The 71,579-nt window shown below is 44.3% G+C and overlaps 5 protein-coding genes across 9 annotated transcripts; 4 read left to right on the top strand and 1 right to left on the bottom strand.

Moving 5' to 3' along the window:
* Positions 1 to 13,579: 13,579 nt before the first annotated feature.
* Positions 13,580 to 18,595, top strand: fgf3 (fibroblast growth factor 3). Its single transcript, XM_077024161.1, has 3 exons — positions 13,580 to 15,349; positions 16,802 to 16,905; positions 17,377 to 18,595. Exons 1-3 carry the CDS (start codon positions 15,073 to 15,075, stop codon positions 17,863 to 17,865), a joined length of 870 nt encoding a protein of 289 aa, XP_076880276.1. The 5' UTR covers positions 13,580 to 15,072; the 3' UTR covers positions 17,866 to 18,595.
* Positions 18,596 to 24,403: 5,808 nt separating this feature from the next.
* Positions 24,404 to 27,888, top strand: fgf4 (fibroblast growth factor 4). Of its 2 annotated transcripts, XM_077024159.1 has the most exons (4): positions 24,404 to 24,691; positions 24,781 to 25,098; positions 26,322 to 26,425; positions 27,182 to 27,888. In XM_077024159.1, the coding sequence occupies exons 1-4, from the start codon at positions 24,688 to 24,690 to the stop codon at positions 27,356 to 27,358; spliced, it is 603 nt and encodes a 200-aa protein (XP_076880274.1). In that variant the 5' UTR covers positions 24,404 to 24,687; the 3' UTR covers positions 27,359 to 27,888. The 2 variants fall into 2 exon arrangements, with proteins under 2 accessions (XP_076880274.1, XP_076880275.1); XM_077024160.1 differs by lacking the exon at positions 24,781 to 25,098.
* An 11,806-nt stretch (positions 27,889 to 39,694) lies between these two features.
* Positions 39,695 to 41,789, top strand: fgf19 (fibroblast growth factor 19). Its single transcript, XM_077023708.1, is given in 4 exon segments — positions 39,695 to 40,014; positions 40,016 to 40,037; positions 40,458 to 40,561; positions 41,342 to 41,789. Coding segments are annotated over 4 exon segments (636 nt in total). The 5' UTR covers positions 39,695 to 39,819; the 3' UTR covers positions 41,657 to 41,789.
* Positions 41,790 to 44,514: 2,725 nt separating this feature from the next.
* On the top strand, positions 44,515 to 46,489 carry lto1 (LTO1 maturation factor of ABCE1). Of its 4 annotated transcripts, none has more exons than XM_077023706.1 (5): positions 44,515 to 44,707; positions 44,807 to 44,912; positions 45,026 to 45,096; positions 45,198 to 45,315; positions 45,520 to 46,489. In XM_077023706.1, exons 1-5 carry the CDS (start codon positions 44,649 to 44,651, stop codon positions 45,589 to 45,591), a joined length of 426 nt encoding a protein of 141 aa, XP_076879821.1. In that variant the 5' UTR covers positions 44,515 to 44,648; the 3' UTR covers positions 45,592 to 46,489. The 4 variants fall into 4 exon arrangements, with proteins under 4 accessions (XP_076879821.1, XP_076879820.1, XP_076879819.1 ...); XM_077023705.1 differs by having other exon boundaries at positions 44,807 to 44,915; XM_077023704.1 differs by having other exon boundaries at positions 45,410 to 45,544.
* A 3,360-nt stretch (positions 46,490 to 49,849) lies between these two features.
* Positions 49,850 to 58,081, bottom strand: ccnd1 (cyclin D1). Its single transcript, XM_077023702.1, has 5 exons — positions 57,448 to 58,081; positions 55,845 to 56,060; positions 55,303 to 55,462; positions 53,556 to 53,704; positions 49,850 to 53,473 (listed from the first exon to the last, which is right to left on the bottom strand). Exons 1-5 carry the CDS (start codon positions 57,643 to 57,645, stop codon positions 53,318 to 53,320), a joined length of 879 nt encoding a protein of 292 aa, XP_076879817.1. The 5' UTR covers positions 57,646 to 58,081; the 3' UTR covers positions 49,850 to 53,317.
* Between the last annotated feature and the right edge of the window lie 13,498 nt (positions 58,082 to 71,579).

Genomic DNA, 71,579 nt, shown 5'->3' with positions numbered 1-71,579 from the left:
AAACAAGCAGGGAGCATAACTACAGCTCTGAAACAAGCAGGGAGCGTAACTACAGCGCTGAAACAAGCAGGGAGCGTAACTACAGCTCTGAAACAAGCAGGGAGTGTAACTACAGCTCTGAAACAAGCAGGGAGCGTAACTACTGCTCTGAAACAAGCAGGGAGCGTAACTACAGCTCTGAAACAAGCAGGGAGCGTAACTACAGCTCTAAAACAAGCAGGGAGCGTAACTACAGCTCAAACAAGCAGGGAGCGTAACTACAGCTCTGAAACAAGCAGGGAGCGTAACTACAGCTCTGTAACAAGCAGGGAGCGTAACTACAGCTCTGAAACAAGCAGGGAGCGGTAACTACAGCTCTGAAACAAGCAGGGAGCGTAACTACAGCGCTGAAACAAGCAGGGAGCGTAACTACAGCTGTGAAACAAGCAGGGAGCGTAACTACAGCGCTGAAACAAGCAGGGAGCGTAACTACAGCTCTGTAACAAGCAGGGAGCGTAACTACAGCTCTGAAACAAGCAGGGAGCGTAACTACAGCTCTGAAACAAGCAGGGAGTGTAACTACAGCTCTGTAACAAGCAGGGAGCGTAACTACTAGCTCTGAAACAAGCAGGGAGCGTAACTACAGCTCGGCACAGGATGTAAACAAACACGGAGAGCTGGAACTTTTAGGTCTATTTCTGTGGCCATGGAATTGTTAAGTGAGGCATTTAGCATCATGTGTAGCAGATATTAAGACAGTTCCAAGATTAGAAACTGGGTCAGACATTGGCAGAGATCAAGGGTACGAGCTGATCAGATACTTGCGATAAGACGACCAATTCGGGCTTTTCACGTAAACTTCATAGAGTCCCAGGAATGTGATACTATCGGAACAGGCATGGCCCTTTGTGACTAAATGTCGTGTGACTAGAGAGGCACAAAACATGTCATCATGTCACTGCTGGAAAGAGCACAGCGTCACAGAGCACACCTTTAAACGGTGACGTGTGAGGAATGTACAGGGTAATGGTACGATGGTCACACAGACACACACCTCCCCTTCTTGCCTGATGTAATTGTGTGTGTGTGTACCCCAGCAGTAGAGGGGAGTGTTTTGGAGGGGAGATGAGGGCATGAGGGTGGAGGGGGTGGGGGAGGTGAAGGGAGGGTGTAGGAGGTGGAGGGGGTGGAGGAGGTGGAGAGGGTGGAGAGGGTGGAGGGGGTGGAGGGGGTGGAGAGGGTGGAGGGGGTGGAGAGGGTGGAGGGAGGTGGAGAGGGTGGAGGAGGTGGAGGAGGTGGAGAGGGTGGAGGAGTGGAGGAGGTGGAGGGGGGTGGAGGGGGGTGGAGAGGGTGGAGGGGGGTGGAGAGGGTGGAGTAGGTGGAGGGGGTGGAGGAGGCGAAGGAGGTGGAGGAGGTGGAGGGGGTGGAGAAGGTGGAGGTGTGGAGGGGGTGGAGAGGGTGGAGGAGGTGGAGGGGGTGGAGGAGGCGAAGGAGGTGGAGGAGGTGAAGGAGGTGGAGGAGGTGGAGGGGGTGGAGGAAGTGGAGGGGGTGGAGGGGGGTGGAGGAGGTGGGGTGGGTGGAGGAGGTGGAGGAGGTGGAGGGGGTGGAGGAGGTGGGAGGGGGTGGAGAGGGTGGAGGAGGTGTGAGGGGGTGGAGGAGGCGAAGGAGGTGGAGGAGGTGAAGGAGGGTGGAGGAGGTGGAGGGGGGTGGAGGAAGTGGAGGGGGTGGAGGGGGTGGAGGAGGTGGGGTGGGTGGAGGAGGTGGAGGGGGGTGGAGGAGGTGGAGGAGGTGGAGGAGGTGGGAGGAGGTGGTGGGGGTGGAGGGGGGTGGAGAGGGTGGAGGAGGTGGATGAGGGTGGAGGAGGTGGAGGAGGTGGAGGGGGTGGAGGGGGTGGAGGAGGTGGAGGGGGGTGGAGGAGGTGGAGGGAGGTGGAGGAGGTGGTGGGGGTGGAGGGGGTGGGAGGGTGGAGGAGGTGGAGGGGGTGGGAGGAGGTGGAGGAGGTGGAGGGGTGGAGGAGGAGGAGGGGGTGGAGAAGGTGGAGGTGTGGAGGGGGTGGAGTGGGTGGAGGAGGTGGAGGGGTGGTGGAGGAGGCGAAGGAGGTGTGGAGGGGGTGGAGAGGGTGGAGGAGGTGGAGGGGGTGGAGGAGGCGAAGGAGGTGGAGGAGGTGAAGGAGTGGAGGAGGTGGAGGGGGTGGAGGAAGTGGAGGGGGTGGAGGGGGTGGAGGAGGTGGGGTGGGTGGAGGAGGTGGAGGGGGGGTGGAGGGAGGGGTGGAGGAGGTGGAGAGGGGTGGAGGAGGTGGAGGAGGTGGAGGGGGTGGAGAGGGTGGAGGAGGTGGAGAGGGTGGAGGAGGTGGAGGAGGTGGAGGTGGTGGTGGTGGGTGGAGGGGTGGAGAGGGTGGAGGAGGTGGAGGGGGTGGAGGAGGTGGAGGAGGTGGAGGGGGTGGAGGAGGTGGAGGGGGTGGAGAAGGTGGAGGTGTGGAGGGGGGTGGAGAGGGTGGAGGAGGTGGAGGGGGTGGATGGGGTGGAGAGGGTGGAGGAGGTGGAGGGGGTGGAGGAGGTGGAGGAGGTGGAGAGGTGGTGGGGGTGGAGGGGGGTGGAGAGGGTGGAGGAGGTGAGGGGGTGGAGGAGGTGGAGGAGGTGGAGGGGGGTGGAGGAGGTCCCCTTGCTCACTTTGGTATTGCGGTGTCTGAAGGGGTTCCGCTTGCCCTTAGGGAGGGAAATTAATTTGTAGACTGAACGCGCTCCCGCACACACTTTGAAAACTGGAGTGGGCCTGGCACAGGCAATGGGCCCAAGGTTATCGCCAGTCCCCCAGCAACCAGCTCCCAGCAACCAGTTCCCCCAGCAACCAGTTCCCCCAGCAACCAACCCCCCATCAGCCAGCTCCTTAAGGCACCAAGAATCCCCAGACGGGCAAAACTCAGCCTGTTCCCTAAGATCTTATCCAGGAGTTAGATGCATGAACCTACCATTTCCCTGTCTCTCTCTCTCTCTGTCTCTCTGTCTGTCTCTGTCACATTGTCTTTCTCTCTCTCTGTCTGACTTTCTCCCTGTCTCTCTCCATCATTCTCTGTCTCTCTCTCTGTCTCTGTCTTTCTTTGCCTCTCTGTCTCTCTCTCTCACTGTCTCTCTCTTGCTTCTCTCTCCTGTCTGTTTTTCTCTCTCTGTCTCTCTCTGTCTCTTTCTCTTTCTGTCTCTCTGTCTCACTCTGTCTCTTTCTCTGTCTCTCTCCATCTCTTTCTCTCTGTGTCTCTGTCTGTCTCTCTCTCACTGTCTGTCACTCTGTCTGTGTCCTTTTCTCCCTCCCAGCTCCCTCAGTCCAAAATAAAAGGCCACATTCATGTTATGTGTTTCAAAAATTCTCACTGCCTCCATTGCAGAGCTTTGATTCCTCTCCTCCCCTCTCCTCCCCCAACTCCTTCTCTTCTCTCCCACCTCCTCCTCTCCTCTCCCTCTCCTCCCCCTCTCCTCCCCTCTTCTCCCTTCTCCTCCTCCTCTCCTCCCCCTCTCCTCCCCCTCTCCTCCCCTCTTCTCCCTTCTCCTCCTCTCCTCCCCCTCTCCTCCCCTGCATAGCTTTCCTTTTTTGTCGGGCCTCTACCATGTCAGCCACTGATGTCCCACCCAAACTTTTTCTCTCTTTTTTTGTCCCCCCCCCCCCCCCCCCCCCCCTTTTGATTCCTTTTTGATCCAGGGCTACCTGCATGGCCCCAGCTAAAGACAGGGGACAGAGAGACGAAGAGGGAGGGGACGTAGCGTTGACACACAAAACCCGCCATTCTCAGTTTTCAAATGTCTCATTGAGGCTCTCGCCGGCTTTGATATTTTAAGTAGGTATCACAACAAAGGGGCAACAAATGGCTGGAAAGGTAATGCAGAATATTAAGGCGGCTAATGGCCCCAGCCCTCTGGAGTGGATCTGGTCCAAAAGGGAAACCATGTCCCACGAGTCCTATTCCATTACTAAGGGGCGGGCCCACCTGCCTGATCATGGCCGCCGGACCTGCGCAGGCTCTGGACCGTCGTGGCTCTCACAGCGGTGCACCGTGTTGGGGTCCGTGGTTCACCAAGCCTGGTGCTGCCCAGCGAGGTGTGATATCACTGTTCACTATCGCTATTCTTAGACCTGGATGTTTTTTTTTCCCAGATGTAATGATTAAATTCAGGTTATTAAATTACGCGATCTAGGACAACATATTATGTTATCACCTCTGTGCACACGACTTCCTCATTCTATGCTGTGTTCAATAGTAACTCAACATGTTGGTTTACCATTAGTACAATAACCATTAGAAGTGTCTTTCTGATCCACTGATCCACTGGTCCTGTTTCAATAGTAGCCTTTACAGACTGATGTTTTATTAGGGGTTATACATGCAGTCATGCATTGTGAGAGAAGCTCATTTTAGCACTTGTATAGGAGATGAAGCATCTCCAGGCACGGGGCTCCTTGAGATGCCCACAGGCAGACGTGTGTATGGCCTCCACAGCCCTGGTCTCCACACATCTCGGGCTGCTTCGCTTCAGTTGCTATCCAGCCATCCTTACACTTCTCCCGCGCATACCACGTACGTGCCAGGCAGGGCCTGGATAAGTCTGGATGTTCTCCTGTGCTCTGTTCCCCCTGGAGTTCAGCACCAGTCCTCCGCTCACAGTCCGATCGTCCCGGGTTTCTCCAGACCCAGAGACTCCCCGGGTCCAAACCTCCTGCCACACTCCCGTTCGCCGGTGTGAAGAGCAGACGCCCACGCGATATGGGAATGGAGTCTTCAAACAGGATGTCCCAGACTTTATTGGGGCATACGAAGCATTACAGCATCACACTTCCTCATGAGGAGGGATTAGTAGCACATGGCTCACTGAGCAGACCTCTGGTTCCCATTACCCACCACCACCGGCCTCGCCCGGCAACTCCTTTCTGCTGGAGAAAAGCATTAGTGTGTAGTGTGTGTGTATGCATGTGTGTGTTTGTGTGTTTGTGTGTGTATACATGTGTATGTGTTATATGTGTGTGTGTGTGTGTGTAGCAGACGGGAGTTTGTGGGCTGTGGGGTGCGGGGTGGTCCTGTTTTGGAGTCATGGGGGAGGTGTACAAAATGGTGTCCAAAATGGCACTGACAAAGGAAAAAAAATCTGGTTTTGGTTTATGTTTTCATTGTTTTTTGGAAAGCAAAAGTGTGACATAGCCAGCGAGTGCCAGTGCTGGTGTCTTAAACACAATGGAAGGGGCCCTCAGACGTCGCACAGTGTTGCCATTGTTACTGGACGTATCTTGTGGAGAGCAGAGTTGTGTTTTCCTGAGCTGGAGGAGGCCGGGGCAGACGGATAAGTTCTAAACAAACATGGTATTGAAGAGGTTCTTGATGTTTTAAAGTGAAGTGACAGGCCTGGAACAAGAGCCAGACCGAGTGATGTTAACACCCCAGAGCCAGGAACTGCGTCGAGATCTGGAGGGCACGAGACACCAACTTGTTGTGCTTGTAACACAGTGAGGAGCGCAGACCTGTCCCGTCTGGGGTGTCTGTTTTTTTGGGATGTACCAACAACACTTAACCTCCTTTACTTTTTCTGATGTTAACAAAGGCTCCACGCCTCCTCTGGCCTTGTTGTCAAAAAGAAAAGGGGCGATAAGTAAGCACCCGTTACCACCCCCCCCCCCCCCCCCCCCCCCCCCACTGTGGATGGGCTGAGGTCCCACATAGCCACCGCCCCACCCTGCAGAACCACTCTACTGACACTTTTAAGTACCAATCATTTTTGGATCCTCCCTGCAAAAGATTAATCAGCTCCGACGCGGCTTGAGTGACGAGCGTCCAGGGAGGGCGGCCGACACACACACACACACACACACACAACAAAGGGAGGGCGGCCGATGGAAAACATTAGCATTGCTGTGGTTTCCAGCACTTACTGTTTATCGGCGAGCTTCCTCAGACAGGCTGCTGAGTTTAACGCTTCGCTTGCTGTGCTCTCCCTCACACACACACACACACACACACACAGCAAATGCAAAAACATTACATCCCAAAAGGCATTTAGCAGCCATGTTACACACGCTCGGGATCCGTGATGCTACTTAATTCTTTGATCCTAAACTAATCTGACCTTATAATTCAACAGTTGCTGTCCTGTCAGAAGCTTGTGGGCAACATGTCTAACATGGCTAGCTTTTAGGTTAGCATGTGCTGAAGAATGCACGCATGGACACATATTCTAGGGTTACCACCCAGCATGTCAAAAGTATCAGAGAGCTCCCCCCCCACCTTGAAACCAGAGAGCAAGGCCAATGCCCTCTAACTTTACAGTCTGCAGCTCCGTAACACCTGTTCTCAGTCTGACTGACAAACAATTGTGTCATTATTCACGGCCCAAAAAGGCACCCTAGCCACCCCCCCAACCCCTGTGCACTAGTCTAACCCCCCCCCTCCCATCCCGCACAACACTCCCTCCCCCATAGCCAGCTCCCATGGTCTAACCCAGGGGTTATAGACATGAACACATGGCTTTGATTTACCTATTTGTTGATTGATTGTTTACACAAAGTTGGATGCAAAGTAGCATGACTAAAGGTGTTATGGAAACGACAGTTTCATGTGTCATGTTTTAGCATCACATACTCTGTTAAGATAATGGATGAATTGCTTGCAGAACACTATTTGCACCAAATAGTTTTCTAAATAACAACAGAAAATACAAGGGCGAAATAAAGAAAAAAATTTAATAAAAAATTACAGAGTCATCCCAGTCTAGCTCTGTGATTTAGGTCGGAGTTCAACTTTTGCCTTTACCTAAGAATCAAGCAACACAGCAATACACCACAACACAAAACAAATGATGTATTTCTTCGGCCTGTGAACAGGTTGGGAAAACTAGGATGGATGGGGGTGTTCAATGAAGTCAAAGTCCACAGCGTGCTTTTTGTCAATGAATTAATGCAGCAACATTGGCTATTCTTTTGCCTTTGACAAGTGGCTATGTCTCCTACAAGAGTTCGAGGTCAAGTCTTTGTTAAAAAGTGAATTCAATGTTAATCCTAATCCCCTCTTCAAAGCCAACATTCAGGCCAGCGTGGACGTGAAGCCCTCAGCTGGAGTAGCTGCCCCAGACCTCCAGTTGCAGCCCAAGGAAATGCATGCTCAGCTCTGGAACCAGTGATTAATATTTCATTAGGGTCCATCATTTATCCAAGCCACACGTCTACATATGTGGGGAACGGATGGTGCTCGAACAGGCCATGTTAGAAGCAGAACCATCCAAGGTGTAGATGATTAGCCTTGGCAAATGTGTCCCAACCATCACTGTATGAACACAAAAACAGTACAAGCTTCCTAAGGCGATGGACACGTAGCTTGCCACATGTTTTTGAGTCTTACGCATATACTGTGAAGTTCAGTGTGTTGCCTACGTAAGAGAAAAACATGCGTCCCATGGAGAAATCATCACCAGTTTACCATCGAACAAATGTGAGTATGTATATCTGTGTGTTTCTAATCATAATCTGGGATTCATTAGCAGGTAGTATCAATAATGTGTCTCACCTTTTCTATATAAAAACATGGTGAGTAATTATTAGTCTTATCCACTAGTGTGAGGCCAGTGCAAGGAGGCAGGGCAACGCTGGTGTTGGGGGCGGGACATAGTAGGAGCTTTGGGGGTGGGGCATAGTGGGGGCGGGGTCAGTCCAACGCAGGGCCACATATCATCAGCGCTCGTAATGAGATATCAGCAGAAGGTACATCCTGTTAAACGCACATCTCCCAGGGTTCCTTGGGGCTCTGGCTGTGATATTTCATGACATCACGGTATGTGGCCAACTGCATGCAGCAGAGGAATGCTCACACTGCCATCCTGGGTCAAAGGTGACAGGCTGGGTAAAACACTGATTTGTCACTCATGTGATGACGGATTTTCGAAACAGACACAGACATGTTCAAAGATTGGTCAGTAATCCCTCTGGCCGTGCCTAACACCAATAACAGATGCCTTACCTGAATCACAGCATGCTATACATGTTATATGTGCTATACATGCTATACAAGCTATACATGCTATATGAGCTATACACAGGGTTGCCAACTTTTGACGTTCGCTTGGAGTGAGATTTTAACCTGGAGCCGGTGGCGAGTGTATTTTGTTGAGCGGGGGGGGGGGGGGGGGTGGGGGGGGGGTGGGGGGGGGTGGCGAACGAAAGTTGTTGGAGGGGGGGGGGGTGGCGAACGTAAAATGGACACAGATTCAGTGTTATATCGCCGGTGGATGGCGCCAGAGCTAGCGAACTAGTAACGTATTGAATCATATATGTGGATCTGAGGTAAATAAACTGGATATTTTTTTCCGGCGTGAGATATCGGAAGTGTGGCGTGAGAGCGTGTGAAAACGTTCAAATGCGTGTGTCTCACGCTCAATGCGTGAGAGTTGGCAACCCTGCTATACATGCTATACAAGCTATACATGCTATACAAGATAAACAAGAAAAAGTGAAAATATGTGTCACCATATTCTATCATTCATTGTCAGATACTTTTTAGTTTCCTTTACTGTCTGTCAGGAACTATGCTGAAATTGTTTGCATCAAGAAAGTCACATAATTAAGAGCATCCCTTTCTTTTTAAAAAGCTGTAATTGAAGTGGGTGGCCAGTGTCTGCAGGTCTGTTTTTAAAATGTTTTTTTTTTTTTCCGACTTCCCAGGCACAAAACAGTCAAGCTGAAGCACGTGTCTTCCACTGTCAGGCCTCAGATCAAACGGCACGTGTTAGCATAGCTGGACCTCGTTGGACCCTTGAAAGACATCAGCAAACAGCACCACAGCGATGGCCGTCTGTCAGCAGCCTAGTTTACCCCTCTGTGGTTTGCAAGCTCTCCCTGATCATGAAAACCAGCCAGCCATGCGGGAGTCTCCTGTCTGGGGAGTGTGCCGCGATGACAACTAGCCATGTCCACGTGTACGGAGACGTGTGGAAGGCCCACGTGTCGACCCGTGACACGTCAGAGTGTTGTGGGTCACACTCGGGCCTCGATGGGTCACTGTGTGCTCTGTCGTCGTGTCTGGTGGACCGCGTGTTGATGTCAACACAGCCAGAGACACATTTAAAACTCAGGAGGACAGAGGAGGCCATACGGCAGCTCGGTCCATAGTTATTTCAAAATCCACGCACTCCTGTTTGTTTATTTGTCTCATTCCATGACAAATATGAAGAAAATAACTGACATATTGGAATTGGTGACTTCCAGGAAATATTGCTGTGCATAGAGAGTTTGACGCTATTGTATCTGCATCATCAGCTGTGATACAACTGAACAGTGACATCATTTCTAATAACACATCTTACAGTTCAGCGATCGCCATCTTGGAGAGTGTGTGAATGTATGTGTGTGTGTGTGTGTGTGTGTGTGTGTGTGTGTGTGTGTGTGTGTGTGTGTGTGTGTGTGTGTGTGTGTGTGCGTGTGTGTGTGCTTGAGCGAGTGTGTTTGCGAGGAGGCACACAGAACACAAAGGGAGGTCTCATAGTAAAGGCTCAGACAGGGTCCATATAAATGTCACCACACTGTTTTCAAAAGGAGTAATAAGAACAATGCAGCTCACAGCAAACAGTGCTTCACCATCCATCTCTCTCACTATCAACATGCACCTTTCACATGCAGCGGCCCCTGGTGGGCTCCCCGTCCCCTGTGTCACTGCCCTTCTATTAAAGGGAAATTAGGTGACATTGAGTTTCAAATGAATGTGTGACAGCTGCTCCGTCACTGTCGGCAGTGCAACTCTGGTTTAGGCTTCGAGGAGCATCAGAGGAGCATCAGTGGGACCCAGAGACCCATCACTCCTAGACACAGGCGGCCACAAGCCGAGTGCAGTGATGCTGTAGTGTCAGTCTGCGTGGTAGGAGACCCTGACGACAGCTGCATCTGCTCTTCTCTGCTGACCCACCACGCGGTTGCGGTGAAACCGTCCGGGCTCTCTTGGTTCCCCCCCCCCCCCCCCCCCCAGAACGTGTTAAATGCAGCAGGGAGAGATGTGTTGGAGACCACTGACCTGCTCCCACCTTCTGCCCCTGGAGTCTACTCCCCTGCCCCCTGTGCATTCAGTGTGACAGCCATTGATGTCTTATACAGTTACAGGCCACCACAATCATTTTACTGTTGGAAGATGCAGAGCACTCCGCTGTCCTCTAAAATGGTATTTGAGACCTGCAGGTAACAATCAAAGAGCTGGAGAGGCATAAGGAAACCCTCTCTGGTTTCAAGAAGTGTGGGAGAGAGAGGGGGGGCGAGGGAGAGGGGTGAGAGAGAGAGGTAGAGAGAATGATAGAGAGAGAGAGAGAGAGAGAGAGAGGAGAGATAAAGGGAGATTGAGGAGAGAAAGGTGTAGAGAGAGAGAGAAGTATAGGGGGAGAGAGGAGAAAAAGAGAAAGAGGAAAATAAGGCTTTGACTTTGCACCCAAGTGGATCACACTGGACTGTTATTGATATTTATGAAAAGTGTGTGTCATAAGTGAGATGATCTGTCTCAAGGGCACTGAAATCTGTTATGGGTGTTGTATCCAAATTGCTTCAAAGCAAATAAAAGTGTCCTCTGGCATGTTCCACCATGACAGAGAAATTGGGCGTGACCACAGAGACGAGTCCAGCCCTCCTGACTCCGCAGGCAGTGGAACCGATGAGGTGCTGTGAGGCGGCGAAGCCAATGTCTTCAATTTCTTTATCATCATTCATACTGCTCCGATGAACAGGGCATGTCAACATGCCAGGGAGCAGACTTTGTGTTGGGTCCTTCTGCCAATAAAATAAATAATGATCATTTAAAGAAATCGTTAGGAAAATGTAAACAAACAAACAAGCAAAAACTTTACTGTGATCCAAAAAAACGTTTAATCTTTATTTACAAAAACCATCACATGACTAAATAAGACCACCAAACAGACAATTACAAAACTTCATTGGAACCTCAAATACACAGCAACTTTCCTTTCCCGGTGTGTCCAAAAGGGTTAACGTTTCTCCCACACCAACCTGAGGTAATGAGGTATGACAATAAAGTGCTTGCCAATTTGTTTGCAGTGCGTTCGAACTGTACGGGAGTTCTTTCTTCGTCGCTGACAAGCAGGTGAGATCAAAGTGAGCCCGGACAAAAGGGGCTCAACAGCGATTTGTCAGGGGACGAGAGCCATTGCCGTCTGGGAAAGTGGCTGCGCCTCTACCCGGGCCCTCAGATCACTAGCGCAAAAAAAGTAACCATGCATGAGAAAAAGTACAGCAGAAAAGCTTCAGAGGTCAGTTTGATTTGGTCTGGATTATTGGTGCCTCCTTTTCTGCCCGCGTAAGAAAAAAGTACCAGCAACTATTAACCTTTGTTAATGTCCAAAGGGCTCGTTATGTGCTTGAAATTTTGAAATTTGCGGGCAATTACCAAAGGCGCTGAATATATGTTTCGAAAACATAGCCAAACTAATTGTTTTAACATGGAAAGGAGTTGTATTAATTTATTTTGATCAGGTCTTGGGAAAAGACCCAGCTGGCACACGACCGACCTTCAACGTTGAAATGTGGTTGAAATATAGTTGAAATACTGTCTGTTGTTGTTTCAACGTTGAAACAACGTTGAATCAACGTTTAATGTTAAATGGTTGCGCAAACGTTGAACTATTAACGGTGAATCAACGTTTAATGTTAAATGGTTGCGAAAACGTTGAACTATTAACGGTGAATCAACGTTTAATGTTAAATGGTTGCGCAAACGTTGAACTATTAACGGTGAATCAACGTAATATCTTCAACCTGCCTTTGTATTACCAAAAAACACATACAATAAAAAAGTACAAACAACACTTTGGCATTGGCTGAGGGTTTTGAAAGAGGTATTAATTATTATTATTAGTAGTAGTAGTAATAATAATAATAATATAATTTTTTAAAATTAATTTGTCCAAAAACGTCGTCAAAAACAGGCAGGTATTAACCAGGAAGACAACATCAGGCAATTAAACGGTTTTAAATGTTTTGAGGCAGAAACAAAACTTCGCAATGACAAATCAACAGCTTTAAAGAGAGTTTGCAGGGTAGTCGTGGCCTGGCGGTTAGGGAGCTGGTCTTGAGACCGAAGGGTCGTGGGTTCGAGTCCCAGACTTGAGGCCATGAGGTTGTGTGGTGGTACTCCGAGTTAAATGAAAGACTAAAAAAAAATAAGAGTGTTCTTTTTTCATTATGGCATACAGTTGTTTTTTTCCTCTCTCCCATGCAATTTTGAGCATCATGAACGTGAATTTTATGGTTTATTCAAGGTTGAATGTATGACGTTGAAACGACGTTGGCATATCAACGTTGATTCACCTTTCAAAATCGACACAAAATCCAACGTTGATTCAACCATCACTTTCGACGTTGATTCAACGTCGATTCAACGTTGAAATGCCTGCTGGGGAGTGTCATTAATTAAAAGAAATTGTGGAATGAATACTCGTCAGCGTGGCCAAAAATCACTGAAGGAAAAAATGGGCAATTAGCCTACTTTAGATGGGCCACTAAGATGAACTGAACTCTGGGTCAGTGATGACCCTCTAATTGAAGAGGAAGCGCGCAGTTACGATATCGCATCTCTCTCTGTCCCGTTCAGACTGCTTAAGCAGCCAGACCTCTGATTACCACGCACGCTAAAAATCAGCTCAAAGTGGGATTCCTATAAATAAATATAACAGCAAATCTAAAAGGTGGCGTATTTTTCTTTGCTTATCTACTCGTTGATATTTTGTTTCAATAGAAAACCCCAAAACAGGCAAATTATATATAATCGCAATTTAAAGATTACAATTAACCCCAGACAATGTCTTACACATGCACTCACCCTAGAAAAGAATATGTCACCCGCTAATAATGGAATAGCCTTTATTTGCTCAAATGTTAAAATGTGACATCTTAATTTTCTCTCTTTCTCTCTCTCTTTCTCTCTCTGTCCGGGACCGCGCAAAATCAGACAACTCATACTGATTATTACTGCGAGGCTTTGTGGGCGGCTGTGGGCCGTAATTAAAATACTTTTAGAAAGAAACAGCCGACCACATCTGAAATCCCACCCTCTGTCAGCATCAAACCACATCAAGATCGTCTCTCTCAGGAACGGTCACCAGAGCAGTGCATGATATACATCAGTAGGCTGATACCCTGGTGTGTAGTCTAATGTGCCCAGGGCCCGCAGCGCGCGGGAGAAGTGCGACGAATAACTTAATATGACCAAGCTCCCTCTTTTAAAACTGTGTGACAAACGGGGACGGCTGGTGATGTATGAACGAGGAAGACAAATTAAGCGCGCATTCCCTCGAGGTTTTAAAAGCTCTTGATAGCATGCGCTGGTGTTACGCCAAAGGGCAAGGAGATTTGTAGATGATGGTGCTAATTATGAGAATGGTAACCATAATGCGACCAAGATGGAAGCAATTTAGGCAGAAGTCATTTGCGCGCTACTCTTCCACCCACTGCTCGTGCACAACAGAAGCTTTGGTATTAGTTGCTGGAGACGTTTCAGACGTATTTAGAATAGCTTGAATATAGTGTAGACATATCAACGTAAATGTCATAATGCGGCTTTAATTAACGGCACGATCAAGACCTTTAGCTTCGTGTTGTAGCGACGCCGGAGGTGCGCTCTGGACAGTGTATGGGAATTAGTTCGGCACAGTCGATGGACTAGACTTCAGTTTTGGAACACACTGCCGGATTTCTTTTCCTCAGATGGCGAGGATATGCAGCACTTTTCTCTGATCCTCTTTGGACTGTCAGGAAGGACAAAACAGGTCTTAATCGGTCGATTCCCTTCAGTTATCTTTTAGCCAGTAAAAGCATCCTATATGCCCTCCCCAACAAGGCCTTTAACGAGCATGAACATCCGACAGATACTTAGCAGCGGAATGCAAAATTTCTTTAGAATTTCTTTGTAAAACGAGATGGTAAAAACGGAAGTTGTGTCAAGACAAATTACTAAGACTTGAGTGACTGACCGAGAACCGTTATTTTGAGTGGGAGGGAGCTGAGTAAATAAAAGGATGCCTTTACGCATAGTTATTTCAAAATACCAGCTAGAAAAATCGCAACAGAACAGAGATGGTTAAAATGCTTTAATGACGTAAATGTACTTTACTGTACGCAGTCGTTTAAATGTTTCGAGATACAAACGTTGACGAAAGTGTAACTTTAGTCAGAAACTGCAGAAATACAATCTAGTCAGACGCACAGCAAAACGTTCAGAAGAGTTCAGTGAGTTGTTGAATCAATGCTCCGCGAGTTATTGAATAGTGTTCAGGGAGTTGTTAAGTCATGCGTTCAGCAAAGATATCTCAGTCGGCGATGCTGCACATTTTACACGCATCTGTTTCGAATATGCACCCTGGAAAGCCACGTGCGTACACACACACACGTTAACGTCACTGTTCGATCTAGTCGCGAGCAGCGAAAATTAATTTGATAGTCGCGAGCCACAGGGCAATGCTCATGCCTCCAGACCACAGTGTATAATTTTCGGATGTATAATTGGCCTTTTGGATCTTTCAAAAGAAGAAAACTCTGCCCTCGGATGGCTCGCTTCTTTGTGATGCGGTTTTCCGCAGTAAGCCGTCGTGTGTAATGCTGTGTAATTTTATCCACGCTGCAACCTCTTGGTTCACACAAGACTGATACCTTTGCCTCCCCCTTTTCCTTTGTATCAATTGGTCGGGCCTCGGGCTATTGTTACAGGAAGGTTCTTTATTTCTGTGCACACTGTCGATCAGCGAAATCTCACGATAGCCTCCATGTGAAATCGAGGGGCTTTTTCCTCCACCTCGGGCAGATACAGTGTGCTTTGGAGAGGAGAGTGGAGCCCATGACCACCACCGAGAGGAGCCCACGCTGTTGTCACCACGCCGGCTCTAATAAATGACCAGGGCTACTCCGAAACCAGAATACCGCAGATTAAAGACAGGACACTGGGATACATAAACTTTCATATGTTCCGTGGACTGGATCGCTTCGTTTTGACTTTGCGGCACAGACAAACGTTACTTCTTTGATGGGACCCCGAGTGCCAGCTCTTTGTATTCCTGCGAGATTTTTCCGATATCCGGCCATGCCACAATGGTTATAATTCAGCTCTTGTTGTTGCTGAGTTTCTTGTATACAAGTGTGCAGGAGTCTCTGGCGGTGAGGGTGGCCGGGAGCCCGCGGGCGCCTTGTGCCGGGGGCCGGGCGTGTGACCCGAGGCAGCGGCGGGATGCCGGGGGACGCGGTGGGGTTTACGAACACCTCGGAGGAGCTCCGCGACGCAGAAAACTTTACTGCGCCACAAAATACCATTTGCAAATTCACCCAAATGGGAAAATAGACGGATCTCTTGAAGAGGACAACCCTTTCAGTAAGTATACTTGAACCCAGTTAATGTTCCTCGAACTGAAAAGCGGGAATAGCGTTGTACTTTTAAGCATTTGTTTACATCGCTTATGCGGAATGAAACTGCAAAAACTTTATTGGTAGTGTTTTCCAATAATTAGTAAATAATGGGAAAATCTGTTGTAAAACTAGAACACATACAGCTTCAGAAGTAAATTTCAGAAAATATATTCAGTTACCTTCAAAAGTCAAATAAGAAACCAAAGAAATAGCGTCGCCACTGTGTCAATAAAATGTCATATATAGACTAAGAAAAACCAAACGTAACAGCAAACGTTCTGAACAGTGACTTTGGGGAGGTGTACAAAACAGTGAAGGGAACCTGATTTCACTGACAATTTAGTTAAATGATATAGACATTTTAACAAAGTATGTTTTCAACGTGTTTTGTTTTTTGTATTATTATTTTTTTTGAGGGGGGGGGGGGGTCTTGCTCGTAATCACTTGTTTTACTTAGCCTATATTATGTCTGACATATCAAGCTAGTGACACTCGGGGGCTTGTGGTCGTTGTTTTTAGCCGATCGGTTTTTATCTCAATTCTGCAGTCATTTGTCAAGCATAGGTTTCCAATTAGCCAAATCCAACCCCCGAGAGGATGCGCATTTCCATATGAAAATAGGATTTAACAGACACTTTAACATAATGACAGAGAACGGATGTATTTATCCAATAAAAGGATGATTATTCGAGAGACTAGAATGAAGAGGACCATTAATCACTGCAAAAGACAAGAATAAACATCCACTTAAAGGCGCGTTTAGTGTTTGTGTATCTAATCTGTCAGTGTGTTTGCAACAGGATTGGCTTGTCAGGAGTTGTTCTGTAGGTCGTAACTCAATCAGTGCAGAGAGGTATAACTTGCATATAAAAATAAACACGGTAAAACCGCACTTAAAGTGATATATTATTTATTATTTTTTTCTTTTATTTATTTTGGAAAGGAGAGTAAACAATAGCGCATAATGTTCGAGGGTATAGGGAACCTTAAACGTCAAAGTCATTCGCCAGGTCTTTAGAGGCAAATCTGTTTGACCTTAGTCAAGCTTTTATCCAACTCTGTCAATCTCTCAGTAAATCGCGACTCGGTCTTTGTGTAAGACGACAAGGCACTTTTCCTGGTGATAATAGAACGAGTAATTTACAGCACTAGTTCTGTAGGCCTTTAACGAAAGAGCAAGACCGAGATATGCCCCAGGGTTTACCCACATAAAAAGATATCTCATCAGATATCTCTTTTGCACTCGTATCCACTCATCTTTACACATTTATGAAATTAAATAGGCTTTCATTAGCAATATGCAATAATACGAAGCTAAGGACCTTCTTTATTCTACGCGTGCCATGATAGTTCGATTTTGACGTTTTACGAATGACTTTCATAGTATGCTAAATGACACATTGATCTGTTCTTCTAGGTATACTGGAGATCACTGCAGTTGATGTTGGAGTGGTAGCCATCAAGGGCCTGTTCTCTGGGAGATACTTAGCAATGAATGAGAAAGGTCGGCTATATGCCTCGGTAAGGGTTACGTCACACTGGAAACCAATCTGTAGATATGGAGCAAGTAACTGGCTCAGATAACAAGAAGAGCAATTTGATTCCATGGCCACATGGTGGTGTTTTCATGCGTAACTAGTATGGCCACATAATATTGGATTAGTGAGAATGAGACACATTTTCAAAGTTTTGATCTTAAATTGAGAATAATTACTAATGCGCAGAGAATTAAACTGGTTAGAGGTTATTGTGCACGTGACTCGAGGATGTTTTGTTTGTGATTTTGTAGCTGTTTCTGCATATAATGTATCAATTTCTACAGAAATCATAGAATCAGACAAACATTTGCCTGTAAATGCTATTTTAAAAGGTGTATCATCACAGATTATGATCACTTGTGACACAGAAAGTAAAATGACTGAGTAATCTGGAAAATACTAACAAAACAAACTATGATAAGTCAATACTGACATTCAGTTCTTTGCCTTTCAGGAAGTCTTTAACAAAGAGTGTGAGTTTCTGGAGCGGATCCATGAGCTAGGGTACAACACGTACGCGTCCAGACACCATTCCACCACACAGCCACCCTCTCTAGGGCTTAGTGGAGGTGGCAGCAGCGGTAAACGCAGAGCCCTTGCCAGGAAGCAGTGGTACGTCTCCATCAACGGCAAGGGCCGGCCCAGGAGGGGCTTCAAGACAAGGAGCACTGACAAAGCTTCCCTCTTCCTGCCCCGTGTCTTGGGCAACAAGGACCACGAGATGGTGCGTCTCCTGGAGAGCAAGCAACATCAGGCGGGCTCCCACCAGGCCCGCGCCGGCCGGCCCGAGAGGAGGAGGAGACGGCACCGGGGAGCCAAGAGCCCCAGCAGAAGGGCACACACACACAGAGAGGAGCCCGAGCTCCCGAGAGAAACTTTGTCTGTCAAACATGCCAAACAAGTAAAACGAGGAAAACCTACCTTGGGGACAGACGATTTTTAAGGAGGACCTTTATCATTGTTGTGCTACTGTTTTAGATAAAGCAAAGGTCTTTTCTTTATACTGAGAGAAGGACTTCCTGCTTTATTTTTCTTTTCTTTGTGATAAAACAGCTTTTTTTGACAGTCCAAATACATTTATGTGACCAAAATGTAATACTGCTGGATGTTTCCAGACATCTGCAAAAAGTGTAATTATTGTAATATAGTTGTATACAGTCGTTCTGAACATTTTTTCATCCTTAAGCATTTTTTTTTAATGAAATTAGACATTTTGAAGGTTTGGAAGTGCTTGACAATGCCGGAGATGTGTTATGTTGTTGGACTTTATAGATAATGGTGTCCAGAAAAGCACTTTTTCAAATTAACATATAAAGTAGGAGACAACAATACACATAAAACAGATTAAAAAACATACATGTGGTAGTCTACTGTCTGCATTGAGAAGTACTTTGTATATTACTAATGTTATGCATATTTATTTTTTTCACTTGCTAAGTTATTGATGACAGTTAAAACAGTTTCAGGTGTCAAAGAATATTAATATTACTTTGTTCACAAATATTACTTTGTGAACTATTAGAATAAAACCGCATCATTTGCGATGTGAAGAGTTTAAATGGACTCTCTTGGTTGAGATCCAAAATTATTTTTCAGTTGTCTAGAAGTAAATAGACAGTCAAGTTAGTTGTAAAAGGTACTGTTTCGTATGTAATGAACACTGTAAAAAGTGACAGTAATGCTAAAGTTGTGTTATCCGCTGAAGGCTAAACATGGAGAAATGTCACCAATAAATTATACGGAAATATACATCTACATCTTGAGTGTTGCATTTAGAGTTAAATTAATTTTTGAGACCCTTCACTGAAAGGATTTCACATACCAACACAAAATACTCCCAATATTTCAAGAATAAAAATATCAAGATAATCTGGCAGCTGTTTAGATATATCAGGATATTACCATAACAGAACAACCTCTGAACGTTGAGAGGTTTGCACTGAAGAATGATTCATGTTGTCACACAGATGGATATTATAAAATGTCATTAATGGATCTAAAAAAACATATACGTGATATTCATATTTGACTGTAAGTGTTATTTCAAAATGGCAACTAAGGTTTATAGTCACAGGGGCAATATAGCATAGTTTTAGCCTAATAGCAACAGTTTTACCTGTATCTTTGTTGAGGAAAGTGAAACCATTTAGGTATTCATATTTATACAACCCAAATAGCCACAAGAATTGATTTCAGTTCTATACATTTTTTTTTTGTATAGAAATCCTTTGTGGCATTGACCTCTAAATATAACGATGGTAATAAATGAAGTAATATTGCAGGATGCGAGTCATTTTCTGTTTAGTCTGCTCGTACGTTAGATTACACAGGCGCAGAGATGCGTTTCTCCACGAAAAATTGACATTTTATCAAAGATCCGAAAAGAAATCATTTTCCGTTTTAGAAACTTCAAATCCTCACAGGACTACGCGATTGTGAGCGCTGAAGCAAGAACGGCGGTTAATGCTTCAGACATCTAAAGGAGAAAAAAGAAATGTTACTCTATACTTTTGTAACTTTCAAAGCTTCCTGCCGGTGACAATGGCATATCTCAGGGGGCACCTTGGCAGCACTGACGCCCGAGACATTCCTTCGCCTTTTTCAAAACGACTATAGCCCGAGATGCGAAAACAAGGCAATACCCCGTCAAAGGAAAAACCCCGTCATAGAAAATGCTATACTTTGCTATAGTTAGCTATGAATGCCAAACTCTAATATTACTTAAACGGTATGCGGAGCTTCAGATAAATAGAAGAAAAAAAACACCTTTGCGGGCATTGTGATCCTTACTTTCTGCACCCTAAATACCCCCTTATGTGATCAAATCTTTCCAAACATAACTTTAAATTATCAACGCCGTGGCTGCTTTTTGTTTTTGCTAAGGTTAATTTCTCTCCGTCATGAAATAAGAATTATTAGGTTTTTTAAACACAGCGTTCAGACTCATGCCCTTCAAGAGGACATTTGCGCTACCGGGAGACCCATATAACAAGAAAATATTTTAAAGATCTGTTTTCTTTAACACTTTATTATTTTGACATTTGCGTGAAATTCTATGATGTGTGTTGCAAAGTTTAAGCAAGTTTAACAAGGATGAATTAGTTCACTTATTGTAATCCTGTGCGTGGGACTGTATAGTCACAAAGTTAGTCCTGCTGTTTGATCCTTGTTCTTAATACCTTTTTAGGCACACGACGCCCGCATTAGTTCAGTGGCTTTGAACAAGTCAACAGAAGCCCAGGGGTTAATGTTCAGCGTCGCAGCCGAGCGACTTCTGATGACCTGTGCTCAATAATGAGGTGAAGAGACGGGCAGAGACGCTCATTAACGCGGTCGGCAAAAAAGGCTCCGACGGAGTCGTGTCTTTCTGCAGGTTCAGAGATTATTTTCGGCGCCTTTAAGCTTAATTTAAAAACATAAAATGCTTCTAATTACTGAAATAGGTCCTGAAATAGTCAGGATGACAAAATGGTCGTTGATTTAATTTTTGTTTACGCCACGGAACTGCGAATATCTCGCAAAAAAAAAAAACTTGTTAATTCAGTTCCGTCAATCGCTCAACTCGGTTTTTCTTTAACTGACCTAAATCACAAGGTTCAGGATAGTGCAAACAGTTCCAATTAAAATCACTACTATTCAGTCGTATTCTTCCCTGGACTGAGGGTCTCAAAGGGCCCCGGTCCTCGTGCCTATCTAATTGGTATCGTCAGGAATTTCTTTGGTACTGACCCAGTGAGGTCTGGGGGTATTGTTGGTGCAGACAGGCCTCCTACTGGCCATCTGCGTGGGACCCCCATGCGTAGCTGACCCCTGCACTGCAGAGATCATTACACCTTCCTTAGAGTTTCTACATATGCGCTCTCTCTCTCTCTCTCTGTCTCTCTCTCTCTCTCTCTCTCTCTCTCTCTCTCTCTCTCTCTCTCTCTCTCTCTCTTTCTCTCTCTCACTCTCACTCTCTCGCTCTCTCTCTCACTCGTTACATCTCAGTACTTTATTTCATCAGTGCGGGTCCGCGGTATGCAATGTGATGAATGATACATCCACCAGAAAAACGATCATTTAATTGTTGAACAATACGCTCCTCTGCATATATCATATTATCATATTATTGGGACTATTGGGATTATTGGGAAATATCATATTATCATATTATTGGGACTATTGGGGTTATTGGGAAATATGATAGAATCGACGGTTATAAGGGAGACTGAAAGTCGGATAAGAACCACAACAGGTGGGTTGCGCTTGGGCAAACTTAAATCCTCTGTTTCCTTAATAATTCAAATTAAGATCGAATCATAACAATTAGCTTAAAATTGATGTTGTATGATGAATGAAAAATGTTGTATTTGTTAAGTTTACCTCATAAACTGTTAATCGACTCTTCATTGAAGAGCTGTAACTTGGAATTTCTTTAAAATAACCCGCCACAATTAGTCTAACAGGGTAACAGGGGGCGATTATGGATTATGTCAATATGTCAATTTTATATAGGCCTATATAAACATATATATATATATATATATATATATATATATATATATATATATATATATATATATATATATATATATATATATATATATATATATATATGGCTGAAGGGAACTTCACTGACGCGTATTTGGCATTGCTGTAATTTTCAGTAGTGACCTATAGAGGGAAGCAGTGTTCATCAGATTCTGAAAAGTATTGACAATAGCGACGTTATAAAATACCACAGCTGAAGTCAAATCCGAAGTAGCATCTCTATGGATTCCAAACAGCGCGAGCAGAGGAGAGGGGCAATACGCACCAGCTGTCTTTGCAAAAGATCAAGGGGGCTACGGGGTGGGCCCCGGCGACTATGTTTGATAGTAATCTCTTTCTCAAAGATCAATGGTACAGTCTAAAAAGGGCAATATAACAGAGGCTTGCTGATTGCTATGGGTGTAATCGTGCCGAAGAAAGGCGAGTAAAACACAGAGTAACGTCAGGTTACTTTCTCAACAAACCTCAAAGATGAAATAGTAATCACAACCGCAGTGGCTCTAAAGAAAGGCTATGTTCGGATAGGTTTGCGGTATATAACGCGGTGTATTCATATTTCGATTCATTGTCGTTGTATTGCTTACGTGTTTTGTATTATACCGCGGCTACCGAAGAAAGCTGCGATCCCATTCCATAGGTCATGTAAACATAAAATAATTCCCATTACAATCGCCCAGTTTAGCACAAATATTTCACATACAAAGTGTTGGTTCATGAAACATTAAAGTTTATGATTTTATTGTGTTTACTGCATCTAACGTTTATTTATATTCTCCTTCGTGATGAATTGAATTGTAAAGTCCGATTGCAGCACCCTGGAGAGCGTCCGCGCAGAACCGTTCTTATTATATCTGAGATAGATGGGGGAATATCTGCTGATATAACCTGTAGAGCGAACACGCACATCTGACAGATACTGTTCAAGGCCATACGTTATTAAACGCACACCTAACGGACGTATATGCCATGCAAACCCTGGCCTAAAACATATGATTATTTTATGGTACGTTCTTTACAAGGTTCCGCAAGGTTTGATTCTTTTTATACCAAAACATTTCGAGAGTAATTTAGATAATAGATTAAAAGAAGTGCAGAGTAAAACAAATTATTTGCGAAACTAAAAACATTCATGTTCCTTTCTCTTTTATATAGCCTACCCAAGAAAGCATCTCAGATCAAACGTACGTATAGGAGCATTGCGACAACACGCCTATTCGATAGTATAACAATTCATTACAAACAATGAGCCATTTTGATCAGTCCCTGAACCCACATCTTGATACGAGCAAGACCAAACTACACACACACAGATCAAATGAAGCGCGCGACAAACGATGCGTTTCTGTGTGCAGAGCCCCACGTTGGAGGCAACATTAGTGAACCATGGATCGTTGGATAGGAGGGGTCGCCAAGCGACAGGCCGGACAACTTGGGCAACAGCCCGACATCTAGAGGCATTGAACATTTCGGTTTGATGTCTTGGGGGAAAAAAGAAAGGACTCCTTAGACAATGAGGTGTAGCCAAACGTGAACGTGAGAAAACGTTGTCATGCGAATCTATGTCTCAGAAGGAGTATGGGAAGAATTGCGTCGCAGGCCTATTAGACGGGAATGTCCTTAAGATTTTGTTCCTGTATGTACGGACGTATGTATGCATATATGTATGTGTGTATTCATTCATTCAATCATTCATTCATTCATTCATTCATTCGTTCGTTCATTCCAGTGAATTCAACTGTAATATGAAGATTAAGTCAGTGTCGGTGACCAAGAAACACAACCTTTTTAACATCCGCCTCTGTCCAGAGCAATAGGCAGTATCTGCTATATTACTGCTGATTGTAGCTGCTGTTACTATTGAAGTGAACACAATCAAAATCTCTCAGACCTGTGACACGTGGGCACTAAGAAGAGAAGCAGGTAAATCACACGACTCATGTCATTTGCTGAGAGTTTGAACTATGTAGTGATTCTTATTCTTAACAAACCACGGACCACGGTGGTGTTGCTAAGGATTTTGTGCCGATAAGGGTTTTGGTGTGGCGCTGTGGTTATTCGCTTTTACGTTTCGGCCGCCACACTTCCCGCGGTCCGGGTGAAAGCTCACGGTGTGCCCACACAGTGACGCACAACGTTCACCACGGGACAAACGAAATCCCTAAATGTCCCTAAATGGTCAGTTTGCAATGATTTCTCCGCTTTGGTCGTGTTATTGTTCATTTGTCAGTGACTGTAGTTAATCTAATGCATTTCTCTAGACTACAGCTCAGACTGTGACACGCAGTCACTGGGGCCACACACCAATGCGTTCTGTGTGCCGCTCAGTTCCCTGCCTGAAAACATGCACACTTGACAAGCTTTTCCCAGTCTAGTTTGTCACGGTATTGTTCTCACGGAAACCCGGTGTCACCATCTTCCTTTTTGAAACCAGTCCTCAGTTAGTATTCGAAATTGGTTGAATTCAACTTTTGTTTTTTCCTGTTATTGTTCATTTATAGAACTGTCTCCTGTCCTACATTGCTGTCTGTTAACTTAGTGACTTCCGATTTTACATCCTTCCATACATAAATTATTTGATTTCTGTCCGATAATGAAGGAAGCTTTGCACAAAGCAAACTCAACTGTAGCTGGTTGATTTTAAAGCTTTTTTTATTTTTACAAAGCATGAATAAAATATGATAAGGGTATTAGCCTATTTTACATACAATTGTCTCGTTATGTGACGAAGAGTTTTAAAATCTTAAGAAGTATGTTTGTAAACGAGCGCGCTTTGCTCAGTTATAGAAGCTATAGAAGCTTCTAAGCTATCCAAAAACTGTGAATCAAAAAAGGACATAATTTCTATAGACAGTGTTTTTGTAACGTGACACAAACGTGGTAAGTCTGTAGGCTGTGATGTTTATAAATGAGCGAGCGAAAGTCGCACACTCAAAGAAACGCACGCACGCACACTGCCTTCCTCGCTACCCACAGCCTGTACGCGCGCACATTATAAGGACTCGGTCCGCGCGGAGTGGTTCACATCGCCCCGTGATGCAGCGTGCAGAGCGTGATGTAATTTCGTTGCACATATAAATATCGTCGGCAAGGGAAACGCGGCATGGCTGAGCTGCGCTAGCGGGCACACTCAACACTTCTTAACTCGGAACCGACTTTGAAGCAGGCACGCTGGAAAGGACATACCCTTCTGAGCGCGACTTCGTGTCGCTCAACGGGGTTATCAGCAGTTTCGCATATGAGTAAGCGAGTTTGTTTTTTGGAATTGTTTTGGGGGCTCTGTCACAAAAATAGACAAAGACCATATCTTTAGTCTATTTACCTCCTTCAGACACTGACGTGTTGGTCACGAGAATGACTGTTCAACCGGCCCTCTTACCAATATTGGTCTTGGGACTAATTACAAGCTCGGTGCGCTGTGCTCCCCTACCGGGCAGGCAGAGCGGCCCCGCGGAGCGACGCTGGGAGACACTCTACACTCAATCTTTGGCTCGAATCCCCGGGGAAAGAAGGGATATTAACCGGGAGAGTGACTATCTCATGGGGATTAAACGACTGCGGCGTCTTTACTGTAATGTAGGTATTGGATTTCATCTTCAAGTATTACCCGACGGTAGGATTACTGGAGTGCACAACGAAAACAGATACAGTAAGTTTAAGCATACTTCATTTAAAAATAAACAAATAAACAAAAAACTTAAAAAACTTCATTTAATCTCCCGTTTTCGTATAACATATACGATACTTGAATTGTCTCTTTACAAACAGAATGGTCAAAATCTGGGAAACGTGAACGCCACAGAAGATGCGCAATATCAATATTAATACGTAGTTGAGAGGACTAACAAAACAACAGCATCTGAAATATAATTTCAGTTTGTTCAAAAGGGGAACACTAATAAGCTGACTAATAATACTCTGATGTGTTTGAGCTTAGAATGAGGCATTGGTTACTCTTTAAGTATTAATAGGTTACTAATGTATTCGCCGTTGACGAGTTACGTCGTTACAAAGCAGATCACATGTGGTTGGGGGGTGTACTCAACATCTGGGTTCTTGAGTGATGCGTTCTTTCCACACCCCTTACTTGACACGGGTCTGTGTAACGGGAGATTGTCCGGAACCGGGCCAATATCTAAAGCTGGTCCTAAAGTTCGGATGGAGATAAACCCATCTGTTATGGCACATTAACTCCTTGACCTTGGGCGTCTAATTAACGACCAACCCAGATATCGCGATATGTGGCAACAGGCAATGGTTATTAAAAGTATTTTTTTCTGTTCTAACATACCGCTCAGTTCTAAAATACCTGTAGTTGTCACAGTGATAGAGTAGAACTTTAGAAATGTGTGTAGTCAATATCGATACATACCCTAGAGCTGTTTTGTGTTCCCTTAGACTATTTTAAGCCATGACATAAAACTGAAGGGAGATACATTACATACGTTTTCATTACATACGCAGTAACCACACAGCACCTCTATAAACGGGACGAGGCATCGTTCTAAGGAGGACCCAGCACATCTCTATTACAAGGAAACTTGTGCCTGAATTTGAAAAAAAAAAAGACACTGAATATCATGCTTTAATAAATCTTATTGCATTAATAAACTATAATTAATCCAGGGACTGGTAAAAATAGCAAACCTTACACAAGTGTGGATGAATAATCCGTGATGGTACAAAAGGGGGAGCAGACCAATATAAGTACTTGTGAAACACAGACGGTGTCATTTCCTACTAGGATGCTCTGGAAGGCTCAATGTAAACACTCACAGAGCCATACAAATACAGCCATCCTGGATAGGCTAAAGATGTGGCTAAGGACACATGTCAAATGAGCTCGTTTGTATTCTTTGTTGTTTGTTGCAGGTCTTCTCGAGATATCTCCGGTGGAGAGGGGAGTCGTGACACTGTTTGGCGTCCGGAGCGAGTTATTCGTGGCCATGAGCAGCAAGGGGAAACTCTACGGATCTGTAAGCGCATGAAATGATTTACGACAGGTTTCCGCCTGTAGATGTTCTTATCGGTGCTCGATGACATATCACTCTTTACTAGAGCTCCAACCCTCCCCCCCCCCCCCCCCCCCACACACACACACACACACACACACCATACTGTAAAGCCACCCTGTCCCCATGCTCTGCCAGGCCCTGTCCTCGTCACATTTCAGCTCAGCGGTGGCGCGCTTCCAACGCCTAGTTGTGTTTTCATTGTGGGCCGGACAAACCCGGGACCGGTGGAGCAGTAGATCATTTAGACTGGGCATTCCATTCTTAGCATTGCCAGCCAACACATGCACCTACTGTCCTTCCCAGAGAGAAGATGAACTAGCTAAAATGGACCACCCAGATTCTGTCTCACCCACAGCCCAGCCAGCCCCAAGCGCCCCCCCCAATAATATGGCAAAATACTGACTTTCCTTCATTGGTCGAAGCTCGATCTAAAGTACAATCGTGCTTCAGACGTACCGATTCAACTTTGAGCCGATAGCCCCATACCGATATGGATACCCCCAGGTGCACAGAGGAGCTGTTTCAGTGTGGCCCGGTAATGGAGGTCAGCCGACTGCTTGATCTTCACATATTCACTCGGTTGACAATGCGATCAGAGACGTACTTAAAAGAATACGTAAAAGATTATGTAAAAGATTGTTTTGCTGAACAAATGCATCTGCAGGTTTAGGCTGCAATTCAGAATCCTAATGTCCTCATCATTCATTTCCATCTCAGGTGCAGTTCACAGATGAATGCAAATTCAAAGAAAAACTCCTGGCCAACAACTACAACGCGTACGAATCCGTAGCGTATCCAGGGATGTACATGGGACTTAGTAAGGCTGGCAAAACAAAAAAAGGAAACAGAATTTCAACAGCCATGACAGTGACACATTTCTTGCCAAGAATTTGAACAAACGAGGAAAGAAAGGGCGCTCAACCTGAGGCGGAAATACCAAACGATGCTCCTTCCACGGAGGTCACACACGAGGTTAAGTGTATCGTGTATGTGTATATTAGACTATTTATAATAGTCCATTTTATATTTCCTTTAAACTGCCTCTTTGTAAGTGTGAACACATTTAATTTATTTTTCATTTGTTTATTTATCCTATATGCTGCTATCAAGTGTTTTTAATACGTGAAATTCCTACAATGCCCAATGTATTGTTTTTTTTTTCTTTTCTTGCACTGTTTTTTGTTTTGTTGTTCTAAAATAATGTTTTGAAGGAGTGAATTCCTTCAAATTCCTGGGAAAGAAGTAAGTAAGTCTTAGCTCTAAGTGTCTGAACTCGTGAAATTGTATCAACCCCAACGGTATTACGCACTGGAGCAATTGTCCAATGTCCACCCTCCTTTGTGCAGGACTGGGGTCTAAATGAAGCAGTATCGGTTTACTCTCGGTAACTGAAAGTGCGCCGTTGAAGTCCTACCCCATATCTGTTTTTAGCTCTGGTGGGGCTGGGGGTGTGGGGGTATGGGGGGTGGGGGTGGTCTTTGAACTCTGAACTTATCTGTAGTCAATCCTTGTCAGATCTATAAGGCTCTGGATAGAGAAAGCCATCTTCTTGACATTACACAAGCAAAAAGTACATGTATTAAAACACGATTACACGCTGATATGAAAGACAGATACAATATCCAAACTCCTTTATAAACACATGTTTTATGATGCAGCTTTAGTCTTTTCCTATGGTACATAGAAGGGCAATGTGGCATGATCAAAGATCAGTATTTGTATAAATTGGTAACACGTAATGACAGGATCAGTTGAGTCTAGGGCTAGGGGGTGTGGACTTACTTGAGGCTATTAATGTTTTTTTTTTCTCTTTTATACAACTTTGACAATAAGGTAAAATGATCTGTCTGCCTTCCAGTCATTGTCTACCTCATTATGTTTTCGTTTGACGGTCTACTGTTCTCAGTTCTGCTGACAGCGAATGTTTCCCGTAGCGTGCCTTAACGCGGGCTGGCTCGTAGCATCGCTGCTCACCGAAGTCCTGGCCGCCCCTGCATCCTGGTTGTGCCTTGTCACGTTTGAGCTATCTTTACCCTGTGATTTACTTTTGGAAAGGATAATCATGGTGGAAATATTTGAAGACAGCTGTTAGTCTGCACTATACGCTCACCAGTAACCCTATATTTGTCTTTAGATATTTTGTAAATATAATATGCTGTAATTAGTGAAGTACCAAGAAGGTGTTTTTTAGCCAGGTATTCCACTTTGTTTAATATGGTAGGCTTTCCTTTTACATGGGGAGAGGTTTGTCAAATCCATTTAGAACCCTTTTCCAACTGACCGAGAAATATCTCAAACCAAGCATTCCTTATTGTTAATATTTGTTACAGGTACAAATTAACGTAAACATTTTAGAGATATTTTTTATTTAGTCTACCAACATAATACAAAGAGAATGTTGACAGGTGGATGGATGGATGCACAGTGGTTATCGTAACTAAGTTTCACCAAACATCTCAACAGACAACCATGTCAATATCAGAAATCATTGCAACACAGCCATATTTTAGGAATAAATTGAATGATCATTTTAGGAATGATTTGAGAAACTTTTTTATGCATTGCTGTTCTTCCAACTTTCCATTGCTAGCTCATGTTTTGATTCTGGATGTGCACAGTTGTCGATCTAATTTGATTTACTTAAGATGATGTTAGAGTTGTCCTGTCTCTCTCATTATATCTGCCGTTTTTACAGCTGTGACAAACTTCTTTCCAAATTGAGCTGTTTTGCATGAGCGTGGATGTTCCTCGCCATTGGTTAGATGGTCTCTGGAGGCAAATAGCTTCTATGATCCTCATCACCACGTGGAACCGATACAAATCAGTGGAGTGGATTTGCTTAAGCAAAAATCTGCAGTGTCAACATGCACATGTGGTCTGATGATATAGAGAAAGACAGAGTGCATCACCACTTCAACACTGTGCCCCTCAGCAGCGAGATCTCTGTCTGTTTCTGAGTTTGTATTCTAAAAAATGGACAGTGTGGAAATAAACTGTTGATTCTGTCCTCATGGTTACCTTATGGTTATTCATCCATCTACCTGCAGGTTGTTTCAGCATCTCAGATTGAGCTACTGGACCGACTGTCCTGCGGTGGTACATTGTGGGTCTTGATGCCATTTACCAAATATTGTCTGTAGTTTTATACAGGTCCAAACATTGTAATGTATGTGCCGTGCACATGACAATGCCCTAACTTAAGTGGAAGTTAATAAAGCTCTGAACAAATCTGAGCTGTGTTTTCTCAGTTCCTCCCTTTAGCTACAGAGGAATGCCGTGCAGGGCCTTAACCTGCTCAAACCACATCCATGGCTGTCCTGCCGCGGTCTGGCCAGCCGTAGTCACGCGCCCTGGCCTTCAGTTCCTCTCCCTGCTGGAGCCGAAACACTCGCCAGAAAACCTCCAAGTGTAACTTTAGAAAAAAAAGAAAGCCTTCTGTTCGGAGCGTCTAAATATACGCTCACAGAATCTGCATCTGGTGCTGCCAGACTACGCGTGGGCCCGGAGCTCCGCGCCCCACATTTCTGCAGGGTCGAGCCTGCCGAGTCGTGGCCCGCCTATGGTTCACGCTCAGCGAGGGCCTGGAGTGCAGACTGGGTGGTGTGGGCAGGCCCGAGAGCTGAGTGGTTCCTCCTGGGAGTGGAGTGCTCCCTGCCCTGCGACGGGGTAAGCCTCTCGCGCTACACCCCTCTCGGGAAGGGTGGGGGGGGAGGGTTGGTGGTGGGTGGTGTTGGAGGAAGGCAGCCGCTGCCCTTCTAGGCATGCGTTTCTCCGAAAGGGGAGCAGGTTTAAAAGCAGAGAGGGGCCTTCCCTCTGAACGTTGACTAATGAGGGGGTATCTCCGGCTGGCTTGTGTGTCACCACATCATGTTACCACAGTGACTTCTATTAACACTATTTTATTAACATTCAGATTGTCTTTTAATTTTTTCATAGGTCAGATTAAAGTTGTTTATAATAGTTTACTCTAAAAGCATTAAGGCTATGAGGCAGATGTCACACCTGTCATGAGATTTACAGCTCAATTGTCTCCTTGATCGGGGGGGATTTCAGCACCAGTGAGTATGAGCTGGCAGGCTTGCTTCTGTTTATGTAGCTCAGCATCAAGAAATCCCTGCAAAGCTGCAAAGTCTGTCTGTCATGTTAATGTCGTCTCTCTGAAATCTAACTGTCATGTTAATGTCAGGTCTGGCCACCAAATGGACAACCAAAATAGACGTATGGTCATCGCTTCTCAGACAGTGGACTCGTACGTGAACTACTGTGATATAAATCCCCCCAGCTTGTGTTGAAAAGTAAACTGTAGTATGTCTGAAATGGGTGTTTAACGATTACATGACCATAAAAACTGAGGTCACTGAGGTCAGTGTTTATTTCTGTGAATAAACATTCTGTGAATGTGAATCTTTGGTTGACAAAAGTTTTTTTTTTTTTTTTTTACCAAATCTTTGTTGCCAAATTTCTTAACACTCCTCTGGTAGATGCAGCTTGAATTCATTGCAGACGAGGAATATGAGTTCTATACAAATAACCATCTCATCACAAACAAGAGGGCAGGCAGAAGGAGACAGGTGTGGTCACTTAATACGCCAGTATTCCTGGCCATGAGCTGCGGCGATGTGCAGCACTGTCATTGCCTGAAAGAATGACGGCTTTCTGCTCCAATAAACAGAATGAATGAGGGCTGTAAAGGCCCCCTTTAAAATAGCCTCCCTGCCCCACCTACCTGCGTCAGGGTCATTGTCTCCACCAAATAAACATTACTCCACCTCTCAAGTGCCTCCTCTCCATTAAACGGTTTGCTCTTAAAACTATCTTTATATCATAACAGCCCTTTCAAGCCCGCCGGCACAAAGACATCACAGAGCAGGCTGACACCCTAACAGCTCACAACAACACAGTCGCTGACAGGAAGCGTATTGGCTGGTATTGACTGACCATTGGTGGGTGCTCTGGGCAAACAGGCCAGACACTTGTGGGCTTCAGGGGATACATAGAGAAGGAAAGACTGGAGAACGAAACTCACCCACAGAGCTCCGCGTGGTTTTACTACGCCTCTGTATTCGTGACACACTAACAAACATGGCAGGTAACGTGGTAGAGTTGAAGGGTCTCACTTTTGAGATCTTCTCCACACCACACTCGAATAAATGAAGAGTAATTCTAGCTCAGCTTTCTCTGACAGTAATATGGAGCATAAGCTTTTGTAACTTTAAAGGTTTTTTTTAATCAATTGTTAACATAGTTAATTTTCAATAAACAATGAATAATCAAAGTCATTGACAGTCAAAGGGGTTTATACATTAATGAGCTACATCCACAGAATTCTTCGTTCTTTTCTGTCACAGTTGTGGAATGTGTCCAAGTAACGAACCTTTACGAACCTTTAGTCTCAGGTCTAACACTTCTTCCACCAAAGTCATTTTTACCTCACTCTGTGTGTGTATGTACTTGCTGGCAGTATGATTCATTCACTGTATATGGATTTCATGTTGATTATATATATTATTTTTTTCATTTCCAACAGTTTGATCATTCTACTCATTGCTGCAAGCATTAAATGTATTTTGGGATTTGGGATGTGATAAATATAAAATGTCTATGGATCGTACTGTGTTGTTCCTAAATTTATCTTAGTTCATGTAGGTTCCAGTCTCCACCTGTGGGCGAACTCAATTGCTGGATTGGTTTTCCGATTGTGGATCATTTCCGATCCCTGGATAAAAATAGGAGAGACATAAGAGCAAAACCCTCATCTCAGTAAGGGAAGTGGCATTTTTATTGCATTGCAACTGAGGTCCATGTCAATCCTTGACATTGAAATAAAGAGTTTTCTATAGTGATGTGTCTCTGGCATATCACACATTCCTACAGCGAACCGCTGAACTGTCAGCCTTTTCCTGGCCCATTAAGTGATCATAACGACTATTACATATGTATGGAATAAGGCAGTAATTAAATGTAATAACATGTAATTAAACACACATTAATGTTGGGTCCTAAACCCATGAAGTTGCAAACAAACACACATCTGCAGACACAGATACAGACACACAAACACACGTGTGCAGACACAGATACAGACACACAAACACACATGTGTAGACACAGATACAGACACACAAACACACATCTGTAGACACAGATACAGACACACAAACACACATGTGCAGACACAGATACAGACACACAAACACACATGTGCAGACACAGATACAGACACACAAACACACATGTGTAGACACAGATACAGACACACAAACACACGTGTGCAGACACAGATACAGACACACAAACACACGTGTGCAGACACAGATACAGACACACAAACACACGTGTGCAGACACAGATACAGACACACAAACACACGTGTGCAGACAGATACAGACACACAAACACACATGTGTAGACACAGATACAGACACACAAACACACATCTGTAGACACAGATACAGACACACAAACACACGTGTGCAGACACAGATACAGACACACAAACACACATGTGCAGACACAGATACAGACACACAAACACACATGTGCAGACACAGATACAGACACACAAACACACGTGTGCAGACACAGATACAGACACACAAACACACGTGTGCAGACACAGATACAGACACACACAAACACACATCTGTAGACACAGATACAGACACACAAACACACGTGTGCAGACACAGATAAAGACACACACAAACACACGTGTGCAGACACAGATAAAGACACACAAACACACGTGTGTAGACACAGATACAGACACACACAAACACACATGTGCAGACACAGATAAAGACACACACAAACACACATGTGCAGACACAGATACAGACACACAAACACACGTCGTATGCAGACACAGATAAAGACACACACAAACACACATGTGCAGACACAGATACAGACACACAAACACACGTGTGCAGACACAGACACACAAACACACGTGTGCAGACACAGATACAGACACACAAACACACGTGTGCAGACACAGATAAAGACACACAAACACACGTGTGTAGACACAGATACAGACACACACAAACACACGTGTGCAGACACAGATAAAGACACACACAAACACACATGTGCAGACACAGATACAGACACACAAACACACGTGTGCAGACACAGATAAAGACACACAAACACACGTGTGCAGACAGATAGACACACACAAACACACATGTGCAGACACAGATACAGACACACAAACACACTTGTGCAGACACAGATAAAGACACACACAAACACACGTGTGCAGACACAGATACAGACACACAAACACTTGTGCAGACACAGATAAAGACACACACAAACACACTTGTGCAGACACAGATAAAGACACGCACACAAACACACATGTGTAGACACAGATACAGACACGCACACAAACACACATGTGCAGACACAGATTCAGACACACACAAACACACGTATGTAGACACAGATATAGACATACACACATGTGCAGACACAGATACAGACACACACAAACACACACATGCAGACACAGATAAAGACACACACAAACACACATGTGCAGACACAGATACAGACACAGACAAACACACACACATGTAGACACAGATACAGACACACACAAACACACACATGCAGACACAGATACAGACACACACAAACACACATGTGCAGACACAGATACAGACACAGACAAACACACACACATGTGCAGACACAGATACACACATACATACACACACAAACACATACACACACACACACACACACACACACACACACACACACACACACACACACACACACACACACACACACACACACACACACACACCAGCACATGGAACAACAAACCTGTTTTTATGGCTACATTTAAACACTAAAGGACTAAAACAGTTCACAGCTCATCTTTGATAGTCATCAACTCAATTTTCATCATTCGAAACAGACCAAAGAGTCACTGCAAAGTTATTTAGCTGACAGGAAAATAATGACAATGTGGTTAGCACAACCAAGTTTTTTTTTTCTGAGGTAATGAATTTGTGATAGAAAAAAAAGCAACAAGCACAACAGACTAGTATTTAATTGGGGGATGGGCTGAGCTGTGCTGAAGCAAATCAACCTCGTGCCAGAATTCAAATCTCCACACCTGGCGCTGATGGAGCACCTGCACCACCCTTGAATGACTTCACCCAGGCAGCACCAGAACCCGCCATGAACTCAGCGCCTCTCCACACACTTACACAGACCGCCACTGGTCATCACCAACAACGCTGCGTCATTTGTACCATAACAGGTCTGGCCAGAAAACGTGCCGCTTCGTGCGGAATTACTGTCAGTAGCATCTGTGTCTGATTTTGAGGTGATCCTAAAGTAATATATTGTTGAATGTGAATGTCTGAAGGGTCCATCCTTGTTTTAGTTTGTTCAGCCAGCGTGCACCATGCAGGTGTGTGTGTTGGCTGCTCTTCACACTGAGGTGTGTTTTTGCGTGTTTCTGCGGTCGGAGAGCAGAAAGAGGCCCATGCCTGCGGCAGCTCGGCCCCAGGGTTGTAGTTAGAGTGCTCGGGGCCCACGTTCCCTTTGTAAGGCCAGCTGCGAGGTGTCTGGGATCCTCCAGATGTTTGCCCATAAAGACAAGGTACTTCAAACGGCTGTGAACATCCACTCCCTCTGCCTTTCCACCATGTTCGGAGGTGTATGCTAGGGCATTAGTGTAAGGGAAATTACATGTACCTTTACCCTCTAATCACGCAGCCCACTGGCCAGCGTGGCGTGGTTTGCAGGGGTCGGGGTTCAAGGCTGCCTGCCGTCCTCCACACGACATCTCCAGGCAGTCAGGAGATCCCTGGGCCCCCTAGAAGGCAGAGCTTTCCCTTGGGAACTTGAACTTGACTCTGACGTCCCCTGGTTAACGACAAACACCCATCAGAGCGTTTGGCCAAAATGCACCACAGCACATGTAAACCTTTGAGGTAATTATCACACATGATCAAGTGCTCAGCAAACAATTTACATGCGATGGAAAGATGATGAATACTTCTTCAATTATTCTGTCATCACTTCTCTATTTATTTACTAAATCATCATGCCGACTTTACAGCATGGGATTGGTCAAAGACATTAAATACACTTCTGGTTTGACTTGAAGTAAGTCGGTGCATAAGCCCAAGAGAAATTAAGACATTAAAAGCTCTCCAAACGTGGCAGTAATCCTCAAAGCCATTAGCACGGGCCCTTTCAAGAGCAGGAGAGGGGACTTCACGTGTTTTTAATCAAACAACGCCAACAAAGTGGATCATGGCGCACCACGGAGCAACAGACTCTGCAGTCAAAACACGTCTTTCAGCTTCAAAGTGGATGGCGAGCGCCTGCATACACAGCCCTTATGATGCTGGGTGAGGAACAGACAAGCAAATCAGAACCTCAATCGGTCCCGAGGCATAACAGCACGCACATGCTGTCTGCTGAATTTGCATATGGCTCTAGTCACAGTGGACTCGGAGGTATGGCAGAAAGAATACGCTTGTGCCTAATGCCATTAAATCAGTATTTACTTAGATTCAGATTCCTATTAGGTAATATGTCACTGAAGACATGGAGCTAGCTGTGGTCTTGGGTTGACTGCATCTCTGTCATTACACAATACAACATTGTGTGATTTATAAGTAATTTTTCCACATGTACAATAGAGAAGACAAACGTGTCTCTTATGCTACACGAGGGACGTTTGTCCCAGAATTCTACTGGTCATGATACGGTGTTCCAGTTGAGAAGAAGACCACACCATATTACCCTTTAAAAAACGACCATCGGTAACGTTAATGGACGTTAATGAAGAACTCCACGATGGAGGTCTTCTGTTTTCTGCCTCGTTGTTCTAGCACAGCATAGAACTGAACAGGAACCCATGAGACCACGTTAGTTACTTTCGTATTGAAATCACTCCACAATTATAAAGTATTATAATCAGAATTATATTTTTTTAACATAATCCAATTTGCTTAAATGTGAAAATCATTAGGGTTATTGACAGAGATATTAAGTGATAATTTGGTATGTTAAACATTTAACAACAAATTTGCCTATTTCATCACTCAAGAAGATGAGATGAGCTCTGCGTTTTTGATCTGGTTGTCAGGGCAGTTTACCACCTTTACCTCCTGCCTCCTACCTCAATCTTTGTCCTAATATAAAAAACTTTGATGATCCTTTTAATGGAGAATCTATACTATGTGTTGAGCGATGGTAATATCCTTCCACTGTACATATTAGAACCTTTTCACAACACTGTACATGTTATAAGCCTGGCATAACTGTACATATTATAGTCCTGTTACAACACTGTACATGTTATAGCCCAGTCATAACACTGAACATGTTATAACCCTGTCAAGAACTGGCACTGTGCACGTGTGTGTAAACAGGCAACATACATTTCTCTCTCATGTACATCACACTAGTAAACACTCAATGAGTAAACACTCCAAACGAGTTTGCTTTACAGATGATCTCACCACATGCCTGTGTCACTATGGGCTACTCCAGCGCACTCGACAGCATCTACAGTAAAGACGTTAATGTTCTTCCTCAGAACAACCACACTTCTGTTTGCATATTGGATCTATGGCCCACGGAGGGCTGATGTGGGCAGGAAATACACCAGAGTAAATCCTTCCTCCAGCAGGTCGTTATTGCATAATCAATTACATATAGTTGGATTGTGCGGTGCGAACCAATATGATTGCAGAGGGCAAACATTTTTTCATAAATGAACTGAGGTCTTGAGATGGGAGAGGCAGATGAATGGAACTGCTGATTATGACGGAGCTCAGGCAGGTCAGAGCACTGTGACGCCTTTGTCTCTATTCGTGGGGTAAACGGTAATGACCACATAGGTCAGCACTTCGACCGAGACCGGGTCAAGACACTTTGGGCAGTTTGGACACACTGCGGCGTCTGGTCTGGTCCAGTCTAGTTTCAAAGGAAGTATGAGAACATTGGACAATTCCAGTGTGTGCAGAAAAAATAAATGATGAGATATTGTTCGAGGAATAAAGTGACATCAACTGTAAAGGAAATGACTCAACCTTGCGATTACACAATGAATACAATACAACCTGCATCTTGGGCAGGGGAGAACAGATTTATGAAATTTGGCAAAGACTCCATTTTGGATATGTCCTTCTAAAACGTAAATTTAATACACGGACGTTTTAAATTGAATAATACTGTCAGTCAGCGTACAATACTTTTGTGTGTCAGCATGTGTCAGTAGCCACGTGTCAGAAGTGGAATTGGATGACAGCTTTCAACTGATATTACCTCGTAAGGACACTTTATAAGGTTAGACCAAAGGTCACGGTGGGCTTTCAGACAGAGCCAAGCGGTTACAGTCATAGCTCAAGGGTTTGAAAATTCTCCAGGTTCATTCTTCAAATGTGCCGCGCCTCTCTGCTGGTGTGGAGCCAGTGGTGTATAAGGGCATGCTAAATCCCCCTCTCTAAATCCTCATCACTCAAGCCAGACCTTGACAGCCCTCTGTGCCTCAGGGTGTCTGGCCCCCGCGCTGGATGACCACACCAGTTCAGCGTTCTCCTCCAATATAGCTGACAGAAGCTCTGCTATGCCCCCTTGCTCGTTTCCAAAAACGGTTCTATATTCTATGGATACTTGGGTTTATAAACATGTAAACAAACTGTGAACACCTGACATGTCCTGTTATGGCCTCCACAGTAATGCTCCATAATAACATGTGTAAATCTGTTAAAATGACTAACTGAACTGCTCCCAGAGCAAAGGAGCAGTGATCTGGGATCAGACTCCTCCAGACCGTTTACGGTGGCGTCTTGTATAAAAGTGGATCAGCGTTGGGATCGCGATCAGGTTTTATTGGCTGAGTATGTTCACACATAATACTGCGCAGTACCAATGAAATTTGTCTTTGGTTACACAGTAGCTCGAAATACACAGAACATGGGGCCTATATGAACTGTATGCATGTAAGACATGTATGTGCATGTATGCATGAATTCCAGGATGAATGAAAAACCACCTGTTGATTTCATTGGATGTAATGATGCTACTTTGACAGTGGCAGTATTCAATATCACAGTTTCATGAGAACAAAATTGCAATCGTGTGTGTACTCAGTCTAAACGTTTGACACACGTCACTGTTTACGAACAGAAATAAGATATGAAGTACAAAATGACGCCAACGCCAACACCAAGGCACCCAAGTGCCTCCACAGAGTCAGCAGTTTGTTTCTAGTATAATTATGGAGCGCCATCTATTGGCGTTTGCAAGAACTGACGGAAGAGACTTCCAATTCCCGTTGAGTGGCACGTGTCGTGTGGGTAAATTATATTTAAGAAATGTTCTCTTCAAATATCCTTCAGGTAAAAAAATATAACACAAATTAACAAATGTTGAGAATATTATCCCTGTGACTCCTTCGAGCTGTCTAAATGTGGTGAATTTTCACGAATGGAAGCAGTTTATGGTCTACTGTATTGTTTAACTGGGCTCGAGAACTGTCAAAAACGCACCACGTGTAAAGCAAATAGCGCTGCGCTGTTAGACAGTCGTGCAAGCACTGCTGAATGCGCTTGTGCCAGATCACTCCTAGTTGCACATGGGTTTGAATCAAGCACGCTAGGTCTAAAGTACATTTTCGTTTGCAGACTCTCTAGAATAAAAAAGTGAGTCGAAGACGTTTTCATCCCCCCCCCCCCCCATATTCACGTGCTCTGTGAAAATATGAAAGTTCTATAGATAGTGTCTAGTAACGTTTAAATAAAAAATAATAAACAAAATACCGCCCCTATCTAGTAAAACTTGCACGTAAATGTTAGATGCACAACATTTTCATTTTCCTTCTACGCGTTACAGTTTAGGGATGTATAAAAGGAAGGAAACACCCAAATCAAACGTCTAGAACAGTCTGTGCTGTTCAGTCTAGGCCTGTAGACTTTCATATGAAAAAAAAACAGTAGAATAAAATATTGCACAATGGAAGGCACAATCCGCACTACAGCCTACATTCAGAGTGAAGCACTAATAAAGGTGGAGTTTCATCATTGGAGTCCTTTCAAATTTGGGGCAGCGAGGGGTCTGTCGTAGCCTAACCCGCCATCTGTTGGATGTCCAGAGGGTGTGTTATGATCTCGTTCGCAGAACTGCCAAAAGGGGAAAGCGCTTATCGATCGACCTGATAAGAGGAAGTTTAAAAGGCCAGATGCCCAGGGTTATGCCCAAACAGAGAAACGTTCTTTAAAACACTGCAAGAAACAGAACAAACCACCCAACTTGAACAGAGACGAGACCTATGTTCATACTCTAGGCCTTCACGGTGATACTAGAACATGCTGCTGGTCGTTTTTATTGCTTTGTGCGGGCACAACCTCTTGTTTAGCGCTGAGGTGGGATGCCTCCCGTCGCCCGACTCCGGGCCGCTGTTGGCCAATGACTGGGGAGAACCGGTCCGACTTCGGCATCTGTATGCAGCCAGACACGGACTGCATCTGCAAATAAAAAAAGACGGCAAGATAGGAGGATCACACCTGCAAAGTCCTCACAGTGAGTAGCCCGTCCCGCGAACGCATCAGTAACTCACAGACCAGGCTACACACATCGCAAGAGCGTGTGTTAATACATATTACACTATATTAGTACACTATATTAGTACCATTTTCTTTGTATGTAGCATATTACAAAGTCCACTTCGTGTGCAACACCAAAGTCACTGTAAAACAGTCGTTATATTGTTAGCTTGTTCTGTCATGTAGAGACCATGGGCAACTTTTTAAGGCTCACTCCAAAATAAAAAATGTCAGATAAAAAATTCCCACGCAATTGAATTTCAATATGATGCTCGTGCCACTGCGGAAAATATATATTTTGACCTGAACTGTAGCAGCGAATAGGAAAAAATCTTGTAATTGCGAAAGCGATTTTGACTTTGTTCACACTGTACAAATGAGATTGTGGTGTTTTTTTAAAGGTTTGGTGGAAATTCGCACCGTTGACACGGGATATGTCGTTATCAAAGGAGTAGCGAGCTCAAATTATCTCTGCATGGATGTTAACGGAAAACTGTATGGATCGGTAAGTGATTGATTATTGAAAGAATGGCTTTGTTAACACAATTGACCATGATGGGAAAGTAATGACAACTGTTGGGCTAATTGTTATACACCCATGGTAGTTATGAATAGGCAAATATACTATACTAGCTAGCTATACATTGATTAATGACGATTTGATTTCGAAAGGGAGGTCATCGTGATTGTCAACATTTACCCCCTAAGCGTTTACTCCTAATAAACAAATGGCCATCATTCGAAAGGCAAACCTAGGAATGTAAACACAGTCAGCACTACTGATATCCAGAGATTGGTTTTGTTGTTGATTATATTTTTATGTCTAGGAACACGTGTAGGAAAGACTAAATACTGAAAAACAGAAAACCTAAACAGAAAAGTGTTAAGCAATTAAGTAAAAGTAATGTTATGCAGCCTTATTTAATTGTTGCGCAAATAAATATTCATCCATTTCTGGCTTCTAAAAGAATGTTAATGAAGAGAGTGTTTAATGGCTCTAACTGACATTGATGAATTAGTCCCACTGATAACAGAATTCATTCTGAAAAACTGACCAAATATGTTTACTGACGTCACATTACCAACCTTTGTCCCTTGCTGGGTACGTTTACATTGCTAAAACCTCAATGAAAGTTGGCGGAAAAACTCTGACTCCTGTAGGTGCAGGGCAAACATCTGTCAAAGAAATTACAGCAAAGCACTCATTTAAAAAACCGTATATGAGACAGTACATGGACCTGTACTTGTAAGGTAGTTTATTCATGCTCTTGATCTTTCTCTATAGCAGATCTACATGAGAGAGGACTGCTCTTTTTTGGAGCGAATTTTGCCAGATGGCTACAACATCTACATCTCGGGCAAACACGGGACGCTGGTGAGCCTGGGCGGCGGGAAGAACCGACCCCAGAGTGCTCTTTCACAGTTCCTGCCTATGGTCAATACACTGTCACAGGAGCTAACAGACTACAAACCAAGAGTGGTGCACTTTCCAGTCGACCCAGAACAGAATCATCACTTAGGTCTCCAAGCAGACAGCCTTGAATCATTTGGGAGGATATCCCAAATTGTCATTCAAAGCCCCAGTTTCAACAAAAGATGAGTCTCGCTCAAAGAGTTTCACAGGAAGTTTAATCTCTAACGTGGTGGCGAGTCTGAACATTACCAGCCTGCCCTGAGAATGGAGCCCAGAAGCACACAGGAACTATTTTGCTGGAGACAGAAGAATTCGTGGACTGTGGCAAGAGGAGGATCAGGTTTCCAAAGGGCAGTTTCCACCATGGACACACAGATGGACACAAAGAACAACAACATGCTGTTGGTAAATCACTCCAAATCCCAAGGACGTTTATGCACTTAAATGTACAGCATGGAGATGGCACCATGATTACCATTTGTAGTTTTTTTTAATATTCGCTGTATTTATTTTAAATAAATATATCTGAGGTATAAAAATGTATGAGAAAGTGTGACTACATGCTTCAAGAGTCTTTAGTGACTTAACATTTAAACCATTATCCATTCGCAGAGCAACATCCAATAATAGAATATTACATGGGCAAAAACATGTTTTAATTTTTCATTGCTGAGGCTTTATCATATCTGGGGCAGTTAATACAAAAAACCCACCTTTTCAATTATGCTTGTTAATGAAATATGTGTGCATACTTGCGTGTGTGTATGTGGGGGGTGTAATGACTTTTCATCAGCATTGGCAAAAACCAAGAGCAAAAGGTTACAATATGCAAATGAGTACAGACATTTGGTAGTGCATTTGCACATTACAACATGTGATATTGTATCCCACTGACAGACTTTTCAGTCATTATGCACTCTGCAATCAATGCAAACCCAGTAACATGGCGAACAGTAATGCACTACACAGTTCAGTATATCTTGGCTGGTGTTTAGATAAGTATCCAGGCCAAGGATTCATCCAGAAGCACTGGATGGGGATCAGTATACATGAAAGTAATGTGGTAAAGCCTAAACTGTAATTAGTGCCAAAGAAAACCCCCTGCAACTAACATATGTTAAAAGATGCAGCAACGAACTACCAGAGATGTGAAATAAAAGTTTATGGAGCTGTCAGGGACAAACCACAACAAAAGATTCAAAGATAATAATTTAATGCAATTTTATCTTCTATTAATTTTCTGTGAGACTACACAACTAGTTTTCCACTAACCCTCAGACTGAAATATAACAATGACACATCGTGACAAACAATGAGTATTATGACCATGGGCGTGGTAGTGGGGGGGGGAGTGTGGACCTGACTACCCAGGGCCCGAGTAGGGAGAGAGGCCCATTTTACTCATGTGCCTTGTTTACTGGCATTTAAAGGGGCCCACTGACATTGAGAGTGTACAGGGCCCAGAATTTACTGCTACGCCCCTGATTATGACAGACAGATAAACAGCTATTCTCTTCTCTATTGTATTTGCATTGTGCTGTATTTGCTGAGTGCCGGACTCCGTGTCTTATGAACCATTGATTAATAAAAAATACTGTAATCACATTAAATAATTAAATTGCATTAAATAATTGTAATATGAAAAAATGCATTATTCTATATATGGTAGTCTATATCACATCAGTGCAGGATGGCACCGACTGCATTTATGTACTGAATGACAGTCTCATGTAGAACTAGACAAGTTCTTTCCGTTTGTTCTGTTGTTATATATGGTGTTATTGCTCCCTCCACTGGCGACATGTCTAATTACATCTTATTTCTTTAAATCTCTGTTGTCGTAATTTTCGCAACACCGGGTTTGTAATTCGCAAAGACTGATTAACTGATTAAGAAAATCTGCTGGCCCAAACATTTACAGTGACTGATTGCTTGTTTTCATTGTGATTTCACTAATAGCTCTAGTGAAAACGAAATGACCGAAGCACCTGGCTATTACAAATGGAAACAGATTTTAACAGCCTGTACACATCGACTCCAGATGTTGTGAATTGCAGTTTAGGGCGTCAGCTACAGGACTTTTGGGTGTTTTACAAACTCTAACACATCTGGCCTGAGCCCTCATTTCATTTCAAGAAATAAAATAGTGCAGCTCTGAATTTTTTTTAATTATTAAAACGTAGCTGATGACCACTTTAATGGAGAACATCGGATCCAGTCCAGTTTCACTAAACTAAATAGGGACCCACCTTAGCCGATGACTGTTGTTATTGGGAGGGGACCTACTGTAGTTGGAATTACAAGAGGCGATGTTTCTGTTGGGTACCTGGACCAGCAGGAATCTGTTCCAGGACAACTAAACTGCTCTAACCAGTAATGGGCTGATATATTGATGGTGACTGAGAAGTATGTTTCCCCCTTTTTAAAGCTCTGACGTTAGCTTAATCAGGACCAGACATTCAGTCTGGAAGTTAGAAACCAATACACTGACGTTAATAATTTCCATTCCAGCATTTTGATTCTCTTGAAATGTACTTTTGTATTTGTAATTCCAGTGTTATGGCTTGTATTTATTTTTGTTATTTCTGCTAAATATAGCTCACTCGTTCAGACCGGAATACATTATAAGACATAGTCGTATGCTATATGGTCTTTGGACAATTATATTCTGTGCTACATAACGTAATGGGTAGAATAACCTTAAACCACAATTCACGTAAAATTATTGTCATGCCTACTGACGAAAGCCTCCGCAAGCCCTGCACTACGACAGTTCTGCGTTTACCAGAGGAGGAAAACTTTTAGTGAGGAAAATGCTATTCCTAGGACCGCGCTGGAGGATATATAAATATCTATACAATTAAATAAATCTATAAAAATACACAAAATATAAACAGTGACATATGATGTGAGATAGCGACGTTACTATCTATAATACCTTTCATTTAAATAAGAAAGATAATTCCGAGCGTCTCTGACTAAATCCTGTAGGGATAATAAACTGCGTTGTACCGCTCCACTCCAGCTGGGGGCAGTAACCTCTAACTGCACACGAAGAAGACGCGCTCCCGGAAGTCAGCAGCCAACCATCTAGCTTTGCGTTTACATGACAGCTGCATATAGAATATTTGTTTATTGTTTGTTGTTTTATATCGGCCTGGTTGTTTTGTGACCGGCCATGGCGTCTGTGTCGCTCACGGACGATTTGTTCGACTCAATTGTTATGGCAGATGACAGGTAATATAAAAAAACACGAGAATGTGTTGTAAGTAGGTTGTTTTTACTTACATGAATATGGTGTTGGTTTTTATAACGTCGACATTTGTGTGTGTGCAGGTTCCGCACTGAGGGGTACCGTGAGGGGCGTGAGGAGGGCACCCGGCAGGGAGCTGCGGAGGGCCGAGTCCACGGGGCGCTCCACGGAGCTCGACTGTCCGCCGAGGTCGTTATATTTCACCCCAAACACGTTTTATTCACTGTTGACAGTGTATTAACTGGCATGTGTGGGCTTGAAGATGAAGGAGTGTTGTGTCATTTGAAGGTGCCTCGTTTCAGGTCTGTTTCTACCACGGCTTTGCCCTCGCATGGACGTTTCTTCTTCAGAACAACGATGACGTTAAAGCAAGGTGGATGGCTAGACCCGGGAGGTGGCCTGTTGTGTTACATGGCAACATTAAATACATTTCTTCTCTAAATACCAGCTAACCACCTTTTATTGTCCTCCCAGGAAACAGCTCAAAGCCGCAGAGAGTCTGGTTGGGTTAATCCAAAACCTTCCCCATGAAGACCCGCAGTACGAACACCTCCAGGAGGACGTGGCGAGAGTGAGGGCGAAGTTTCGACAGGTAGGTCAAGAAAATGCAACACGGTAGCTTCATGTCATCTTTAGTAGCCTAAGATTAAAAGCATTATATGTGAAGGCTTGTTTTACTTTCACAGGTTCTTGGCTACTTATGTCCAGAGTGTCACTTATGTCCAGTTTTGATATGTCTGGAATCATCATTTATCCTAATAAGGAATCACTTTTTTTTTCGTTTTTGATGTTGTAGGTATGTTCTTTACTTAACGTGGTTGCAGACTTCCATGAGTATGTTGGTGGATCATCACAAATGTCATTCTGAAAATCAGAAGAGATGTCAAACCTCATCAAAGCAAATGCGACGTGTCCTCCATGGTTATGGGGAGCATGGGAACAGGCAGTTGTGAAGATTGAGACTGAAGACTTTGTGTATTGCTCTTAAAGATGTTATGCTGACATGTAAAAGATGACTGAGGCTTCTTTGATTTACAAGCCTGGCTCATAAATTAAACCAAGAAGGCAGTCAGATAATGACAACAGACAACAGGAGGCTTTAACCTGCATTATGGGGAGTTTGAGCTGATCTGGGATCATTGCTGTTGTGAATTCGCCTCAGTCCCATTGCTTCAAATATCTTGATCAGGAATGGTTTATTATGATGGGTGAAACTGCAGTATAATGAGCTTTGGGAGTGCAAGTTGAAATACATACACCATCTTGTGGTGAAATAGGAGAATTGGCAGTTGTTCAGCGCTGCAGTCTCCCTCTGCTGGAAAAGAATCAGAACTGGCTAGACTGGCAAGGGCATGCAAGAAAAAATGAACCCCTTCATTTAAATACTCATTTAAATATTCATTGTCCAGCATTTATTACCCCAGTCTCTTAAAATTGGAAACCTTACAATCTGTACACTCATTACAGTGTGATTCTATCAGATGGGTCATAGTATATTGGTATTTTATGTAAGCTTTATGTAAGCATGCAAATTTTTTATTTTTTGGGGGGTTGAATCAGAGGTTAATCACAGTAACGTGTTTAAACTCACATAGTTAGTTGAAATTAGGCCAAGGGTAATCCTTTGAGCACCACTGTAAATATTTGTTAATGAGTATTTTGTATTGTATTTTGTATATTTTTGTTTTATTTTTTACATTTGTTTTTGTACCTTAAGGCATGAGCTTTTACAATAAAGAACTGGTACTTCTGTGGCCGTTTTTGTAGGATTTGTATGCTGTCCTTGTCCTTTGTGAAACAATGCTGTGTTAAAACCTTTAAAGATGTCTTACGTTTCAGTGGAAGTGCTGCCACACTAGATAACCTTATCTCCTTTGTGCCTCGTGATGTAATCAGAGTTCCTGCACTAGATGCCTCCCTCCCTCTAGAGAATGTGTGATTTTATAATGTGAATGCTTACACCTGCCGTTGGCACAAATCCCAGTTACCTTTTGTTAGTTTTGGTTAACCAACCCTGGGCCCCATGAAATTCCACTGCTGGGACTCTCAAAGCCATTTCATGGGTGGTCAGCAAAGTCTCCTGACAGATAGCATTCGGCCCCTCTCCTGGGCCCAGTATGGGGACGGCCTCTGGGGCTGCAACAATACCGCGGTTGGGGGGTGAGAGGGCAGGGGTAGAGGGACGCGCTCCGGTTTTGTTCTGTTCCCCCTTCGCACTTTCAGGCGGTGGTGCAGCTCGGAATTCTCAGGCGGGCAGGAGCTGGCAGCCAATGAGAGGGTGTTGCCGGCGACAGCAGCTGGTCTCTGCTCTGGGTAGCAGCAGGTGAACACGGGCCCTGATGACGGCATCTTCAGAGTGCGGAGAGATAAAACCCTGCTCTTCCCCCAAGGCCCACAAGCCGGTGAGAGGTGCACCGTGGTCACACTCGAGCCACTGCTGTGTGACCTGCCCTTGTTGACGCCTTTCTGTGGCATTTCAAAGGTTGCACGATGGTCGTGTATTTACAGATGTGATGTGAGAATCTGTGGTATAACCAACCCATTCACTTTTGTCTTTTTTAAAAGTCTGATCGAAATTACAATTTAACTTATGACCACTGCAGACAGATCTTTTAAATGCTGTGAGCCTCATTTAGTAGTCTGCATGACACTCGTCTTAGTCTGAACATATTACAAATGACAATCACTGTGAATATATCACACGTCATGTTCGTATCGATCGTGTGTGGATTCCTACCAGATGTAAAGCTGCGTGTGTCCGTGTGACTAATTAAAAAAGGCAGAACAGTAAAACGTGAGCGTGGTGCGGGGGCTGAAAGGAGACTGGAGGTTTCTTTGGTTTCTTTTCAGCCGGCAGTGCAGAGGGGATGGGGCCCGCGAGAGGGGCCCGCGAGAGGGGCCCGCGAGAGGGGCCCGCGAGAGGGGCCCGGCCGAGCAAGGAGGACGCTGGACGGTTTCAGAAAATGTTCAGGAATTTCAGGAGCAGGTGGCGAGTGGTGACATGAAAGGAGGACGTGACAAATGCAACCGACGGACACTCCAGGAAGAAAAGACCTCGGCCTGAATGGTGGCATAGTATCTCCCTTTTTGCCTCGCTGCCTCATATCCCCCCCCCCCCCACCCTCTCTCACACACACACACACACACACACACACGCGCGCTTGCGTGCACACACATGCACAAACTTTAGTCTCAGCCCTGAGCTGCTCACTGGCCGCGTACTTCATGATGTGGATGATAAATGCGCAATTCCCCTTTACAGCAGCACAGGCAAGAAAAGTCCTGCCATAAGGGGGGGGCGGGGCTAAGGGTGGGGGGGCGGGGCTAAGTGGCACAAAGTGAGGCTATTCTGCTTCTGCTTGTTGCTTATTATGGTTAATAAGATATAGATAAAGGCTCTATTTTGTTATAACCTTGTAATATGTAAAATGTTTAATATGAGTGGCCATCAATATCACAATGACCATCTGTAAAGGGTGTCCTGTCTTTCCACTGACTCTTGTTAGTTTGATATTTGAAATGGAGTAAGATACATACATACATACATACATACATACACACACACATACACACATACATACATACTTTATTGATCCCAGATGGATATTCCTGACTTCCAATAGCAGATAGACAGAGCACATAGGGTTGTAAAGAGAGGAAAAAATACACAGTAAGTACAAAGTATAGAAATAAAGTTAAATATGTCCATTAGAGTGACCGGGGTGGAGGTGTCACATAGTTCGTAGTCTGCTGTGCTGTGAGGAGTTGAACAGTCTTATGGCCTGGGGGACAAAAGACGTCCTGAGCCTGTCAGTGGAGCAGGGCTGGGACTGCAGCCGCTGAATGAGCATGTACATGTATATCAAATACATGCATTCTTCTCAATTCATAATCGGTGCTTTACTTTGTAAGTAGCTCTATGTCTCCGCTATTGTACTGCTGTCCTAGAATTGATTACAGTCTTACAGCATATGCTGGTTGGGCTGTATTAGTGGGAAGTATCATTCTGGGACTATGCAAATTCATTTATTGTGTTATCAAACCTCTTTATGCTATGTGATGCAAAAGATGTTACGTGCAGCTAAAGCCTTAAAAAACATCTCCTGCTTTATATAGTTCTCTCCACCTGGAAACCTTTCCAATCTTGTCAGTGTAAACCACCAATAAACCTCTATGTAAACCTCCATCCACTGGCCTTGCATAACCCCCTCTGATGCGGTCCAGCCAAATTTGCTCTCTGAGCTGCTTATAGATAATGTAAGGTTTTTACATCAGTCTTTCAGGTCCACCAAACCACACCAGTAAAGGTGTGTGCACTTGTCAGGAGGAGGACGGGCCCGAAGATTCAGGCGCCAGACAGGATCATGGAGAGCCCCCCCCCCCCGTACCGTGTTCTTAGCGGCCTTGCGCTCTGCCTTTGCTGGAGTGTGGGAAGCTCTCTGAAGACCACAAACACCGGGGTGCAAAAAGCCAGACACACCAAATTATCGTGAAACCTCAGTCAGTGGCGAGGATTTGTGAAATAGTCCAAGTTCCTTTCGCTTTGCTTTTCCTTCACTGTTCCAGACCAGCCGGTACACTGTCCCAACCGAACGTGACATGAAAGGGCTTCTGCTCAGGCAGACTGATTGTAGTTTGACAATAAAAGATGGATATCAACCTCCTGAGGTATGTGAATGCACTGGGCTTATTCACACAGTTAAGTGACACTCAAAGACAACATTTTCACTATGGGAAAAGTTCTAGCTAAAGAACCTTCTCTCTTTTGCTGGGTTAAGAACAGCTCTGTATGAGTTTACAAAATTATAAACATCCAGAATGAAGTCTGATATGAAGCAGACATGTTAACAGCAGTTCGCTGTTACTACACGATGGTCTATGGTCATTTTTGTCTTATAAATATTTGGCTGTTCATGGAGTTTGTTTACAAATATCAAACAATGCAAATCTCTTTACTATTTAAATAATGATCATGGAGTGACCAACTATCTAGAGATTTTTTAAGTACTACATTATGAAAATGTTTTATGATTAAGGCGCCAAATGAGCCACATAACCAGTGAACCAGTACTGGTCACCTTTATAGTAATTGGAAGAAAACCAGAAATCAGACAAGGTACACCATGTGTTTTTGAAGCTTGAGTTTAATTCTAGCTAACATCATGTCTAGAATGGGTCTGCAAGTGAAGACTGTGCATTTCAGACCAGCAACTGGTAACAAAAAGAAAGAAAACAGACATGAAGTGACAATTTATTGCCAGGTTGTCACCATATCTAGTAGAGTGTCCTCAGTTGACCTTTGACCCTCTAGAATGAACACATCAGGACTAAAGTCTAAGAGTAACTGGACTCATTTACAACAGAATCGAGACCCAAAGCCAAGCATTTAGGGTGGGAGGATGCAATGACTTCTCAGTTCTCTGAGTCAGTATCTCCTTTTGCACATTCCAGAGAAAAGCTTGGGTGAAGACCTCCACACCATCTTGGGGTTCTCTTCTTTTTTACATTTTCCCTTAAACACATGATGTCTTGGCATGGGGACACAGGTTTGTGCCAGTTCTTGTTAGACATTTTACTTTTTTTGTCTTGAGGTAACAAACATTCCTGATAAAATACAGAGGATGGTGTGTTATTGTTATCGTCCTCCTGGGTCCTGGGTTAAGCCAGTAGCTCATCCTTTAGCTGAAAGCTGCACCTCTTTACATAAATTACCATCTCCGGTCACACACATAGCAGCACCATGTCTATGGCTAAAAACATATAATGGAAGGTGGGTTCAGAATCAGTTATGGATGTATATCTGCTTGACAAAATGAACAAACTGCCAGTAACAGAACAGAAGGCAGCTGTATCTGTGACCCTTACAAATAACACATTTCTAATTCCTACACGAATGAGACATGAAGAAGAAAACTTCTGGTAATTATATCTATTTTCCATTTATTGTAATGATGACATGGTGATGGAAACATGCTAAACATCCTGTTTTCAGAACAAGATGGCCACCTTCTGATACATTAGCGTGGGCGCTCTGCTAAATTATTACAGTCCACACTATGGCTTTGTGAATCGACATGGCATTTCACATCTACTTTCAATGCGAACAAACGCTTTATAAATATTTATCATTGGGCCACAATCAGTCTGGGGGAGGGGATAGTCTCTTTTAATGAAACAGTTAAAAACTCAACTGAGTTATATAATGAAGATATTTATGGCACCAATTATCACGCAGTGATCTCACGCTCCTTACCCAAATCCGGACCCAGAAGGATGATGAATAGTGCACGTCTGTTGTGGGTATACAACAGGACTAGCAGGCACTGTACGACCAAGTGAAATAAAGGCAAAACTGAAAGCAACACTAAAAAATCCCAGGCTAAATGATCACTGCTGAATCCTGACTGTCTGAGGTATTGTGGGTAGGAACATTTGTCTGTTTTTTTTTTTTTTTAACTTTTTTTCCTCTTTTTTTGGAATAATGCAGAAATCACATTAATAAAAACTGATCCAATAATAATAAAAAAAAAACTACGAAAAGAAACAAAGATGTCAATATCATAATTTTCTATGAGAAAATTAAAACCTATTACATGGCAGTATATTGACATTCTACATAGTCAAAACCAAAAATAGCAGCAAACCAAGACAATAGAATGAAGCATGTCTTTCTGTTGGTTGTTTTAGTTTTCGTTTGAAAGTTTCATACTTGCTGGAAATCCCTCCATAGCAGCTAAATATGAGGAGTGTGGGCTCCTGTGTTCTCTCCTTCTCTCATTGTACAAACACCTCAGTTCTGCGTTTTTACTTTCTGATGTCCAGATGTCGCCTCTTTCAGGGTCTCCCTCAGCCATTTCGAACATCCGTCCTGGTGACTCTTCCTCAGAGAGGCGAGAGAAATACAGAAATCTTAGGGTTTGTGCAAAAATCTTCTAGAAGCCACGGAACGTTGCTTTTCTCTTAAGATGGTTCTCTCAGCATGAGCACATCACCTCACAACGATAACTACGGTGTTTCTCTCACACTCCTACTGAGCTTTCAAAATGATCTTTTCTTTTTTTGCACAAGGTAGGAAATAACTGTGAAGCACATTTCAAAACCAGGCTCACTTGGGTATCCATTTTTTGCACTCCATACTGGCCTTATGAGGGGAAAAGGACAAAATAAATAGTTCTCAATCTTTGATATAGCTATTTTACTTTAGTGTTATAAATGCACCGGTGTCTCTTCTGCTGTGGGGGCGCGTAGGCGAGCGTTGGTAGACTTGTGAAGGCCGCTCGCATCAGGCTTGCGCTAGAAGTTTCTTTAGCGTCTGTCCGTCTCAGGCAGTAAAGGTGGAGGTGGTGGCTGCTGTGCTCAATGAGCTTCATCTCTGCTATTTTTGTGAGTTTGTCTTTTCAATCACTCAGTCACATTCTCTCTCTCTCTCTCTCTCTCTCTCTAACCCACAACACCATAATGAGCCCGGCTCCGTGTTTTAGACAGTTTGCACGACTGCCATCAACTATTCCATTCCATGTTTTTTTCTTTCTTTCAGGTTTGTTTTACAAATGTGGATTTTCTTAAGTCAGTCTGGCAAGACGGACTGAAAGTGCATTTTTTTTTGTTTTTTTTTTTTTTAAATGGAATGGTTTTAGATTATAATACATATATCTAAAAAGAACGTCGACTGTGGATTGCACCGTATGGGTAACAAAGGAAGCAGATTAGGGAGAAGCTTATTGTGTCCTAGCCAGTGACGGCATGGGCAGTGAGGAAATCAAAAGAAATATATCATGAAAATAATAATGTCAATGCTTCTGTCTGGTATTAAGTTTAAACCTCAGCTTTGGCAATCCACAGGCCTCTAAATTATCACTTAGAATAACACATGCTTAACAAAATATACTAGAGTTACACAAACCATTTTGAAAGAAAAGAAAAAAAACACGTTAGGGATTTTTTAGAAGTCTAGACAATAGAATAAAGTGACTAAACGCATAAGCAAGCAAAAGATAGAAACATGTCTAGACGGCAAATCAGCTGGGGAGACTGTTAGCGTGTGTAACATTATGCTAGCTAAAAGAAAGAGAAATCATACATACTAATAATGCCTCTTCTCTTTCAAAAAAAAAAAAAAAAAACAACCAAACAAAATAGTTTTAGACACACTCAACACAAAAATACCAAGCTATTTCCTTGTCTATATATAGACATATATATGACAAGTCACAACTACATATTTTACATATGCGGTTGTTTAAATTTTTTAAAATCCTAAATCATCTATCTACACATTTTTGTGTCTTATCATTTCACTCAGGTTGTGGAGAGGGCTTGAAAGAGAGTAATCAACAATGTGAACGGGCTTTAATCCTTCCCCTGTCTTCTGCTAGTGGGCCTGGTCAGCAACAGCCCAACCATGAAGGCCACAAGGAGGCCCCCCTGCAGGGCTCGACGGTGAGGGCGCTCTGGTGGGCTGATTTTGATTGGTTATGGTGTTGTTGGGGGTTCCAGTGGGAGCTTACAGGCCCACTCGTCCCACGAAGCCTCTGGCCAAAGCCCGCACCAGACGGCAAAAAAGAAACAGACTCTAGAGACGAAGTGTGGTCCAATCAGATGTTAACATCCCTGACGTCTGTGGGGGTGCACGAGAGGTCAGTGTCCTCCTCCACGCGTTTGGTCTCTGTGGAGATGCTGTGTTGTTGGGCTTGCCTGAGACTGGACTCCAACAGTGATTCGATCTGCTCCTGGCACGAGCGCAAACAGTCCTGCAGACCAAAAGATAGGTTAACCACAGGCGCTCGTGCAAAGTGAAACTCGGCGAGTGGGCGTCGGGTGGGCGGAACTTACCGGGTCACTCCTGATGACCTGGGAGAGGAAGTTGGTGAGGTTTTGGGAGGAGAGCGAGGTGTTGCTGCCCTTCAGGTACAGACCCTGCACGGCCGCCGCTACACTGCCCGCTGCCACCATGGAAGGAGGGCTGGCGATGAAGTTGACGTCTGTGAGGAAAAACGGATCATCGGGTCAGAACAACCTGAATCTTCTGAGGTTTCGATTAAAACAAGTGCAGAGAATCACCAAAACTGGCCATGGATAAGACGAAACCCTAGTAGAGACGCATGGAGGGGGAGGCGTTAACGAAGCGTAGCATGACTAAATCACAAAGAGGGTGGCATTGGCAGGGGGACAGTGCATGACACTTTGTGGTGACACCCGGCTGGGGCAAGACTCCAGGCATTTAAGGCTTAGAGGCTGTAGGGGGCAACTGTGCTGTAGGTCTAGGGGATGGCCCCTCACCCCCTACTGCAACTCTCTCATCCCAACACCAAAGGTCTCCAATAAATCAAGGCCCTTCCCACTCACGCAAAACATATTCTGAGTGCAACATGCCCGGAGACAAGTGCATTTAAGGGCATTTTACAATATGAGAAAGGAGAGAGTAGTCCGGGTTCAGAATTAAGGCACATTCACATGAAAACGACTTCGTCCACACACAAAGTGGCCGAGGTGGGAATGCATGCTTGGCAGTCGCTCGCCTTCCCACACGGCTTGCATGAGAAGAAAGACAATATAAATCAAAGCCAGGAATCCCCCCCCCCCCCCCTCCCCAATCCACAAGCCCACTCACTGTGGGTTTTGCCCACACATGGAGAAAAGCAACATAACACAACAGGCCTTCTCATAGGTAGTAGTCTACCATCGCTAGCCTGGTGACGAGAGGGTAATTGTGAAGACAAATTGAACATAAAGGCACGGGAGGCATCGCCCAGAGCCATTCACGTGGTCGGCCGGCCCCCTGCCCACCCCACCACCCCCCCCAGCCAAACCACAATCTCCCTGGCTGCGGTCCCAGGCCACTTCCCAAAGAAACGGAGGTCATAAACATAAAAGGGGAGAGGGCTGCAGCGTTACCCACTGTGTCACAGACAAAGAGAGATAGAAAGGGCTATACCGGAGAGATGCCTTCCTACGACTCTGGGGGCTGTTTCAGACAGACGATAAACTGGCCATCAGCTGACTGCAATAGGTTACATAACAATACACAGTGATGGGCATCGTGTCCCGTGAGCTGGGGGGGGGGGGGGCTGTGCATGCCACAGACTAGCTTAACCAAAGGGGTCTGGGAGCATGTGCCTCGTTCCGCGAAACAGCACTCGTGGCTTCCTCTTTCTCTGTGCCGAACAAGACGCCTTCTCAGAGAGTGTGCTGGCAGTGCAGCCATTGCCACAAAAGGAAACAGACACCCCCACCCTGGTGCACACGCTCACGTCAGTTTACAATACCTCTGCACACAGAATTAGGCCAGTTCTTTCCATCCCAATAAAAAAAAACCCATTTCTGATTGGAAACTGAAGGGGGGGAAACCCAAATACACAACTGATGTTCATGTGAGCGTTCACAGAATACAGTTTGGTTCTTATAAACAAAGCAGTAACAAAGAACAATTGGGCCTGTCCTTTTAAAACAGATACACATCACATGCAGTTGTGTCAACTGGAACATCACGTTGAAGACACACAGATCAAAGTAAATGGATTTATATTTAAAATAATAATAATAATAATAAATAAATAAAGCAAACGTGTATCATGCATACCTGTTGCACAGAGAGCCACAAACGTCTGGGCGTGCTTACGCAGAATCTGTTTGGTGCTTTGATGTATTGGAAGTTTCGTGAGGAAATGCTCAATGAAGTCGTGTGGCGTCACCGCTGCTAGGTCCCACTTCAGCCTGTTCAGGGCCAGTAGTTCCATTTGCTGTAAGAAAGACGTGAACACGCGCAAGATGAAGCAACTGCGCTTTGAAGTTTTTTTTTCCCCCTTTTACTCACTATTTTACGGTTTGGCCGCTAGATGGTGGTATCTTTCAGTTGGAATACCTGTTGCCGATTTAAGCTATTTAATTAACGGCAACTTTCATTTGATAAGTTTTGATAAGTTTATAAACAAAGTTAGTTTTAAAAATAACTGTGCACGTTAAAAAGTATTAAAATGCTGAATAACATTAAGTTCGCATGCATTTCATAACCACCATTCATGCAATTCTATTCTATTCTACATATGGTATGTAAAATGCTATAATGAAACGTGCACTGCTACAATGCAAATATTCAAACTGCAATGATTATAGTGTAATTACCAATAGTTCACAGGGACGAATAGAGTTGTCAGTGTATATGCAAAGCTTCTCTGCTGTTAATGGAACGGTTTCCTTCATTTTAGAGGCCAAAAACATGCAGGTAGCTCCGAGCAACTGTAATCTGGTCTTTTTAGTGGGCTCGACAGATAAAAATCTGTCCAGGTAGTTCATAGCCAACGGGAAAACCTCCTCTTCGCATTTCTGCTCTTCACACACCTAAAAAAACAAGATTTATATGAGACACGACCCTTAAAGGACTGTAGGTGAGAATGTACAGCCTGATAACTTCTAACATTCGCACACGTGTTATTAAGTATAACAAAAACCCAAGTTTCGTAATAATAACTTCTGTTCATTAGGCCTAATTAAAACGCGTTACTGAATGGTCTAACATGGTCGTTACGCATGGGCAGCGGACTAAGCTATGTTAACGAAAGGCTTAAAAAGTTAACTAGCAACCGCAACGCAGAGTGGACTCTTAATCAATGTAAACATGTAAACAGCTGTATTCTAACACTACAGAACCTTGCAATTTGCAGCAGATGCTAGTGGTCGTTGCCTCCCAATACAAAAAGGTGGCGTCCAGTGCTAGGTTCAGGAAACAATTTCTAGTTCGTCATCTTTTCAAAAAATATTTAAAAATATATCAAAATTGTTTAGATGCACATAAGACATACCTAAATGTTCTACGACGCATATTCTATTGTTCAAAAGTGTCATGTGTTGAATAGGTTAACGAAAACCGATCGAAATTAATTTAATTTCGATGAGACTCCATGCTGATGCATAGCACGCGACGTTTACTTCCAGCGCGGGTTTCAAAAATTAATATAAATTATTTAAACAATCTAAATAGCACATTAAACACATGTAAATCAACGTGAACCGATATGGTTCATAATCCGAATATTTATATTAGGTTTCTGTCATCAGAAACCTTTAAAATATCTTATTTCCACGCCGACCTTCAGAGACGTTGTGCATGAGATATGGCAAACTGAAACAAAACCTTTAACGCACAAATATCAAGTTTGCTTCAAAGAATCGACTTTAAATTATAGGTACGCCTCGAACGTCTAACAATGCGTGTCTCTGTAAGAATATTGGCAATATGTATGTTGATTTAGAATTTTTAAAACATTAAAATAACTTATCCATACGACAGCAAAGATGGCGCATAATGGGCTACTGGCACGAGTGGGATTGCATACGTGTACATTGATATTAAATTTAAATAAATTCAAGTAAATACACTTCAGATTATACTATTTTACAAAGAAACGAACCGTGCACTGTCCAAAAATATACACAATGCAATAAAGGTGTTAAGGCGTAAAGGAAGTAGAACCCTCAAGTCTTGGGAATATTATTTCTTTGGTAACGCGGATAAAAAGTCAGACACGTAATTCAACGATAATTAGAGCAAAGCAGTCTAGTATTGGAGCTTTACGTTATGAAATACTAAGATGATAAGGCAGCAACATTAAAATATATCTCTAATAGCCTTCTAATGGGCCCACTGTTGATCGGGTCCAAAGAGCATAAGGAGAATCATCTTGAAATTAACTTGTGAAATTTTCAAAAACTGTCAGCTCAGACAAACCTCCAGCATCCATGTGGCCACGATTTTTCTCATTTTGGGTAAAATTTCTTTCTGAACGCATTTGAAATAATTTGGAGAAGGAAGATAGTTTTCCTCTGTTTTAAGCATTGTCTGTAAAACTCGGTCATTCAACAAGTTTGCATCTTGGTAAGCTCTTCTTATGGTATCCACTTCGCAGCAAAACAGCTGGTGCTCCATATCTTCAGTGTTGCCTCAACTTTGGCACAGACGATGAAGTAAGATTATGCACTTTAGACGAGGATAGAGGTTCCGAGGATGCTGCCTGCTGCCGCTGCGGTGTGAGAGCCTCTGAAACGTCTTCCACTGCTGTTCCGCTTGACAAAACTCCCCTTCTGAGCAATGCAGCCTATGACGTTAGCTAACTGTTGTTAAAGAAAGATCAAAGCAACTGCGCAGCCTGTGAGAGCGCGCGAGGGGAGTGTGTGTGTGTGAGAGAGAGGCTGTCTGCTCAGCGCGGAGATAATTCTCAAAGAACTTTGTGGTCCTTGCTATTGCCGCCAGTATAGAAATGGGAGGTCCTTTTTTACCCCGGGTGGCTAAGGACTAAGGGGATACAGCAGGGGGTAGAAACAGAGGAGGAGCGAGGGGTCTTTTTCTGGGGAAGGGGGAAGGTTGGTGGGTATCAAGTGAGTGGTCGGGTAGGTCTGTGGTGTGAATGCGTGCATCGGTAGTTTGGTAGGGGGCGGTATAACAGGCTAAATCACCATAATTGTCTTCTGACTCGTTAAAGAGACACGCTGCACACAACTACATTGTACTTGGACCTCAAACAGCTTTATAACTACTTTACGTACTCATATTATTGTGTAAAAAATGTATTTTGCCAAATTTTTTACTCAAGTCCCGCGCCCGTCCATTTATTAATGGAAAGTGAAAGTGCAGGGCTAAACATTATCTCAGAGCATGGTATACATAAGAGTTCTGTTTAATTAGCAGCGCGTTTCTGCAGTTGAATTTGATGCTGTAATTTGTTAGACTACAGTTTGTAAAATAGACTGATAGAGTTTTAAAACACTGGAATCCTTTGTTCCACGCCAGGGAATAGCAGGAAGCTGAAATGAGCCTAAACCAACGAGGAGAAACCAGTTGCCAGGCAGAACAGCGGCACGAGCTCTCATCTCGCCTCTTAGTAAATGAATCTTTAAAGGAACTTCTTCACAAACTCCTGAACATAAAGTGTGATCAATTTAACACGGATAAAACGTGAGAAGACATGTTGTACAAGAGGGATTACAAAGGATGTGATAAAGTACCAGAATTTCAGACAACAAAATGACGAAAAACCAAAATCTATTTTTCGGTTATGTAAAGGGGTCTTTAAACCGTATTACCACAAAAGTAAATGCTGCTCTTTGAAAAAAAAAATCATGCGACATACTTTGCTCGTAGGCTAAGTCAGTTAAAACTTCTGTCTGATGTTAATAGTTTTGTTCAAATAGGGGCGCTCTCACTTTAAAGACCTCGGTGCTGTCGCTTCAGGATGAACTGGAGCCTTTGAAATTCCTCACATTCCTGTCTCAACACTTGCAAATACCGTACAACTTGTAATATTGGCGTATGACAAAAAAGATTTATTGCTTTTAATCGCGATCACATGTCAATGCATATATCTATCTTAGTAGATATATCTTAGATTACACATTAAACATGCTAAGGAGTCCGAGAGTCCACACTAGTCTAAGGAATATACTTCTTTTGAAAATAGTAATAGGCCTACTATGGGAAAAAAACAGAATGCCAAATTACTTTCATGCAAAATATTGTCTAGGGCAAGAAAAGCTCAAAACATAGACAGGACATAATCAGAGATTAATTTGGCAGCAAGTATAGTAATAAATAGAGAAATAATTTGTCGGCCTTTAAAACTTATATATAGTGTGTGTGTGTGTGTGTGTGTGTGGTGTGTGTGTGTGTGTGTGTGTGTGTGTGTGTGTGTGTGTGTGTGTGTGTGTGTGTGTGTGTGTGTGTGTGTGTGTTTGTGTGTGTGTGTGTGTGTGAACATTTTCAGAGTACAAAACAGCCCAGCAACTTTATTTCCTAAATACAGAATCTGCCGCTGTTGGGCTGCGGCAACATTTATCTGAGGCTTTGTTGACTAAATCTTGAATGAGAGGCCATGTGAGTTTTTGTCTTCACGGCTATTACTGTCATTACGATAAAGCGAATAGGAAGTTTATGTCTTTGCAAATGCTCTTTTCAGCAGATGCAATTCTCATTGATTCATAATTCATTTTTTGTATTTATATATAAATTTTAAAGGCCAACATAGCATGTTCTATTTTCTGTTGCCGTCAAAAAATGGGTAGCAAATGGGTAGCACTACTAAAACTGACCATTTATTTGGGGAAAAAGTGAACATTGCTTCTAATGCTGTTATGGTTAGAATATATCAAGTAGTTCTGTGATTTTTATAAGTATTCTCGTTTTACTTTTAATGTGATTTTTATGATCGAACATTACCTCTAGTACATAGCTAGCATGTTAAGTGTGTAAAGTGAATGATGGTGATACAATAAGTCTACTGTGCTTTCATTAAGGCACGAGAAACTGGTATTTTACCAGGTGACCAGTCATATGAAATTTGTTTGCACAAAATCACGCTAATTATAAAGTAGTAAAATGAACTCTAGGAAAGGTACAAGTGTAAAAGTTGTTGCATATTTGCTAATATTTGCATATTTAGAACACGTAGGGTTCCTGATGCCGAAATGGTAATTTCATTTGAGTGCTTTTAAATTTCGGTTCTATGGTTTTGAGTGTCAGGTCCATGTTTTATGAGGAAGATATTTAAAGTGGGCACACATGCCTACGTTGGAGGGTGAGCGTGATGCCATAATAAATAGGTCTGGATAGCTAGGGGCAAGTCGCAGTACCCCTGCATAGGGAGAGCGAGATTAGGAAACAAAAGAGCATAGACAAAGGACGGCCTTCGGTCGAGGTTTTTAATGGGGTGTCGGCCTAATTGTTTCTGAGCATCCTTCTCCCCCAGCACTATTTTATCACATTCACTTCAGCTCTCATTCTGAGGCACCGTGCACGACGAAGTCCCCGTGCGCTCTTAGGCAAACAACACAGACGTTACTGTACACTATAAAGAGGGACTGCTCTGAATGAAACTTTTTTAAATATCGCAAAAAAAAGCAAACAATGCATGAGATAACCAATCCGTTTCATAGTCACGCAGGATTCAAGTCTTATTTTCAGAAATATAAAGTTCCTTTGATGGTGTAAAAGTGTAAATATTTTTCTTATTTTTACTAGAAATTCCAGAACGACCAGTAGCATCACTGGAAGTGAAATTAAGGATATGTTCTCTGAAAAGTTGGTGGGGGGGGGGGGGGGGGGGGGGGGGTGGAATCTGACACTATAAATTCAGTGTAAGCAAAAATGTCTTCACAAGTCCCTATTTGTCTTCTTAGGATTTTAAGATTTTAACAGAGTTAATAAGTTTCATTTTGTCTAAGCTGCTCATCATTCTTAGCAGTGACCCTCTTCTCTGGAATCTAAAGAGATTACCAATCCAGACATATGAACCTGGGGTAGAGCAACTTCATCTTCTAAACCAGATGGCATGTACACAAAGTTGTTCAACGAACAAATATACAGGGCAATGTTCATGCAAAAAATAATAATGATGTGGAACACCTGTACCGACATCATTTCCTTTTGTTCATCTGAGTTATGTAGTAAATCAGCTGCATAATAGCACGGAGGGCATGTGGTACAATTGTAACGCCTGTTAAACCGGCATCACTGCACTCCCCAGGACCTAATCACGAACCTAATGAGAGAATTATGGCTCGTCAATCACCTGAACTAATCTTACCACCCAGCACTATACCTAAGTGGAAGGCCCCTCTGGCAGGTCTGGCCCCTCTCCCTGCCCTCTGTCCATCTCAGCTTGCTTCCACTCCTTGTTAAACTCCTACTTGTTGCACTAACCCTTCAGGTGTGCTGGTGGGCATGACCTCTTGTATTCTGAAACATAAACCAGGCAGGCCAGTTTTTTTTTTTTTTTTTTTTTTTGTTCATGAGACTAAAAGTAAGATGTGTCATAAGGCAGAGAAACTATCTACGTGGAGAAATGACACTGAATGTAGAAGATGAACACACATATGAAACATGACATAGAACGAACGGGAAACCATGAAGGCAAATGCGAAGATAAATGCAACCCTCCATGTTGCGCTACGTTGTGAGGTAGCCAGCGCTGCATATCGGAGATGGGTGAGGGCGAAGCGAGCTTCTTCCCCCAGATGAATGCACGGTGACCTTGCCCGTGTCAGGCTCTGGTGTTGAGGGCCACCAGGGAGGCTCGTCTCTGTGGGGCTCCAACGTTTCGGTGCCCTCCTCTGAATAAGGACCTAAGCCGTGACGTCTCTGAAATCATAAATCCTGGCCCCTGGAAATGGTCCCCTCAACCCCCCCCCCCCCCCCCCCCCCCCCCCTTCGTGCTACGATAAATCATAGCCCTATAATGGAAAACCAACTACGCAGGGAGTGGTGAAGGCCCGTGTAACAGGTATTGAAGATTAATGGTTGGCTTCACAGCTTCTCACCAATGGCTCTGCCCGGCCCCCATAAGGTACGCATTTGGACATCAGGGGTAAGTACCACAGCTTTAAAGATATATTTAATGTATACATACATACATTGCCATGTATATATACATACATTGCCATATTCGCTGTCGGTGGTTTCAAAGGTATGGATAACATGGAGAGAGACAGAGAGATGCCATAATACAGTCTGTCAGAGAGACACTGGTGTTGTCATCTTCAGAACTCTATATCTACTCACACCTGTTGATGTCATTCTCAAAGCACAGAACAAGTACACGGCGAATGTCCCTCTTACATCCCTTTATGATAAAGATATAGTGGACTCTTTGAGGCCCTTTGGCCCTGAAGCTTCATTGTGTGAGGATTCATCCCTTCCAAAGCCGGAGCCCTCTCTCCCAATAGTCATCTTTTATCCCACTAATGGTGATGAAGATAAATGTGATGCCAAATGAGGGCAAATGGATCCCCCCCAACATTCACATTCAAACACACACACACACACACACACACACACACACACACACACACACACGTACACACACGTACACACACACACACGTACACACACACACACGTACACACACACACACACACACGCACGCACACACGCACGCACACACACACACACACACACACACACACACACACGGGCTCAAAACAGAAAATGATTATGAAGTTTTTAGGTTTTCCCCTTCTCCCTCCTTTCGGGTTTAATACTCTTGATGGTATGACAGAATCGTGCTTCTGTCTTCCTTTCTGACATTTACTGACATTTTTTAAACCATAACTTCAGAATACGAGTTCAGAAATAGTATACAGTCTGAAATAGAGAGTGACTGTGAGGAAGTAGTTTGATGTCATGGAGTTCTACAGGAGCCTTCAAGGAAGTCTCTATTCAGGGCTTCAGACAGCAGCTCCTCGCAACAAAGACATACTGTATGAGAAGAACGAAGTGAAAAGGTTATAAGGTTACCCCCTTTCTCTCCAGAGCTATGTCAATTAGCACACATAGAGGCAGCATTATCCTATGTCCATGCTTTGACACTACAACCATCCAGTGGTTCAAGGGCCAGAGATTGCACTCATGTAGTTCATACATAGTTACCCAATATTACACTACTTACCCTCTGATATATTGAGGAATGTGTGTTGGTATGCATGCATAATCGCGCGTCTTGGGCCTGTGCTTCGGTGAATGGTCTGCTAGAGTCAAGCAACAACACACAGTTCCTTCGTCCTTCAGGATCTGATTGCAAACAATGCACTACCCTCCTGGTGTAAATGGCTTGGGTGTAAGATTAGGATTGGAGGGCCTCTTCAAAGGTATCTTTGTCTTGCTAAAGCAGCCTTTTGCTACAGGGCATTGACCCCCAACCTTTACATTAAGACTTGCTAATACATTAGTATTTACAAATCAAATACACAAGTGAATACGTCTGGATTCTACATGAGACCACACTGGTATAGAGCTGTTTACATGCAAAGTTTGCAGACTAGTTACTATTTTTGGATGTTGTGTGAAAATGTGATGATTTACCATGATTATTCATGGAATATCATGGATGACTTTTTCATAATAAATTTGGTGAAGCCAAATTGATGGTTCATGGTGGACTCATACAATGCAGCGTGTCTTCTTGAAATTCCATTAGCAGTGGATCAAAACCAATCCCTTAAGATATAAAGAGGAAAGTGTGTGTGTGTGTGTGTGTGTGTGTGCTTGTGTGCATATGTGTGGTTGTGAGTATGCATGTGTACATAAAATAAAAACATTTATGCATAAATAACCAAACAGAACAAAATGATACTCGCCAAATGAAACTTAATAATAGCAACGTTTTGTTCCGAGCTGCTATGTGGGATTTGAGAGTAGAGTAACTGAGGTTAGTGAATTAAAGACTTGGGTAACGGGTTATGCTCTTGAGTTCAGAATTGTACATCTAAAAATGGGAATTCTGATTCAAATAATTCAAATAGGGATCATGGTTGATGTGGTTAATTGCTCTATAGCAGAACTATTGTCTGACCACCCTGGGCTAGCCGTGTCATCTTGTTTGGGGGGGGGGGGGGGGGGGGTGGCATTTGGCCATTCTCACACTAAGTCCATCTACAGCTTTGAAGTACTGACTCCTCTTCATATCTTTGATATGTGTCAGAAAAAAGGGGGTGGGTAGGTGGGTAGTGCTGGAAGAGTGGACACAAAGTTGGGGGCAGGCTCTTTCACCGCATCAACATTCTCCTCCCAAGAATATAAAAAAAGAGAGGAAGAGAGACAGAGAAAGAGAGAGAGAGAAAGAGAGAGAGGGAGACAGAGAGAGAGAAAGCTCCCTGACTGAAAGAGTCCCTATTCTGAAGGCAGGGTGGCACCACAATGGCCTGTGAAAAGATGGATAGACCGATTGTCCTGTTTAGTGATCCGCAAACGGGGAGAGACGGAGTTCCTCGGCCATGCAGGGGCGGCCAGTGCTGGCTCTTCCCTCACTCCACTGAAGGACCGGGGGGTGCCAAGAGGGTCCGAGGGCATTGAGCACAGGAAAAGACCCCCGGGGACAATGGAGGTCCTTGGGAGAGATGGCAGATCACCAGGGCCCCTAAATGCAGCACGACTCCGGCTACCGAGGGCCAAGTCAAAGGGGCCGTAAAGCGAGCGGTGACAAACCTCTAACGCTTCCTAGGACGTCCCTACGTCTGGTCTCGGTATGATAAAAGAGTGTAAGGGCAGGGGATGGTTTTACTGGACTGCACATAGATATGTGAACATGGTGATATAGAAAGTGACATGAATGAGAATATTCTCTCTCTCTCTTTCACACACACAGACTCAAACGTGCACACGCGCACACACACACACACACATACACACACAGGCCATATTTACACATGTGCTAGAGCACTCTACTGTGTCGTCTGATTGATCAGCACCATTCTTCTCGCCAACTCTGGCCCTGCTCACGTTCCTTCAGGAATGTTGTTTACGTTGTCAGCACAGAAAGGGGCAGATGGAGAATTAAAACATTCAAAGCCAATTAGAATGGAGGAATGCCACCATCCATCTTGTTTTCCAGTTACCGTGACAATGCCATGGCGGTCCTAAATGGCATTCCCATTTGCATATAAAGTTTTAAACGTATTACGATTTGTAATAGTGTTGCCGTGAGGTTAGGCCTTAACGACGCTGAAGGCAAGGCAGACCCGTGTAGTCACTGGCAGCTCACTGGCAGTTTGAGGGTCCCAGTCCGAGGACCCTGGAATGCTCAAAACATCTGTCTGCATATTAATTACTTTGCCAGATCTGCTGTCATTTCGCGTGATACATCAACTATCAGCGAGAGACTCTTCACTGGTAATCAAAATGCCTCTTTCCCTTTATTCCTCCAAAACAAACTGTCAGATCCATCATGCCTGATGGAGCACAAGTGATACACGGATAATCGAACAATGGCATGTTATACATATTTATCTGCTGTGATGGCACAGTTGTTCCACCGCTCAACTCTGGCTGCTGCCTTGCCCCCCCTCTGAGGCCTTTTCTCACGCACTATCTCCAAGCTGCCAGTCCCTTCTCATTTGCCTCTGAATGCACTTCTAACCCTCCTTTTCCCTATGTGGAGGTACACACTTACAAAGAGACCTCACTTTCTGACACGCTGACACACACACACACACACACACACACACACACACACACACACACACACACACACACACACACACACACACGCACACGCACACACACACACACTGTATGAGCATTCTGAGGGAGGGGTGGGGGTTAGAGACTGTTGGCCTGTTATCACCTGCTCCCTTTCCCTGCCGTTATTTGTGTGCGCTGCTCAAAAGCTGTCAGTATGGCCCCAGGTGACCTGATAAATCTTTACAACTCTCTCTGTCTGTCCCCCCCAAACCCTCCCCCACAGCTCAAGTGCCTTTCTGTCTCCACACTGTATTTGCATACATAATTCTGTTGCCTGCTTTGAGGAACACAATAGAGGTTAAACTGTATTCTGCACAATGCAATCCAAGACATTCTCAATAACTGAAATGTTATGTCTGAAATAAACCTACATCAAATCTGAAATACACACATAGATACAAATATATATGGAATGCAATGTTTTCCAAGAAACAGGATGTTTTGGACAGATCACCTATCAGCACTGTGTGTTTATTTATGTACTATTTATATATACATACAGAGGTTGTAAAAAAATGCATCTATAATATAGACGTCCACATCCAAGCCCCCTTACACACGCACAAACACACACACACCCACACATCGACATATATTTATCTATATACATACACACACCCACACACACACCCACACACGCACACACACACACACACACACACACACACACACACACACACACACACACACACACATATATATATATATATATGAGAAGTTCTAGAAGCAGACCCTTCTGATTGTGAGAGAGAGAGAGAGCTGTCAGAGACAGAGACTGGCCCTTAAATATGCAACAGGCCTCTTTCATTAGGATTCAGTGCGAGCGCGAAACCCACCACGCGGCTCAGGAAACCCAATCCGGGGAGGCCTGCCCCAGGCACAGGCACAGGCAGTGAGCAGAGTGCCCCTCCTGGCACGGCTTTTGTTTGACCCTACGTAAAAATGTCCACGCGGTTGTGGCACGTTCCGGAGTCCTTATTTGCATAACTTTGCATGAGTTTTGCCTTGGCTGTCTGAAAAAAAATAAGGGGGGGTTGTGGGGTTTTGGGGGGGGGGCTGCTTCTTTTACAGATAACAAGTGTTTGTGTGATTATCCGTGTGAAAATACTGGAAAAGTACCGGGAATTCCGCTGCAGGAGGCTGGAACACAGCTGAGGGGATCGGGTTGTGCAATGCTGTAAGTGAATATTTGAATTTAGCTGCTATATAGTGATTATGGACACGTGAAACTCGTGTGTTGTTGCAGCAAGCAGAGGGCATGTTAAAGACACGCAGTGCGACTGTGTCAATATGGAAGTGAAAGAAAAGTAGAGAGATATGTGCAAGTAGATATACATAAATATACATATATACAGTAGGACAGTAGAACCACCTGGTTTTCTCCAATATATACTAATAGTAGTATATGTAAAAACAAACAAACAAACAAACAAATACATTTGAGTTTGAGTTTAAAAAGTGAAGGTTGCCATCTGGGAGTCATGTGATCTATTGCACGTTGCACAAATTAGCAGCTTTTGAAAACACCTTGTTTGCTTTTCTGTTTACAACGACATTATTCACATGCCAACTCCAGGTGCAGTCGATAAGGGGGAGGAATAGCTAATATGCACAATGAGTCACGCATCGGCTTTGCTCAGGAGCGTGCGTGGGTTTGGGATGAACACGGATTACCGGGACGCTCGAGTTAGGCGCGGCCGGCACCTGTAGCGGGTGGTTAGCATCTGCTGTTGCCAGTAGCAAGTGTCCGTGTGTTGACATAGGCAGAGCGCTGAGGCTGCCCTGCTTGTATTCACTTTGTTCACATACTTCCCCGACATGCCGCAACTGAGACGTCTGGCTCGTTTTGAGAGCCGTCCGCCATCACGCAACTCCAGACGAATTCCACAGCAGCGTTCAGGATCCGTGGCATGCGCTGCCTGATGGTCTAGTCAGCACCGGCTCACCCATCCTTGATGTTACTGTGTGTGTTATATAATGAACCGGCCTGACAGCAGTAAGATGGGGACCTGTCTGCTGGCCGGCGTGGAGGATGGGACATGTGGGTATTGTTTGGCATGGGAATGTGCATATATCCCCTCATGTCCAGGACGTGGAGCCTGGGCCTCCTCTCCTCTGTGTTTCAGATAATCGTGCTGGCCCTCTCCTGTGATGGGCCTTTATCAGCCATAACAGGCCATGAAAGTTTGATCTGCCTCTTTCTTTATCATCACCCTCGGCTCTGCGCCGGATCTCATGAGTGAATTTAGTGTGGCCCTCTCTCTTTTTCTCTCATTCCCTCCATCTCCCACCCTTTCTTTTCTCTTTCTTTGCTCCCTCTCTTCACAGATCGCCTCCCTACCTTGCTTTCCGGTCTTTCCCAGGCGCCCCCGACAAGGCTGGTTACCCGCCGCGTTAGCGCGCGCCTCCGCGCCTCCGCGTCTCCTCCTGCTCCTGGCTGCGACTCGCCCCACGCCGTGCCCGGCCTCCGTGCCCGGCCTCCGTGCCCGCGCCATCCCGTCCCCATGCTGCCGGGCCCGCGCTCCGCACCGTTCACGGCGGACATAATCCCATTTGAAGGGCACAGAAATGCGCCGCGGACACACAAAACCGAGGAGGCGTGCGCTAATCAGGTTAGCGGCGTCCACGCCGGGCCGGCCCGCGGGACGCTGGGACCGGGGCAGACGGGTAGCGCCGCCCTGCAGGGTTTCCATCATCCACAGTCTCATCCCTCTTTATGCGCACTCATAATGCCCACAATGTGTCCATTAAAGAGACGGTGCAGGAACGCCTCATCGCCAGTAAACTCAATTATGCTAATATCCTCAGAATGCTGGCCAGAGTTGCATTTTGTTCTCCAGTCTTCAGCGTACATGGAGCAGATGATAATGGGGCAGAGCGCAGCGGCGGGATTTCTGTACTGGATGGGGAGATCAGTATAGTTACTCAGTAAAGTTACTCAGTAAAGTTACTCGAAATTGTTCAGCAAGTAATAATCTTTTGTAATGTGTTTATATGCAGAAGATTTATGGCTGAAGGGAGAAAGCCTTGTGTGTGTGTGTGTGTGTGTATGTGTGTGTGTGTGTGTGTGTGTGTGTGTGTGTGTGTGTGTGTGTGTGTGTGTGTGCATGTTCGTCTGCGTTTGTGCGTGCATCTGTGTGTGTGTGTGTTTGTGTGGGAGTGTTGGTGAGGATGTCTATCCAGCATTAAACCCTTATAAATATTAATTATGCTAGCCTTAAGCCAGAGAATGTGACCTTTGGCTATGACTCTCACAGACCTACTCGGGGTGGCTTTCAAGTCCACCGCAGTTCAAAGTGATCTAAAGACACATTCCAGGGCCTGACCCTCCTCTGCTCTCTACCGCACACATTCAAAATGCATTCGCCTGCATCATTGTAGTGCAAAAACTGCATCTTTACTTATCATCATAGGACAATTGTAACATTTCTTAGCACACGTAATGTAGTTTCACAAGCGTTCTCAGAAACTGGAGCCGTCAGCCATCCCAGAGCAATTTTGTGATGCAGTGCAATTGACATTTGTGCATGTTGTGGGGCCAGTGGTTCAGAAAGCTTCACAGATCCTCTTCGAGTGTGAAAAGCTTGTCTGTTTGCTTTACTTTTTGCTTTTTAATGGGCCCGTTGGCGCCCTGTGTGAGGCGGTGTTGTCTTGTACAAATGCCCGGAGGTGGGTGGAGGGGCGGGTGGAGTGGGTGGAGGGGCGGGTGGAGTGGGTGTGAACAGGCTACGGAGACGCATATGAAAAGCAGGACATCTGACGCCGTCGTACAACTGGAGAACACGGCTGGCTGTTCCTCTCTTGCTCACACGTGGTTCACATGTGTAATGTGGCAGTAGTTTAGAGTTTGGGATGAAGTGATATCTAAGGGTGTGGCGGCCCACTGTTCAGGCCAAAGGGCTCGGCAGACATCAGCAGTCCACACACTCAATTCCTTTAATCGCACTAAAGCCTGCTGGGTGGCTGATCCTTGTATATAACTACTTCTGTAGAACCACCCACATAGACATTGCACCCTTAGATAAAGAGGTATAGTTGTAGTTTACTATCCAATAATCACGTCCAAATATATGTTATGTGAAGTGAGGAAGTCCTCGATATGACACAGACCGTGTTGCAGGAAGTCAACCCCTTGTGACCTTTAGAGAAGGCGCTCGCTGGACGGTGTGAGCCAGGGTCCTGGGTCTTTCTCAGCTGCTCTCCAGAGCCCATGAGTTGTGATAGCACCCAGTGCTGTGGAGACAAGACATTCGGCTTGTAGCAGTCTGCTCAGAGCCCCTCCGTCCGATCCGTGCCGAAGGGGTTCATACTGCTTTTACAGCCGGACCTGACAGACATTTACAATGCTTAGCACTCTTGTGTAGCAGAAGCTAAAGCCATCAGGGTCCAGAAGAGACCGAAACCCCCCCTCCCACCACCAATTCAAGGCCTTCAACCTCAAACACAAACGGCATCTCTGACAGGAGCAATGAAAAACAGCTGGACAAAAGGGCAAGAGTGAGCGCAATTTAGCAGGGTCTGCCCATCCATCTCACCCCCTTTCTGCTGTATGCTCTACCACAGGCTACGAGGCTACGTGATGCTCCTCTACCTCACCCTACAAAAGTGGACCCCCCCGCCTGCCACTGGTGAGAAAACCCGGAGGCTCTGTTCTCAGCCTCGGCTGCTCCGAGTCCGACGAAGCCCCCGGCATCTTCACCGTCAAACGCTGCCTGGCAACGGGGCAACGGGGTGCCGAACGCCAGAAGCACTGCTCGAACCCATCAGGTGTACAAAACAACACAACCGGGTGCCGGGAATTAAATCGTTAACGAGAATTTGTTTGGGATTGGGGGCCCAGGATGTTGAAGCAGATCCAAGCCCTCAGGCAGGCTGGAGAAGGCCTCTTCCCTGTGGGCACAAGCACAGAGCAGCACTGCCTGGCGTGGCAGGAGGCGTGGCTGGAGGCGTGGCAGCCAGTCAAGCAGCCATTGGCTGATGATGCCTTCCACCAGTGCCTGGAGGAATCGGAGGAACCCCTAAGAGCTCAGGTGTACGCCAACGCTTGACATTCATTTTACCATAAAAACCACCATAAGTTAACAATTATTAGAAGACAGCTATTGGCAAAGTGTTCATTACAATTTCAAATATCTCTCTAAAACTAAATTTATATTGGTCCACATAAAAATGACCAGTTTGTCTTTAAACTCACAACTCCTCCTTTAAAGGCTCTCACGTGCTTCTTGGCATCCTTTGGCACACTTATCAGGGCTGACATCACACTCTATGGCCTCCCTAGATAATGTAGAGTCACTGCCCACCATCTGACCACAGAAGGGTGGGTGCGTGTTATCTGCAAACAGGACTGTGTTTCCACCCTGGCACTCAACCCCACAAGAATGAGTGTAAAACCCCCTCCACCCTTTCCAAAGACAGCCAAAGCACCGCCAGTGAACAACAGTTTTGGGTTCGTTATACTGCAAACAGGGATCTCTATTTCTAGACAAGAAAATTTCAGCTGCGATGGGGTGGGCATAAATGCAATTCTAATAATTATCATAGCTGTCGCCTGACACAGACGCTTGGACCGAATTTGTGAAATACACTATGAGGCATTGTTACACAACTGTTCTGTGTCCAGCACCACCCTATAACAGAAGGGCTTATACCCTCCACCTATCACATCATACATCCATGTGCAAGAAATTGCCCCATTCACCTCTGCTTTCAATTATGGTGTACAGGAACACCTAATACTAGCATTCACACACACACACACACACACATTGCACTAAATACACACACGTACACACATGTGCCCCCTCACACACTCACACAGACACACAGACACACAGACACAGACACACACACAC

The sequence above is a fragment of the Brachyhypopomus gauderio genome, chromosome 12 (genome assembly GCF_052324685.1).
Source record: "Brachyhypopomus gauderio isolate BG-103 chromosome 12, BGAUD_0.2, whole genome shotgun sequence".
NCBI classification, from domain to species: Eukaryota; Metazoa; Chordata; class Actinopteri; order Gymnotiformes; family Hypopomidae; genus Brachyhypopomus; species Brachyhypopomus gauderio.
The sequence above is the reverse complement of the archived record's forward strand: the minus strand, read 5'-3'. Positions and strand labels throughout refer to the sequence as shown.

Coding starts and splice junctions, on each gene's coding strand:
- fgf3 (XM_077024161.1), top strand. CDS start 15,073: ATGGTTATAATTCAGCTCTTGTTGTTGCTGAGTTTCTTGTATACAAGT. Junction 15,350..16,801: donor TGAAGAGGACAACCCTTTCA/GTAAGTATACTT, acceptor CTGTTCTTCTAG/GTATACTGGAGATCACTGCA. Junction 16,906..17,376: donor AAGGTCGGCTATATGCCTCG/GTAAGGGTTACG, acceptor TTTGCCTTTCAG/GAAGTCTTTAACAAAGAGTG.
- fgf4 (XM_077024159.1), top strand. Junction 25,099..26,321: donor GCACAACGAAAACAGATACA/GTAAGTTTAAGC, acceptor TGTTTGTTGCAG/GTCTTCTCGAGATATCTCCG. Junction 26,426..27,181: donor AGGGGAAACTCTACGGATCT/GTAAGCGCATGA, acceptor TTTCCATCTCAG/GTGCAGTTCACAGATGAATG.
- lto1 (XM_077023703.1), top strand. CDS start 44,649: ATGGCGTCTGTGTCGCTCACGGACGATTTGTTCGACTCAATTGTTATG. Junction 44,708..44,806: donor ATTGTTATGGCAGATGACAG/GTAATATAAAAA, acceptor GTGTGTGTGCAG/GTTCCGCACTGAGGGGTACC. Junction 44,916..45,025: donor CTCGACTGTCCGCCGAGGTC/GTTATATTTCAC, acceptor GCCTCGTTTCAG/GTCTGTTTCTACCACGGCTT.
- ccnd1 (XM_077023702.1), bottom strand. CDS start 57,645: ATGGAGCACCAGCTGTTTTGCTGCGAAGTGGATACCATAAGAAGAGCT. Junction 53,705..55,302: donor TGTGGCTCTCTGTGCAACAG/GTATGCATGATA, acceptor TTTTCCTCACAG/ACGTCAACTTCATCGCCAGC. Junction 53,474..53,555: donor AGGTCATCAGGAGTGACCCG/GTAAGTTCCGCC, acceptor TTTGGTCTGCAG/GACTGTTTGCGCTCGTGCCA.